A 72089-nucleotide genomic window follows, 5' to 3' on the forward strand; every position below is an offset into this window, starting at 1 on the left:
AGATATTGTTAAAGTAATATCAAAATATTTAACGTTTAAATTAATGAAATTAACTATATATATATATATATATATATATATATATATAATTATTGAACAGAGAAACTTATTTGTCAAGAATTATTTTTGAAGTAATTTAATTTGTTAATCTCTCACTATATATTACATTAACTTGATCTATCCTCATCAACAATTGAAACTATTTGTTTTACTCTCATTCCCTTCAAAAATAGCAAAATCATATATCCCTTCAACTTTGTCAATTTTATTTCTGAAGACAATTTACTATCGACACATACTACTTGTGAGGACTGTCTTTTCATGTGTGCGATTTTTATATTGGCATTTACATTCAAATAACAATGTTATCTTTTGATGTTCTCTATTAATTCTATTATCTTAAAAAAAAAAAACTAGCATGGCTAATATTGTCACCATTATCATCGTTTTATTTTGAAAATGAACTTGCGCTAATTATATTACCAATGATTTACGTATCTACGTAGTTTTAACTTTTAATTACTATTTAAAAAATAGACATTTACCATAAATTTTTTACTTTTAAAAATTGATCATTGCTTTGAGTAAAAATAAACTCAATTTTTTTAAGTGAATTCTCAAATTCAAATTTTGTGAATTAAAATGCGTAATAGAAAGAAAAAATACAACTAAAAGTGATTATGTTTTCCAACAAAATTAATTATCAATAAAACTATATAATGTTGTTAAAAAAAATAAAATCACTTAAATTTACAACGTTTTTAAACGTCACAAACAACTTTTAGTTGTTGAGGGACCTCTCTAATGTTAAGAAAGTGTTCATGAGAAGAAACAACCTTAGTGACCAATAAGAATAATCTCACAATTTTTTAAAAGAAAATATCTTTAAAAATAATAAATGAATATATGCTAGTTAACTTCTTAAATCTGATTTCTGTGGCATGAGATATTTAGCTTGATGGAGTCACTGACTTAATAACATAGTAGTAGATTTGTTTAATAAAACTTTCTCATAAGAACTAATTTCAAACCATATAAAAAAATTATTTTTAATAATACCAAATAATACGTATTAGTATTAATGAAGTCCTCATATGCATATGGCCTAATTTTTATCTACCTTTATCCTTTACCTTTTACATTCTATAAATAACAGCAATTGGTACCTCTCCCTTCACAATCTCTCGTTCCCTCTTCATATAATATTGCTTCTTGGTTCATTCTAGCTAATTTTGATGGCTCTTCCAATTTGTCTCACCGTTATTGCAATTTTCACCCTTTGTTGTGTCATTAATTGTAACAATGGCGTTGAAGCGTTTCATGACATATACCCGGATCTTCAATCCATTTCAGCACGTTCGGTGAGCAAACTTCAGAGAACTGGATACCATTTTCAACCTCGTAAGAATTGGATCAATGGTAACGTTTTCAGTTTCTTACTAATGCAATTTTTCCACCTCTGTTCCTAATGGTGGATCTAATTTTTTTTCTTAATGGGGTTAATAAATAATTTATAATATTTTCACAAAAATAAAATATCATAAGAAATTATAAAATATATAATATCATAATAAAAGAAACATAAAGTAATTAAACTTTTACAAATTATAATTATCTTTTACTCATTTTCATACTTTAAAATGTTTTATGATTTTTTCATTATATTGCTATAAGTAATTCAATTTCTTTCTTGTTTTTATCTCAATAAAATTTTCATGTTTTCTTTCTTTAGAGCAACTCACTGTCAAGAAAAATTGTTTATTTGTGTGATTCTAGAAAAATGAATAGTGTATTTTTATAGAAATATTTTACGTAATTTGAAATTATATCTTTTGAAATTTGTTTAATCAATATTTTGTTATCTCTTATTTTTATTATCTTTATCCAATCTAATATATTATTATACTAATATTTTTTTTAAAAAAAAATATAACAATCTAATATATTAAAATAATTTAATCTATTTTTTTTATTTACTAAAAAATATATTTAAATAATCTTTATTTAAATAATTATTAAATTATTTTTTGGATATTACATGAAACTATATGCTCTATGTAATATGGTGTATATTTTTTTTGTTATTATCATAATAGTAAGAATTGGACTAAATAATTTGAGTTTGAGTATATAATTTTTGTGTTGAATGTCTTATATTTGGTTGAGCTTTAGGTTAAAAAAATTCAATAGAAATAATATAATTTTTTTATAGGGACAAAAAAAAATTATATACATTAACGATAAAAAAAAAACCTGGTGTGGGAATTTACACCACAACACCTAAGGTGCATCCGCCAATGTTCATTCCAAACCCTAATAATAGTGCAATTAATTTTTCTCACTGTGATTCTTGTTCTCTATATATAGTTTGTTAATTATCGCTATTATACAACTATGCCTACAATATAACAGTATAATACACTGCCCAAGCAATATCGTTAGTACCTAATTAGTACTTTTTCATAGTATAATTAGGCTTATTAAGATCATTTTGCTTAGTGTTATGGGGATTACCCAGACAATAAGCACAATACGTACGATAAGAAGCCGACGTATGTATAACTAAAGGTGTAGGCTATATAACGCGAATAATAAGTGGCACGTGGCATAACAATTTATCTCACGGCTTTATAAGTACTGTAACAATATTCAAATAGGGACAACTTTGATTCATTATGAAAAAATCCACACTGTCTAAATTATTTCTGATCTCTCGCTCGATCATTAACACCATATATAACACTTAGTAATGAAGAAACACATAGTAGTATTGGATTAAAAATATGAGCCTAATCAGCTCTCGATATATAACTTTTGCATGAACTTCTAGTTGATTCCACAATCATGAAACGGAACTCTTATATATACATCAAGCTAACTTGTGTAGTTGTGTTTTAGTGCGGTGTGGATAAGTATCAGGGGACAATCTGTGTTTTTCATGAAATAGATTGTAGTGGCATCTCAGACTTTGTTGGAAAAACCATAGTGACACTGATATAGTAATTGAACTTTTTTGCACCTAGCTAATCAAGTGCTTGAAAAAAAATGAAAAAGTAAGGGTTATTGGGGCTACCTTTTTAATTGATGAATCATATATGGTTAGTCAGAAATTATTATGTAATCTTAAATTATCACATATTTATGATCTCAACTAATTTTTATAATATATGTAATTAATTTTTAAAGAAAAATTAATTAAATTCGATTATGTATCACATAAAAATTATTTAAGGACATAGTCATTAATTTAATACTATATAATAATTTCTCTTCTTTGGCCTTTGTTATGTTTTCATATTGCATGCACTTGGTGCACGTAACACCTTTTCCTATCTTGTACATTTTTGTGCTAAAATAGAAACCAACTTCTCAGTAATTATGAACCCCATAACACTAGGATGGAAGTGACCAAAATTCCAAAATGCAATATTTAATTAGAAATTAGAGTGACCTATTCCACCCTATTCCTCTCAAGTGGTTGTAACCTTCTTGTCTTTAGTTCCATAGCCTCCATGTTCCCAATTTTTTTTTGGAGTCATATTGGACCACTCACACATGGAGATGAAGGACTAACTTGCATTAATATGGAAAAATAACACCATGTGCTTTGTCATAACTTGCTTCACAAACAAATATTGGTCATTTGAAATGTTACCTCAGTCTTACCATTTGCGTTTGCGAACTTATCATTTTGTTCGAAACAACAAATGGAAGTGCATAAAACGTGTTGATTTTGGACGGTTCAGAGTACCCGCAGTGCCTTTTCTCAGTTAGAAACGCAAATAGTCCTGGTTCACAATTTATTCTCCTTTGACATAAACAAAATTCTTATTCAAATAACTTTAATTTGTTATTCTTATCATATTCTAAAAGATAACATCGTTGTCCACATAAATTAATTAAACTAAATCAATTAACAGATATGTGATCACTACTTAAACTGTAAAGTAATTATATGACCTAATTAAGGATGCGTGTAATTATTTATATAATACTAAGATTATTTTTTTTTTGCTGAATTATATATTTAATACTAAGATAATGGTATGAATTGTCAATTAGTTTTGTCTACTAATAATCTTTTTGGGTCTAGGTAACAAAGAATTTGCTTCCTTTAAATAATTAATGTCGGATATAAGTATTGTGAAAATGAAAAGAAAAGAGTCCGATCAGAAGAAGAAGAAAAACAATGAAGAGATATTAACAAATCTTTATTTCTTAAACGAGTTCGTTAATTTTATTTCATCTTAAATTAATTATTACGAAAGTAATTTTTAAATAGTTAAGAGCCTCAACTGAGGTATAAAAAAAAAGTCCACATAACGTGTAAACAAGTTCATACAGTAACTGACAAAATATTGAGATAAGTAATCGATAAGATATATTAAGCACCACCAATTAATCATCTCATAAGTGACAGGTTAGTTTCTTAAATTTTAAACAATTAAAAGTCACACAAATTGATAGCTGAACTTTGTGATAAAACGTACATATATATGATAAATAATTAAATTGTTCTCTATCCGACAATTTTCTAATTAACATAATAATAACTCAGTTTAATTTCTTATGTCAAATCCTCGTCTTAGGATTGAGTCTTTATTTCTGTTAAAATTCATATAACAAACCTTTTTCCTTCATGGTGGAGTTCTGATATTCTTTTCTTTATGATTCCTTCATGGTACTGTCCAATGGATCGGGTATCAATCATCGCCACATGCAGATCCAAATGGTGAGTGAGTTCTCCCTTGACTTTGATTTGTCTTTACTTTTGTATTTTATTTGAATCTTTAAATGATCAATATTCATTGAGTTTATTATTTATATATACAACAATTTTTCACATTAATTTTTTAATATTTCTTCTGGTTAATTGCACCTACCATTCTATTGATATTTTCCTCTCTTCTCTTTTTATCTCATATTTACTATATACAAATGTTTACATCAATCGAAATTGCATGTACAAATTTAATTTCTAATATTCTTCATGTCTTACTCTTGTACCATGCATGCATGCAATAACCCCTATCAATGCCAATACCACAGGGCCCATGTACTACAATGGAATCTACCATCTATTTTACCAATACAACCCAAAAGGAGCAGTTTGGGGCAACATAGTGTGGGGACACGCAGTATCAAAGGACCTCATCAATTGGAAAGAACTTGAACCTGCCCTATACCCATCAAAACCCTTTGACAAATACGGGGTTTGGTCCGGGTCAGCCACTGTACTCCCGGGTAAAGGACCCGTAATCCTTTATACTGGAGTCATTGACAAGCAAAGCAATGAGGTCCAATTGTATGCCATACCTGAAAACAAATCCGACCCATTTTTAAGAAAATGGGTCAAGCCTAAGGCCTTTAACCCGATTGTGGTCGCGGATCACAGCATGAATGCTAGTGTTTTCCGCGACCCAACCACCGCATGGTGGAGCAAAGATGGACATTGGAGGATGTTGATTGGTGGTAGAAGAAAAGATAGAGGAATGGCCTATTTATATAGAAGTAAGGATTTTGTGAAGTGGATCCAAGCCAAGCACCCGATCCATTCGGCTGCATCCACGGGCATGTGGGAGTGCCCGGATTTTTATCCCGTTTCTTTGAAAGGGAAAAACGGGTTAGACATATCCGTAGTTGGGAGTAGTAGTATTAAGCATGTTCTCAAGAATAGCCTTGACCTTACTAGGTATGAGTACTACACAATTGGAACATACTTCAAAAATAAGGATAAGTATATTCCGGATAACACTTCGGAAGATGGTTGGGGTGGACTTAGATATGATTATGGCAACTTTTATGCTTCCAAGTCATTCTTTGACCCAAGCAAGAATCGAAGGATCTTGTGGGCTTGGGCAAACGAATCAGATTCCAAAGAAGACGATGTTAAGAAAGGATGGGCAGGGATTCAGGTATTTTATGTACATGGAATTCAATTTATATGTTTCTGTTTTATATATTTTGATTTGATCTTTATCCTAGTAATTAATTACTTGTTACTTCACATTAACATCATAACTTGCATGCATGTGTACACAACACATTCTTTTTTAGGTATACTTATTTTTGTTATATATATATTAAAATTTCAGTCAATTCCTAGAACCGTGTGGCTTGATTATGGTGGGAAACAGTTGGTGCAATGGCCAGTTGAAGAATTAAATAGTCTTAGAAAGAAAGAAGTTAAAATAAGTCACCAAAAGCTTAAGAAGGGACAGCATGTTGAAGTTAAAGGGATTACTGCAGCTCAGGTCAGTTTCCTAATTAATTGATTATATTGAGTTTAATTTTTATGCACGGTTCTAATAAGAAAAAATAGACTTAACTAACCAGAAATTTTGATAAATATAACATTTAAGATAATCATAGTAAAAATATATTATATATGATAAATTATGATCAAATAACTATATATAATACAGATTATTTTTTCTTCATTATAAGTTATGATATGATAACATGCACATAATATATATTGCAGGCTGACGTGGAAGTTACCTTCTCATTCTCAAGCTTGGACAGGGCAGAGCCATTTGATTCTAGGTGGGTGAACGCACAGGATCTATGTTCACAAAAGGGTTCAAAGGTTCAAGGTGGGGTTGGGCCATTTGGGCTTTTGACTTTGGCTTCAGAAAAATTGGAGGAGTTTACTCCAGTGTTCTTCAGAATTTTTAAAGCTCCAAACAAGCACGTGATTCTCATGTGCTCCGATGCAAGAAGGTAATTTGTGGAGTAACTAAAATGGGGGTGAGGACTTCCATATTATTCCAATTGCTTTCTCAAAATTATGTGGCATGTTTTCTAATTAACTTTAATTTAATTTTGCACTTCTCGACAGTTCCTCTTTGAAGAGAGAATTGTACAAGCCATCATTTGCAGGCTTTGTGAATGTGGATTTAGCCAAAAATAAAAAGCTCTCTCTCAAGAGTTTGGTATGTGCAACCTCATTCTCCCATTTGCTGTTATATAATATAACTAGTATTTTTTTTAGTTTTATATTTTTCCCAACTTATTTTATCATTTTATACTTTTTATTTCACTAAATGGATCGTTAGTTAAAGTGAAAAATATTATCACTACAATTAAAATTGCAATAAATAGGTCTAAGTGCATGCCTGTTTGGTTACCATCTAAATTTAATTTCATATAGTGAAGCACATGTTCTAATATAAAATATGTGACCGAGATTAATTTAGTTATATATCCTAATTAATCACATTTAACAATTCAAAGTCAATTCTTTTGAAATTAATTCCTCTAAACTTTAAACTAGGTACAAACTAAAACCATATTGAAATTTAGAAAAGATAAAGAATTTTAGATTTTTCACTTGAACTCAAATTTCAAGAGGGTTTAGCTAGTGCTAAAACATTAGAAGGAAATAAGTTGAGAAAGTGTGAAATTATAAGGAAATATAGTGTAATATACCTTATAACTAATACATATTCATGAACTCCAAGAGCAACCATACAATATCTATATGATTAATTTCTTGATGTTTGATTTTAATGGCAGATTGATCACTCAGTAGTGGAGAGTTTTGGAGCCGGAGGAAGAACAAACATCTTGTCTAGGGTTTATCCTACCCTAGCAATAAAGAAAAAAGCTCATTTGTTTGTGTTCAATAACGGTACTGAGCATATCACCGTGGAATACCTAAAAGCATGGAGCATGAAATCTGCACGTCGAAACTAAAAAATAGTCAGCTAGAAATTAGTACAAATAAATGAATCAAGTAGAAACAATAATACCTCTTATTCTCTTGTTTTCTACAAAAAGAGGTCTAACTTTTAGCCTTCTGTCCATGGTGTTGTACTCACCTAGCACGATAAGCTACTACATTGACATATACTGGTTTTAATTTTACGTAAACGAAATTTAAATGTATGAGCTAGAAATTTTAATATTATATATATATATATATATATATATATATATATATATATATATATATATGCGCGCGCATTGCATTCACATCAAATTAATTTTGGTTGTTATATTAGTTCTAAGAAATAATTTGAACTCATACTGTTGTAATATAGTCGGAATACGTAAAACTGGTCTCGCATTTCAAGTAAGTTCTTTTATTAAAAAAAATGTAATATAAAAAAAAAAAAGAACAATGAGTTAACCGATCCAATCAGATTAACGGGCTTAAAATAATCTTGATCTAAAACCTTAAAATAACTAGTATACGCTTCTAATTGTCAGCTATATATTTTACATACATTAACCAATGTGCATGACACCATTCACTTAATACCAACCACAATTTACTTAATCTTCTACTTTGGCCTCAGCTTAAAAACGTATAAAATTTTCTGCGCTGTGTAGCTTTTAATCAATTCAAGTAAAAGTTCTTATAAAATAGATTAAATTTACAAAATTTTATAAATAAAAAAACTAATTAATACTTCACTGCATTATTTTATTTTAATAGAAAATATACTACTTAAAATATAAATAAATTTCCGTTACTAAATAATTCAATAGCATGAATTGATTAGTTTTATATTTTACAAAACATTATTAAGTAGTGTAAGTACAATTTGACAAAAATTGAAGTTTCAGCGTATACAGCACAAGTTGAATCACTGGATAATTTTTGCACGAAATTTTACTAAAATACACTTTATATCATGTACTACACATTTTGAGGATTAGTCCCTTATACTCCATGGACTCAGAATTAAAGTTTATCAAAATATCTTGAAATTTCATTAAGAAATCAAAAATCCTAATTATAATAATTAAAAAAATAGAAATGAGAAAACATGTATTATTGGTCCTTTTTTCCTTTTGTGCTATGAGCACATTTTTGGGTTGGACTTAATTTCTCGTAACAAAATGAGAAATGGGTCAACTGGGCTCACTGAATTTCAATAGAAATGGCATGGGATGGACTGTTGCTTCCTGCACTTCTAAGTTGCTTCTTTCACCCTTTCCGAAATGTTGTTGTTTTTTTGGATTGATCGTTTCAAAAGTCAAAAAAGAGGTGCAGGAAATACCCTAAAGGTGCAGAAAACAACAGCCCGATGGCATGGCACCTTTCTTCGTTTTGAATCTTGGGCTTCACATTTACGTCACTGCGTGTTGGGCTGGTTTCCCCTGGGTTGGGCCTATTCCTGCTTAGTCCAACAGTCTATCCGAATTTCTTTTTTGACAAAAAAAAAACTGATTAAAAACTGAGAAAACTTTGACAGCTGTGGGATTTGAACCCACGCCCTTTCGGACCAGAGCCTAAATCTGGCGCCTTAGACCACTCGGCCAAACTGTCATATGTTCATAGCACTCACAAAATATACTATATACAATAATTTATTTTTGCAGTTAGATGTAATGATGTGTATTTACGTGCACCAATGTAAAAGTCAAATGAAGTGGTAAAGAACTTTAGGAAGTGTGTTTCACTTTCATATATTCCAGTGGAATTTTATGAATGTTAGAGGAGTCCATGATCCTCACTTCCATTAGAATTGTCTGGTTAAGTGAAGTGATTGCACTGGCTTGTGAATCCCATCAAGAAGGCAATTAACAAGGAAAAACATTGCTTTTTACCAAGGTTTTAAAAAATTATTTGCGGTTGTAATTTTGACCTTAATATCAAAATTTATGGAGTAAGTACAATCGCATTCCAACATTAATCTACAATTTTTGCAACATCAGCGATCGTGATGAAACAAACTGCAATCTCAGCAATATTAAAACCTTGTTTGTTACCTAATAATGGTTTTCTTCATTTTCATTTGAATGGTAATTTCTATCAAATTACATTTTGTATTTTTTAATTAATATTTATTTTTTAAAAATTGACTTTTCATGTTAGTTTTTATCTTAATTCGTGTGGAGTCTATTTGTGCAAAGCAATAATGTTGGTTAACAAGATAGAAATTGAATGAGCTGTGTTTTGGTACTACATGGAACCACACTTTGTAAGATATTCAGAAATGTGCATTTAATTCAGACTACTTTGAAGAAATAATAAGTTCGTTTAACCAAATTTTGTAGAGTTTTTTTTAAAAAAAAATTATACCGGATAGATATTTGGCTAAGATAGCCAAATACCTATCCAACCCATTATTACGATCATAATCAAAGCAATCAAAGGTTTAGCCCCTTAATCACACTTAGAAACAGATTACCTAAATGGTAATCTACTCATGAGGGTCCAAGTCCAAAAATATTTGTATAAATAGATTTCAAACCCTCGAGGTACTCCCTGTCGAACAAACATCCTACTCAGCATTAGAGTAAGACAAATAGGAGCATGACTAAAGGAGTAGAATGTACGATCACTATTTGACAAGAATATTTTTGTCTTATAAAGGATTGGATAGGTATTCAGCTATCCGGTATACAAATGATTATTTCCTAAAATTTAAGTTATCCCAAACAAACATTAAATTACATTTCTATCAAGCATGATCAGTTGCAATACTATAAGATTGAAGTATAAACTTCGCCGTGGCACTGGCAATTTTGCATTTAAAAATTATATATAAATACTGAATGGGTGCTTTTTATTGTTAGATGAACCAAGGACTACTAATGACAAGAAGCAGTATTGATCTTATACAATATTTGCCGATCAATTTCACCTGGAGAAGACTAAAATGTTTATATAGCTTAATTGTTTATTTAACTTTTTTTTAATAATAATGCTAAAATTCATTAGAAAAGGGGAGTTTGTAGATGATGTTCATATTTTTTAAATACATTAGAGAAGCAAAAATCACAAGTCCTCAAATCATGTAAAGTATTAGTCAAATGGATCAATACGCAGGTCATGTTCACTTGCCATCATCATCCCAGTGCAAAGGCAGGTTGGACACATAACCTACAATACAGGTAAGATGATTAGTTAAAAGACTACTAATTATCATTAAAACTAATTGGTTGCAAAATTACATTTTCACATGCAGCAATATTTAGTATGTATCCAAATGAATACTACTTTTCTTTACCTAAAAGGGGGGGGGGGGAGGTAGAAGGAGAGATGAGTATTAGCCATTAGGTCAATGTTTAATGTTAGTATGTTACACCTACAATTGGTGAATAAATTGGCAACCTAATATATTGCACAACCACATAGTTGTGTTAAAATAAAAAGTTGCACGTATTTATAAGGCTGAAATGAGTAAATCATGAATTAGAAGTGTCAACAGATTGTGTACCTTTCCTGCACCAGAGCAATTTGGACACCTTGTGGTTGTAGGAGCATGCAGAGGTCTGGCAGAAGCAGTAGATACTGAAATAGGATCAATGTTCAAGCATACACCACTTGCAGAACACCGAGCACAGGCCAAGTATCCTATGCATAGAATTTGGAACAAATTGTAAAGGACACAACTTTGACATAAGAATCAGACATAACAAAAAACTGAATATAATTCTTCTATTTGATGAAACATTGAAAAATATTTGAACAAATAATACACGTGTAAGTGTCTTTTACACTCATCCAATCACAAACCACCATGTATGTTAAGTTTGTTGATCTTTATAGTTTATAATAACTACCTTAAATCATAACAATGATGTTTTATGATTGATTGACAGTGTAAACAATGTGTGCCAGTTAAACTCAAAAATATTTCTGAATGCTTTCCGGTCATGTACAAGGTGCATTTATCCAAACTGAACAGCAAGCTTACTGCATATAAATCCTAATGATTAAAATTTAAGTGCAACCAAAATAATTTCTCACTATATCATAAAAGTGAAGAGTGCAATTAAACCTTCATTACAGCCACCAAAACTTTCACTCTATTTGAACAGTATAATTCTCAGAAACTATTGAAAGACATAATGTGTCTATAATGTGCATGACTGAGATATATTAAGAGAATGAAGATCTTCAAAGAGTAAGAACATACCAGTTCCATGGCAATACTTGCACCTTTTTTTCTCTTGTTGCTCAACATTATTAGCCTCAATCAACATCAGTACTGAAATCACACCAACAGCCCCACCAGAGAAGGACGCCACAATTGGGTCCACCTGACTGGATTCATGAAACAAACAAATTGTAATCAGGTATTGATCAAGCAAGTCTGCTACTCATCAAGAACAGTTTCTTTCCAATGGAAATTGATAATTAATAAAGCACACAATTCAAACACCAGCATACCTTAGCTGCAAAGGCAAATGCAAGCTTCTTATGAAATCTTCATATGAGGTGCCACCCAGACCTAATTTTAGCTCCAGCTGCCATAAACATAAGGGTTCAATATTTGAGATGAATATAGATTATTATCTTGATCTACCAATATACAGTTTTTTCACCCGTATCCACAATGCTAGAAAGCTAAAGGCAATATAAATACTACCAAAGTGACTAAAACTCTAAAAGCACTTTTATCATACCACTAAATAGTAAATGTGTGAATCAGGTGGTTAGATGTTTCTTATGCCTCCACCCTTAAGAGTGCTCCTTTCATGGATTATTTAATGAAAAGTTACAATTTCAAAAATCTAAGTCTTATGCTACATGAATAGATTCACCTTCCCATCTAATGAAGATCCTATACTTTATATACAAACTATAGCATAATGGGAAGCTGAGAGTCATTTATCTTTAATCATTTGCTCTTAGACAGCAAGTATCTTAAATTCAAGTTATCAGCATATTAAAACTTAACTTGCCCACAAAAATTCAAATTATCACAACAAAAGACTGTTTCAAAAGGTTTGATGATATTATTTATTGAATAGGAAACTTCCCCCCAAGCATTGACATAATTTTTATCCATTCCCAGAACTTCCTTGCCAATTAAGGTGAAAAGATAGAAGTATTTTTAGTTTAATTTTTAATACAATGCAAAGGTAGAAGTCATCACTTTCAAATTAAATTCAACATAGAAATGTAGTATTACAGTAGTATTATTTAAAACATGTACCAAACTATAATAGGGCAAACAATCCATAGAAGTATGTGTGGACATGGTAAAGGAAGAACAGAACTAAAAGATCAATTGTGCAGCCACAAGCAGAGCTAGTTTAAATTGAACATAGTGATCCCTTAAGGATAGGTAATAAAGGATGTAACTTGGCAGATCCCTATGACAGAGAATAAAAAGATCCACCAATAAACATTCAAGCAATTTAACAGGAAAATTTGATTATCTGCTATAGATTAAAAAAGAATCAAAACACATAATGTAATAAAATTACCGTCGGTGCAATAAGCCCACCAAATACAATTATTGCAGATATGAATGATATGCTAGTCAGATAGAGCTTCTTCAAAGTCTTGGGCGTCTACTTCAATAGGAAAAGCACACAGTTACTTGAAGATTAAAAAAAATGGCAAATGCACACCAGCTTTATTTCAATTGCTTCAAGCATTTGATAGAGAAACAAAAGCAATTTAATAAGGAAACTCAAACCACGATGTTTCACACAAGTGATTTTACAACAATTGTAAAAAACCTTGGTGTACAATCCTTTGCCAGGGGGAGTATTAAAATGTTCAATTATAAAATCAATAAGTTTCTTCAGTACTTCCAAACATTGGTATAATTTGTCACTTAACAGAATTACTTTGCTATATGATTAGTTTCTCTCCAAAGTCCACCTATCCATAAGGGATGATTCAGTCAATACCAACAGGCTACAGCCAAATCAAAGCAATGTGTTCTGAGACTCACCACATGAGGAAGAAAAGGAATTGACGAAGGAATATCCGGCATCTCATTTGGTTCCTCCTCTCCCTCTTCATTGACAACTTTTTTACCCCTTCTTGTGCGCTGCTGCACACGTAATCTCCTTACCTGCCATACTCAACACAATAACAATTCACAACAACAACGAAAGTCTTATCCCACTAGGTGAAGTCGGTTACATGAATCTCACGACACCATTCAGATCAGTTAAAGACATAAGCAAATTGGCACAATTCCAAAAGCTATAGTCACTAAAGAGTAATGGGGTGCCATTATTATTATAATTAGCTAACCTCTTCCATGAGAAGAAAGATCTTATTGCGCCTGCTCTTTATGTTGTCTTGAATTTCCTGCAGCTGCATCTGCATAAAATCCTCAACCGTCTCTGGCCCCTCAATAATGCAAAAGTTGCTGCCACATCAAAAATAATAATAATAATAATAATAAAGTGCTTTTTGCTCAAACCAATATCAAAATTCCACGAAAATATAAGGTTAGTCTAAGGGAGAAGGAAAAGGGAGAAAAATCGTAGGTTTGAATCTCCCGCTAATCAAACTAACAATACTAACAACTATTAACATTTGCCGATCAAAAAAATATCAAAAATCCACATTTCAAACAACCCATTTGCCAAAAAACAATACGTAAACAAAAAAAACCAATGAAAAATGCAAAGTCTTATGAGGTTGCAACAACCTCGGTGTGTTGTCACTGGAGCCTGCATCCTTTGAAGAAGAAAAGCAGACATTTAACCGTGGCTGCAACGGCAAGAGATTTGCGGCTTTGGAAAAAGTGAATTGCTTGGTGTTGTTGTTTCCTTTGAAGGGGGCATGGAAAATAGAGTTCTTGGAGGAAAGGAAATGAGAGTAGAGAGAAAAAGTGGTCATTGTTTTGAGTTTGAGTTCATAGAATAATGGAAAGTGTTTATGAATGAAGGGTGGCAAAGTGATAGAGAGTTCTTGCGGTTTTTACAGTGTTTGTTTGGATGAGTCTACACGGAGAGAAAAGCTATTGTGATTCTGTGATATTGGATGAAAAACTTACTAGCGTCGACGTGGGAGTGGGATAGTAGCTTCCTATTATAGAAGATATTGTAAAAAAAAAAAAAAAACAATATTCGATGAGAAATAGGAAGCAGATAAATATTTAATTGAATTTTTAATGATAAAATATATATTTTTTCCTTTATAAGTACTATTTTTAATGATAAAATGTTTCTTTCTTTTATAATTACTACTAAATTAAATTTTTAATTAAAAGTTATTGTTTACCTAACATTTTTTCCTATTTAGCCCATGGCTCAATATTTTATATACAAAATATAACATTGGTTTTTATGAGAAATGATAGAAATATCAAATATGAGATTATTGATGATAAATCATTATTGATGACTTTTGAATTTGTTACCATAAAATTAATAAATTTATTATATATTGTAAGTTATGATCAGATAATAATAAAAAATATTTTATAATATTAATGTATAACCTATTTTCTCTAAAATATATATTGTTTTATGCATATTCTTTTTCTTTTGTGTTATTTGAAAATTTTATTAAGAAATACCATGGCTGACTTTATCTCATTTATTTGCTACCAGTCTCAAAGCATGTTTTCTTAATCTTTTATGACAAAATACAAAGACTAAGGACATTTGATCTACACTTTCTTCAACATCCACCCATCGTAACTTTCACTTTTACATGTGTACCGGTGATCTTTCCAATTTGTAGGAAGAAGGTGAGGTAACACTCTTCGATATTTTTTTTATTAGGTTAAATTTTAATTTGATCACTCTTTAATTTCTGAAATTTATGATTTTGATGTATCTGATTTTTAATTGTAACATTTAGTCTTTCTAGTTTTATAATTTAATCATCTTGGTCCCTTAGTAGATTATTAACTAATAATTATAATTAATGAAGTTATAAAATTGATAATATATAAAAAAATTCACTAGATTTATTACATATTAATTAAAAACTATCAATTTTTAAAAACTTTAATAAAAGATCATTAATTATTAAAATTTTTATTGAAAGACTATTAATTATTAAAAACTTTAATAAAAAAACTATAAACTAAAAGCTTTAACAATTGTGATTAAAGATTATTAATTTTTATTAAAGTTTTTCTACTAATTAATTTAATATTTCTATTAATCACAAATATTAGTTAATAATTTATCATGAGGACCAAAATCAATCATTTGTAAAATTAAGGAGATCAAATATTATAATTAAAAATCTGAGAAACCAAAGTTGTGAATTTAAAAAATTATGGGAACCAAAATTAAAATTTAGCCTTTTATTAATACTACTTTTATCCTTAAATACAAAATTCTTTTGACTAATTCATATCTTTTAAGAAAGTGGATTAATATAGTTAGTAATATTAGATTTGTTGACAATTTTTTTTATTTTGCCAAAAATTATCCTTAACATTATTGGGACTCAATCTTTCTATTTCCTATTAATTACTTTCTCACCTAATTAATTAATGTGTGCTAGTTTTTTTATTGTATCATTATAAATTTATAATAGAGATAATGTATTTATCTTTTTAATATGTAACATTTATTATAAAGTAATTAAAGATATTTGGGTTTAAAATAATTAATGCAAAAGACAACTTAAAAAAAAGTTTTGTAAATAATATTTTCGTTCTTATTTATAAAATTCAAATTTTTAAATTTTTCTTTCATATAAGACTAATTCATATTATTTAATGCATTAATTAACTTTAGATTAAAAATACTCCTAATTAAATAAGAGACAAAAGAAAAAAAATCATTAATCACAATGGCATTTTTGGAAAAGTATATCAATTTAAGAAAAATTTATTATTATCAACTAAATTAACTATTTTTCTTAATTTTAATAAATTAAGTATTTGGCCTTATAAATAGGAAGGAAGTTAATAATAAAGTATTTAAAAAAGACAAATGTTAGTGGGTGTTTTAAAGATATTGATTAAGAAATTTAAAGTAAAAATATTTTTATTGAAAGACAAAAAATTATATTATCCAAATATTTTTTTTACGTTCTTCTATGATTTATATAATAAATATTTTTTCTTTTAATTCCTTAATCAATATTATAAGAGCACTAGTAAACAGAATCTTAAAAAAATGTATTTCATATATGTAATGTAAAAAAATAAATGTTATCGAGATTCTATAAAAAAAAAAAAACTCTCTATAATATATTAAAATTTATTAGAAATTACCAATTTTGATGCTTATTTATATGAATGATTTCTAACAAATTTGAAATTTCAACCTACCACGGAAAAAATTTTAAATTAAAAGTGTCGCCATCATTTAAAGATAGTTCTATCATTTATCATGAACAAAACACCCAAAGTGAAAACAAAACTCCAATTTGAAATTCCAAACATCTCTTGAAAAGGGGCGGAGGGAGGAGGAACCTAAAGGGCCACCCCAAAAAAAAATACTATGAATATGATAGTTAACATGATCTAATGTTTCTAAGAGAGATAAAAAGAACTATGAAAAAAGAGATAAAAAGAAATTATAAGTATTAATGAAATGTTGTAATGTTAAGGTACCTACCTATAATTATCTAAAATTAATTATTTTATCTATTTAATTTAATTCCTATAGTATCATCTATGCACTCAATGTAGTTATATATATTTTTTATTTATAAAATTATATTCGATATATAACAATAAATTAATTTTAATATTTTTTGGATGCAAAAATTAATATTTTTTTATAGAATTATATAATTTTTTTTCTTGACCCCCACAGAAATTTCTGGCTCCGCCCCTGCTCTTGACAGTTTAAAGTTTAAACGAACGTTGGTCTCTTCAGTGAGTAGACATAATATGGGATAAATAAATAGGAATAAATATATATACACCAAATTCAAACTTCAAGTTAAATTTTTTGGTTCAAAAGTCAAAACCTTACAAGAGTAAGTTAGAGACAAACAAAATATTCACAATCTGGCGATTTCAACGGACTTCTGAAGAGCTTGAAGAAGGCTTCTCATGATTCTGGGCTCACCTGGTGGTGCCTTATCCTTCAAGGGACCATTTCTAATGGCACGAAAAATTGGAGCAGAATTCTCAGTAGGTGGAAAAACCAAGCAATCAATATGCACAAGAACTTCAGTTTTCCCATCTCCAATGGTGATAAAACCCAGTCTAGCTCCACCAGGTATTTTGTCCACCTGTTTATTCAAAATCAGGATCATTACACACATTAAGAACAACTGAACCAACATCATCTTATCATAGTGGTTACTATCTGAGTCATAAATAACTTACAAGCAACTATAATTTAAAATCACTATGTTCTGATTCTGGGAGTTATAAGGTTGGCTTGATGGTTAAAGGAAGAAAGAGAAGGGAGAAATCGTGGGTTCGAATCTCTCACACTAACAAATTAATATCTAAAATTTTGTGATAAAAAAAAAAAAAAAAAAACTAGATTAGATCACTTTTTGTTGCTCAAAAAGTCATCAGCCATGAACAAGAGGGAATTCAAGCACAATTTATCAGAGTTGTGTTATACAAGTTGAGACTACCAAATCAAAAGCCAGAGCAACAGCTAGGACTAACAGTGAGAATGAACTACACATCTTTAGTTTATATACATTATCTGTGTAAAACATCTTTATACAAAACATACCTCATTGACCCATCATAATGAATAGAATGACGTGATAAAGTGATAAAAATCTAATTGGATGATTGTGTAAAGATGTTTTACAGTGGCAATATATATAAAATTAATCTCTTATCATTATTTTCCCAAGAGATTTCTAGCAAGAATGATGCAAAATTACATGACTGAGCATGTCCAACGGTGAATAATGAGACCAAAACACATAAATATGTAGATAGAAAGCAAGATTAGCTCCATAAATTGCACATCATCATAGAGCAACTTAGAGAAGAAGCAAATGATCAAATTGATTGTGCCGTGTCACCTTTTACTAGGCACGTACACCCCATTTACATAAAGTGATAAAACTGAGGCAGCAATTAAATGACACAATGCACCATAGGAACTAGGCAAATTTTACAGATTGAGAAGTGTATGCATATTCTAGGCCTCTCCTTGTGATAAGGGACATACACACCTAGTCATACTACACAGTAACACATGACAAAATAAATATTTATGGGATTATAGACAGCTCAGAAACATGATAGAAACATACGACATAGTTTATTGTAGAAGAATGCTTGTTGTACTGCTTAAGTTTAGCACATGACCACATAAGATGTGAGGGAAATGATTTAAAACATGAATTATGTTTCAAAAAAAATTTCCCCGAAAATATTAAAAAATTATCATTTTAAAATAGACCAATAATGAAATGCATTAAGAGCATAATACCTTGAGAGGCACGGGAAGGGGCAGATTGGCTCCCTGGCAAAGGCTGTTTGCCCACTGTCATAACATATCCAGTCAACCACGAGCCAAGGGAAGGAAATAAAACATGTAAACCAAACAATGATTACAACAAATTAAATACCAAAAAAAAAATCAATCATGATTCGTCCAACAATGCTACATTAAGTTAAGAGATCAGAATTTTGCACACAAAAAAATCAAATACAATTCTTCCCTTAAATAAAGTATTTTCCACATGTTAACATATCAGGTTTTAGACAACTGTGTCAACCATATGCTTTACATTAATATTCTTTTGAATTAATTGAAGGTTTAATATCTTTATTAATCCTTGTTACCAATTTTCATTTTAATTTTGAAAAAAAAATATTAGTCTCCCCTCTTAAAAATTTTTAAATTGAAAATAGTCTACAATATTATTTACTATATTTAATGATGTGATAAATATTTATTTTAGAATAAGCATATTTAGATAAAGGAACCGTTTTAAAAAAATAAATTCCTCAAAACTAAAACCAACAAAGAAAAATTGAAGGATTAAGTGCATGTTTAGATTAAAATTAGAAATTTTGTGGAAAAGTTCTAATGCAAATTTAATGGATAAAAATAAAATAAAAGCAAAAAATAAGATCCTGATGCTTTTGACAAAATTAGTTTTGTCTCAAAAATATTTTTTTCAGTGAAAACCAAACATTAAAACAAACATTGATCATATTTTTATTTTCTTTTTGTTGAAAAACATTGATCATATTTGCCTGTACTAAAAACGTATTTAAACCTACGTAAAATAAATACGTATTTAAACCTTATTAGAACAATGCTTGTGCCGAAAAAGATAACAAAGAAATGAAATTAATATAAAACACTGCTTCATTACGTTAATATTCAATTTTATTTTACATTATTGAACAAAAGAATGGAATCACGTGTGTTTTTTGTTTGATTAATTACCTGAAAGAGCAAGGAATCGAATCTCTGGAGGTCAGTGTCCAAAGGAAGCTTCATCGTCCCTAAAGACACTCCCTCGTCGGTGGGGCCGCCGTTCCCCGCAGAGGCTTTGGTTAACGGCGGCAATGGCACCGCCGCGAGATGAATTGAATTGCGTAGCTTTGAAAAGGAGAGGTTGTTGTTGTAAATAGGAACGAGAGAAGGGGAAGATAGCGGAACGTGGAAATTCGCTCCACTCACCCTCGGGTACACACTCTGCATTGTGCTACTACTGCATGCCATCATCGCTATGCTTCTTCCTCAAAACTCTCGGAAAGGTGAAATGAAATGAGTAGCTACTGCTAGCTAGTTTAGTAAGAGTACTATATTAATTATTATTATTATTATTATTATTTTTTATCCAGTGGTGGTGGTGGTGGATAATGCTTCGTTTCATTCATATTGTCCTCAGGTTTCAGCCACGAGATTTTTTTTTATTTTTAAGAAAAAATAAATTCGCCTAAGAATATTTTAGTTTTTAAAAATTATAGATAAATACTAGTTATACATTAATTTTGTATAGAAAATATTAGTTATACACTACTTCCAGAATGGTTAGCACTTAGCAATATATAATTAAAAAATCAGAAATTAATTTTCTAAACGGTGATTTTTTATTCCGAAAATCAATTTTCGGAATGTGTTTTGTAACAGTTGGTTGATGATATAGCTTAATAAAAGATAATGATGCCAAACAAAAATAAGGTAAAATTAAGAGCCAATGTCAAAGCTGAATGACAAATTAAGAATCTATAAAATAACTATGCGAGTGGACGAAATTGGTTACATCACTAACATGAAACGATTTTCTATTACAATTAAGAAAAAGTTTTGAAACTAAATAGATACAATTTGTAAATTTTTTACCTTGCTCACATAGGACAAGATTAAAACACTTACAAGATCACACATAAAAAGGAGTAAAAACGACATGACCATCTTTACTATAAAAAAATGTTAATAACACTCTAACACTACTATTATTAACTAAATTTAACGAAAGTTAATAGATTTTATAAATGATGCTTCATATTTAACAAGTCTCTCAGTTTTGTAGTAATTTTTTAGTAATCTTTAATAAATGTTAATTATTAATAAATGTGACCAAGTTTATCTGATAATTAATCTCATATCTAATCTTTTACTAAAACTTGTGAAGATCCCTTGAGGTATTACTAAAAAATCTAAGATCTAAATTATGATAACTAGAGAGTCGTCTGTGTCGATGCACGGGCTCATACTAATATTTGAGATTTCATAAATATAAATTATTATTACATATACACACTTATGTAATTTTGTTTATTTGGATAATAATAATATTTAAGTATTGGCAGAAAAAAATACATTAAATAAAATATGAATTTGAAATTAACCTCATCCAATTGTAGATCGTTTTGGATAGTATTGTTGGGATTATAGTTAGTAACTTGTTGTAGTGAATGAGAGGTTGCACGATGAACAAAAATGAATGAATTGATTGCATATATAGATAAGAGTAGTGAACATTTAAAAATCTCAAGCGGGACGTTGTTACTTTATACAACAATACTAACCTAAAAAGTGGTAAATTTATATAAATATGCTTTAGTGGGAGTAATGTAATACAATCGTACATGTGCCAAGGTCTGTCCCGTAGACTTGTTAATGGTCATTGCAAATGAAGTTGTGAATGAAAACTGTCTTCTAATTAGTTTGAATGACCATGGAGAATCAGAAGGAGACATATTCATTCTTGGTATAAACATTCACTTTTTTTTTATCAATAGTGTTAAAATTCATTATGAAATGGATGAAAATTTAGTTTATTTGGATGATAATAATGTTGTATTGGTAGAAAAAAAATACATTAAATAAAATATGAATTTGAAACTAACCTCATCCAATTGTAGATCATTTTGGATGGTATTGTTGTGATTATCATTAGTAACTTGTTGTTGTAGTGAATGAGAGGTTGCACGATGAACAAAAATGAATGAATTGATTGCATATATAGATAAGAGTAGTGAACATTTAAAAATCTCAAGCGGGACGTTGCTACTATATACAACAATACTAACCTAAAAAGTGGTAAATTTATATGAATATGCTTTAGTGGGAGTGATGTAATACAATCGTACATGTGCCAAGGTCTGTCCCGTAGACTTGTTAATGGTCATTGCAAATGAAGTCGTGAATGAAAACTGTCTTCCAATTAATTTGAATGGTCATGGAGAATCAGAAGGAGACATATTCATTCTTGGTATAAACATTCACTTTTTTTTATCAATAGTGTTAAAATTCATTATGAAATGGATGAAAATTTAGTTTATTTGGATGATAATAATGTTTAAGTATTGGCAGAAAAAAATACATTAAACAAAATATGAATTTGAAACTAACCTCATCCAATTGTAGATCATTTTAGATGGTATCGTTGTCATTATCGTTAGTAACTTGTTGTTGTAGTGAATGAAAGGTTGCACAATGAACAAAAATGAATGAATTGATTGCATATATAGATAAGAGTAGTGAACATTTAAAAATCTCAAGCGAGACATTGCAACTGTATACAACAATACTAACATAAAAAGTGGTAAATTTATATGAATATGTTTTAGTGGGAATGATGTAATATAATCCTACATGCGTCTGTCCCCGTAGACTTGTTCATGGTCACTGCAAATGAAGTCGTGAATGAAAATTGTCTTCTAATTAGTTTGAATGGTCATGGAGAATCAAAAGGAGACATATTCATTCTTGGTATAAACATTCACTTTTTTTTATCAATAGTGTTAAAATTCACTATGAAATGGATGTAAATTATAGGAATTTTATCAGTAGCAGTGTAACTTGCTTGTTTATACCATTTTTGTATGGCATTTTCTACTTTCCATGGGTTTTGTGTGATTTGTAATCATAACCCTTCACGTACAAAATATAGAAGTAGTTAATAATAAAAAGCATGTCATATCACATACAACTTGTCTTGGTCCATATGGAGTAACACGTTTATTGGCATATCCTTGATATCCTAAGTAGTCATTTGGGATCATGTTTAGTAGATTGAGATAAGGAAGGCTAAAAAAATGTCATGCAGAGGCATTATCACTCTTTGCTATTGGGTATGAATCATTATCACTCAATAATAAGTTGTCTAATAATATTTTATGTAGCATCACATGGAAATAAAATCATCATTTCTATACAATGGAAATAATAATATAATAATTAATAATTTTATCCCATATGAGCTTTTGAATTAATAATTTGTTTTACCATCAAATCAACAGAAGAAACTCATCAATGTGGATGCAGCTGTCTCAACATCGTTTCTATACAATGGAAATTATTAATAATTATTATTATTAATATATAATAAAATATATAAATAAGTAAAAGTTGATGGCATCATTCACTTCAATCTCATCGGAGCTGCATTTGCGTTTCTTGGAAAGGTACATTCATGGCAAAACGAAGCGCATTAAACACAAAGATAGATAAAGGTTTAGTGTAATTTTTTATTAATTTAATTATTGGTTTTATTTGAATAAATTAAATTTTAAAAGTTTAATTTTAATCTTTTATATATTTAAATTATATATATTTTTTATTTTTCGTTTGAAATATTAATCTTATGTTAACATTTAAATTTTAAAATAATTAATTTATTATAATGACGACTAAAACACCATGACAGAAAAGCGCATTGGAAAGGTAAATATCTTGGGAACAGAATACAAATAATTAATTATTACATATTTACATTTACAATGGAAATAAATTAATAAATGCATCGTAACCGGAGCAAAAGCAACGCAAAAGACAAAAAGTATTAAATGCACAATAAAATTAATAAAATTCACTAATATTAATTAATAAAAATAATAAATGCAGGTTGACAGTGACATTTTTGGGCGGGAATGAGAGCCCTTGACATTGCGACACGTAAGCCCTAACACGTCCACGTCAGCATCGTCAGGGCAAAGAAAACGAAGCTTTCTCCTGCAAAGAACGAAGCTAGTCATTGTTGTATTGAACAAATTTATGATACAAATTTGAATGTACTCAAACAATTTTAAAACATGGTGAAGAATGTTGAGGAACACCAAAGAGGTCAACATGGTTCAAGAACACCAAAAAATTAAATCTTTTTCACTGCGAAAACTAACAAAACAAAACAAAGGCAACACAAAAGAAACACAAAATGCAAAAGAAGAACAATACTCAACCACAGTCAAATAAGACTGAGGAAAAAAAAATTAAATATTTTGTACCGACAGAACCCAAAAATCAAAACAAAGTTCCTTTTTTTTTATTCATGCAACATTACAAATTTATAAAAAAATATATATATGCAAGAATCGAAGCCTCTTCAGTCTTGCCTAACACAATAATAAACCCAGATCAAACACCATTGTCACTAATGACTATCGCAACATTACAGATGGTAACTGAGAAAAGGCCACAAAAAAGTAAGTGGAAAGAATGAGGACGTCGGAGAAGACTGAGGAACACAAAAAAATTAAGCTTTTGTATTGTGAGAAACAAAGAAACAAAGAAAACGAACTTGTAGATAGAGAAACAAAGAAGACAAACTTGTTTGAGATAAAAATCGAAGCTTTTTCGAAATAAAAATCACAGCTTTAGTGTCTTCTTCCACCTTCTTTGCATACAATAGCGATTGTATTGTGAGAAGCCAGAAAACAAAATAAAAAAAATTAAGCTTTTGTATTGTGAGAAGTCAAAAAACAAAATAAAGACTTAAAAATGTGGGTATAGGAAAGAATGAGGGCGTCGGAGAAGACTGAGGAACACAAAAAAATTTAAGTTTTTGTATTGTGAAAAACAAAGAAACAAAGAAAACGAATCTGTAGACAGAGAAACAAAGAAAACAAACCTGTTTGAGATAAAAAAAAATCGAAGCTTTTTGGAGATAAAAATCGCAGCTTTAGTGTCTTCTTCCACCTTCTTTACATACAATAGCGATTGTATTGTGAGAAGTCAGAAAATAAAATAAAAAAATTTAAGCTTTTGTATTGTGAGAAGTCACAAAGAAAACGAACTTGGACTCATAGAGTTTTGAGATAAAAATCGCAGCTTTAGTGTCTTCTTCCACCTTCTTTACATACAATAGCGATTGTATTGTGAGAAGTCAGAAAATAAAATAAAAAAATTTAAGCTTTTGTATTGTGAGAAGTCACAAAGAAAACGAACTTGGACTCATAGAGTTTTGAGATAAAAATCGCAGCTTTAGTGTATTCTTCTACCAAGAACACGATATAGAAATGCAAACCTGGAGAGGAACGCAAATACGATATCGTTGTCATGGAATTTGAGATAAAAATCACAGTTTTTGTGTTAAAAATCGCAGCTTTAATGTGTTTTTCCACCAAGAACACGGTATAAAAATGCAAACCTGGAGAGGAACGCAAATACGATATCATTGGTGTTCCGGCCAACAAAAATGGAACCAAAACGAAAATAGAACTAAAACAGAATATGGAGAGGAACGAAAATAGAAGATGGAGAGGATGCAAATGTGAGTATATCACGAAAACCCTTCGAGTTCACTCAGTTCAGAAGCAAATTAAAAATACAAACGTATTTGAAAAATGCAAACGTCTTGGGAACAAAATTGGTGCATCGATAATGTTGTCACATTTAATTACAAAATGACAAACAATAAATGGAAATGAAAAAAAAATGAAAATGCGCAAAACAATTAATGCACATTGATAGCAATGTTTTTGGACGGGAATTTGGGGGCTGGAATGGACGACACGTGCGCACTGCGATGGATGTCAGGGCCTTGTTTGTATATTATAGATGATGATACCAAATAAATAAAAAATGTATTAAGAGAAGACGGTATTGCTGACTCATCTAAAAGACTAAAGAAAAGCCTTCCATATTGTCATGTAATTCCGTTGTGACTATATACAACAGAGGAAGACAAGAGATATCGCAACAACAGCAGCAAAATAAAAAATAAAAGTGCGGATAGGTAACCTTTTACTTTGTTTAAAATTTGTACAAAATCGGCCAGACAGAAAAAAACACATCTTTTACAACATAATCCGAAAGCTCTTTTACAAAACACGAGCTGCGATCTGCGTTTGCCATACCCTAGTAGCCCCTGTAATCAGCCATGAAAGAGTAATTTATCTATGCTCTGCAGAACTCATTGATTAATTCTTTCTCTACGAGGAGGAACATGCTTCCAGTTTGGGAAGCAAACTTCTCCACGCATCTGCAATACCATTTGCTAGACGTGCCTGCCCTTTGGCAAATTCATGGAAAGCAATCCCCATATCTAATGTTTTCTGTTCCTGAAAACGCCCCATCTCTTCATTCATTAGTTTCACAATCGTCTCAAATGTCTTCGTCGCCTGTTCACTCTCTGCCTTCAACTGCATGGCAAAATCATGTCAGTCAGTCCAGCCAAATAAATTGCAAATCTATAATTCTCATGAGGGAAGGTTAATATTTAGGCAAACTTGCCTCTTTATATTCATGTTCAGCTTCTGCAACTTTATCAGATCGAATCAGCATGAGCTTGTCACTGCATTGCAAACAAATTGCAAATAATAAAGAACATATATATCAGAATATATGACACCAAGAAGTCTTCTAGAAAGGCTTATTTGCATTTCACATATACAGACAAGAGTTTTTGTTCATGAAAGGGACCTTACACAACAGATCATGAATGTTAATTCAGCCAAGGAATGATATTATGTAAAAAGGAATTATTCTTCCATAAAAATTAAATTAGGCAAATGATAAAAACAGAGAACAGGAGTATACAGATTAATCTCCTTTAGCTTCATTGTTTCAGCCAGTTCACATTGTCTTCTGAAGGCATTGGCCCTCTCTGCTATTGTTGCCTGTTTCAGAATGTGAAACAAGAGCATTAAATTGAAAGGGGAAAAAAGAAAAAGTATAACGATCCATTTTAGCAGAAATGGTAGGGTTCCCATATCTGAACATTTATTTACAAAGGCAACTGGGATATATATTTCAAGTAAAAAACACATAATATTTTAATTAAGTTAGACAAATTAGATATTAAATAATGAGAAACAAGACCAGGACTACCTTAATAGATTGTACAGCATGGACATAATCTTTCAAAGGTTCTTCAAAATTCATCAAGAGCTGATGAGCCTGCTCGACATAGCCATAGTAGGATAGTTTGTTTTCAGCTTTCATCCCTCAATAAAATGTATATACCATCATGCAAGCACACATGAATAACCAGTGAAATAATGTGCAACAGCAAACACGTCAGAATTACCTCCTTTTGCAACTTGGCTGATAAAATCTCTGACTTCATCCCAAGTTCAGAGAACGCTTTCCCAAGAGCATTTCCTTCAGAAGCACCTAGAAGTTTTACTGCTTTTCCAAAATCAGACAGTGATTGCCCCAACTCTGCATGAACATTTTGAATTATGAATCGATCTTGCCAGAAGAGTGGACAAATAAAAAGAGCACATAACTGTAAAACAGAAAGGACAATAGATACAGAAGACAAAAATAAGAACTAAACAAAAATCTTAAATTCAATCATACCTCTGTGCCTCTTCACAAGACGGTATGCATGCTTTTGAGCTTCAGCCAAGTGGTTTTCAAGCTCAAAGATGTAATGTTTCATCTTTTCATACTCAGGATCTGATTCTTCTACTGGCTTCTCTTTCCCAAGGACAACATCGCTGACTTTAGATTGCACATCCTGTCAAAATTCACATAAACAACGAATAAGAAACCTGGATGGACAGCACACTCAACCAGATAGGTTAGCAAAAGCAAATGTCTACAATAGAGGAAAATTGCAATCTGAGAGATTGTTTACATTGAATGTATTCACATCCAAGGAAATGATCTGAGAGTGAAATACTGAAGTGGCAGAATTTCACAATGTAGCAAAATGGATCTATCAAGTACAGACAACAGAGTATATTTCAGAGGTGTTTCCAGGACAAAGCTAAAAAAAGGTAATCTCCAAGTTCATTGCTCTATTGTATGGGTCTACATATCATCCATGACAAGCTGATTTGTTAGAGAGCATATCAGCAACAGTTTCAAGTCAGCTAGCTATCTTTGTCTGAATTTATACTAAAAGAAGAAACTCAGTAGTGACTAGTAACATTCATTTATCCTTTTTGTGTACTTCATTCCAATAGCTTCCTCTTTTGATTCTAAAACAAAGATAGTTTTCTTAATGATTTTAAATTTGCAAAGTCTAATTCCACACTACTATTATCACACTTTCACAATCTTGTTTTCTTGAACTCGATAAAACAAATACTTTGAGCTTATTAATTAATGTGCAGGAATTTAAATTACATTATTTATTTTAATTATTTCCAATAAATTTTATGCGGGCCAATGTGTTTGTAGCTTCTAACAGGACAAAAAAACAAGGCCTGATTGCTAGGTTATTCAAGACAGGAAATTAATGCAATTCAAATTTTAAATTACTCATTTGACAGATTTCAACCAAGCAAATAAACCATCCACATTCCAAAACACCATTAGAACATGTCTTACCTTAAAAATCTGCATTAGATCGGCTGGTTTCTTCTTGAATATGCCAGTCTCGTGTGACCTTAATCGTTCCATTGTCTGCATAGTATATTTAATGAAATCAAGAATAATCCAAGTTTTTTTCCTTCTTAAAAGTCAAGTGTGAGAAAAAGAGCAGAAATTGAGCACTTACAAATACAATAGATACACCTACATTGTACATACAAGAGAAAGGGGGGGAAAACTAAAAGAAAAGAAACAATATTAATAACTCTTGCACATTCAATATCCCACACTCTCCAGCATGATCGGGGATTGTAAGGTACTTATGGAATCAGTGACCATAATGCCTTATTCGATTTTCTATATGTCAATCATTCAATCACTAATATAAGCTACAGAATATGATATCAAGCATTCAACAGTCAATTAAGGAGACTCCCCACCAAACTGAATAATTAACTTAGCCACAATGGTTAGTTTGAATAGAAGATTTGGACTTAAAAATAATGCAGTAACACAGCACAATGATAGAAATGGGAAAAAAAAAGTAGAAAGAGCAAAAACGTGAATCATATCTAGAATAGACACAGCTTCACAGAGGAATAAAGTCTACTGAGAATGAGGCATCACCTCTTCCTCTGCCTGCAAAAACAACCTCAGGTCCTCACTTTGTTTTAGTTCATGATGTGATGCTATCCTATTTACAAATACATCCAATGCTTGCCGCCTCATTTCAATAAATTCAGCACTGAAACGAAATTTCTCTGCAATGACAAACCAAAAGTGAAGCCCAAATAGAATTTTGGATGGCACAATGTTTCAAGTTTCCATTCAATAAATTAAAATATGCAACAGTTTATGACAGGAATTTTGGATGACTATCAACATGTCTACAATGAATATTTTATAAGCATAATGGATGGCTTCTCTAGGACCTCAATCAACTTAGACTGGCCATATCAGTGATGAAAGTCTCATTGTTAATTGAACCAACAACTAAGTGCACTGTTAATCGTGCCAAAGACATTCCAGATCACAACATATACAAATAAATTCAGAAAAAAAAGATTTTATTATAACATAGATCAAATAGGAGAATTAAGATACTCATTCAGGCTACTAAGCTCCACCAGAAACCTGAATGACCATGGAAAATAGACAAGAAATAAAGCAGATGACAAGATACCCCCAAAGTTAAAATTCTTAATGAAAAGCAAACTATGTTAATCTTTTATTGTTTGACAGTGTGAAAAGCAGTATGAAAAAATACAGCAGTTTTCCCCAGTCAAGATGTTTTTGTTTCAATAAATGAAAAGGCAACAAAACTTATGAAAATTAGCATAAGCAGGAAGATAGAGCATTGAACAAGTATCAAGGTAGCATCAGCATAAGAATTCCAATGACAGTAGCTACCTTCAAACTATTATTAAACATGCAAGAAAGGGTCCTGCTAGATGTTACCTACAGCACTTTTCTCTGGAAGAGGGGGAATGAAAATGCCTTTGTACTTCTCAAAAAGGCGATCACGTAACCAGACAAAGTCACTGTAACGTCGGATGACAATCTTCTCAGGTCCTTGGTATTCAGGAAAATTTGTCTGCCAAATTGTTTCAGGTGGTTAGATGAACATGGCAGATGTAAAGTGACACATTTCTCCCATGCATTATAGTGGTGGTAGAAAAAAACTAAAACTAATGAAAGAAAATATCTTTGCATTGAAAATAAGGGAGTAAATAAGAAAACACCTAGCTAACGAGTGCCCTTGGACACCAGTTTAGAAGTATACATCTCATTAAATGCTTTCAATTACTTAAAAGAGCAAGTATTCGTGTGCAAGGTTATCAAACTCAAGAGTTTACGTAAACTTCTGGAGATGCTGTAAACTCAAGTTGTTAACTCGTAAGAGTTTACTTAATATAAAAATAATATTAAAATACCTAAAATAAACTCCTAAATCCCAAAATTATACTGTAAACTTTGCAAGAATACTCTGAAATATACTACCAATTCCCAAAATTTTGCAAGATAACTCTGAAATATATTGAAACTTACTTCCAATTCCCAAAACTTACACGAAATATACAGCCAATTCCCAAAATTTTAAGTGCTGAAATTAATGCTCCCAATATTTCAGCATTTCTCAGACATGAAAATATACTTCAAGTCAACACAAATAACACCTTATAAAGTAAAGAGAGATGAAACAGACAAAAATCAGACTTGTGGTTTGCAGCTCCTAGTTGCTGCTCTGCTTGAACAGAGAGAAATCAGGAAACCATGAGAACAGAAGAGAGACAGCGAGAATAGAGACGAGAGATACAGAGAATAGACCTTCAATGGATGATGATCGGAAGACATGGAGGATGAATCAAAGGAGCCTTCACTGATACAGAGATGGAATCGCAAGAAATATTGAAGGCTGAAGCAATGCTTGGGTGTCGTGAACCAGATGGAAATTTCTAGAGAAAAGAACTAAGGTGCCCTAATATTTTCTGTCTAAACACGCCTCCGAATGGCCCCAAACGCATGTCGCTTTGGGTGAGTTTTTTTTTCTAAAAAAAGCACTTGACAACTTGCCCCTAAAATCGCGAGTTAGAGTGATTTCGCACGAGCTCACTAGAGTTTACCCAAGCCCGCCAGAAAAAAGTTTGTTTGAGAGTTGAACAGATTAATGGCTTCAAACTCATAAACTCGTCCAATTTTACATGTTCACTCGCAAATTTGACAACCTTGTTTGTGCGTGTTTCCCATGTAATAAATGCTTTATTTATAAAAGAAAAAACTTTATTCTTTTGTTTCCTTAATTACTATAGCATTGAAAGTTTATAAATACCTGCCTAATGAATTTCATACAGATCATTTAAAGTGATAGATAACATTTACAAAAGAGTAGACTCAAGCAAAATAAGAATCAAAGTGACATGGCATTTAGAATAATCAGATTTTGAGACATGGTTTCAACTAATTGAAAATTGTTCATCATCCTAAAGAATTAAACCTTCTCTACTTCCGGGTTGGGAATCGACTAAAGATAAGGTCAAGATAAAGTATATAAGTAAGGAGAAACCCTCACCCTATGAGTTAGTTTTTGGAGTTGAGTAAGACCCAAACTCACATTCTAAGATGATATCAAAGTCTATCCTAGATTCATTAAATGAGTCACACACCATATTATCCACGCACTTGGAAAAACCCAAGTGCCACATCGACTTAAAGATAAAGTCAAGATAGAATATATAAGTAAGGGATAACTCTCACCCTATGAACTAGCTTTTGGGATTGGATTAGGCTTAAACCCACATTCTAAGAAAATCCAAAAGCAATCTTTTTTTACCTAAAGGACTTTGTTCCATTCAGTTGGTAGAACAAGCAGTAACCAAACTCAAGCTCGCATCATCAACCAACAAACACATTCCATCTTAACTCATAATCCCAACTGATCTGTCCCTTTTCCTCAGGACCATGCATTTAGGAGCCATAACCAAGCCTTTGGAATGTTCTACCACACTCGTGATTTGGAATCTCAAATCACCGGCCGTTATTCACATTCCATGGATGGCCACGGCCGGTATTCGCACTTTATGGAAGGACACTTGCCAACACAGGTAATACGGGAGATGCTGATTAAAAAAAAAAAAAAAGGTAATACAGGAGAGCGAGAGAAGGATCCCTAATAAAGGTGGTATAGCACTATTAGCACATACCCCAGGCACGCAATTCTTTCATTCTCTCCTCCTATGGAAACTTACTATTAACTTGAACATCGAAATATCTTTTCCTAATTTCCACCCTACAACAACAACAACAACAACAACGCCTTATCCCACTAGGTGAGGTCGGCTACATGGATCAACTTCCGCCATAATGTTCTATCAAGTACCATACTTCTATCCAAATCATTAAGTTCGAGATCCTTCTTGATAACCTCTCTTATAGTCTTTTTGGGTCTTCCTCTGCCTCGAATTGTTTGCCTTCTCTCCATCTGGTCTACTCTCCTCACTACAGAGTCTACCGGTCTTCTCTCTACATGCCCAAACCACCTAAGTCTATTTTCCACCATCTTCTCTACAATAGGCGCTACTCCAACCCTCTCTCTAATAGCTCCGTTACTAATTTCCACCCTAATGCTAAAAAAAAGTCCAACACTCTCGGGAACTGCAATCAGTTATAGGGAGCAAAGGAGAAGCTTTACGAACTACCCTCAACAACAACAACAACAACCAATGCATAGAGGCACATCACTATTCACTAAACCCATCCAACAAATTTCAGCTCTGTAACTAATTTCTTTAAAATCACAATGCTCCAATTCCAATAATCACAATCCTTCCAAACCGGATCGCAACTTAACTACATTCACTGAAAACAAATCGATTACTCCCGAAAATCTAATCACAGCACGAATATCGATGCATTGATCATCGAAAAATCCCCCAAACTAAACCTCACTCATTCCTCAGCAAAAATCAATCACACAAAACCACGATCTCGTCTTCCACACTCTTCGAAATTAACAGCCGCGGTCGAAGTTGAGTTGAACCGAAACTCCAACGACCTCCGTCAACACGCAAAATCAAAACTCGACTTAGATTCAACGAGAAATTTCCAATCCAAAACTAAATAATAATGAATAAATAGAAAAGAAGTGTAAGGAGGTGAGTGATTGAAGTACTTTGGTGATGACGCGGTAGGAGATATAGGCTTGGACGCCATTGCCGAGCTTAACGGGATCGGTGACGGAGACGGAGAGAAAAGGTTGCGACGACGAAGACGGAGATCTAGGGCTCTGTGACGAACCGGAGAGAGTTCTCTGCTGTTGTTGTTGTTCCATAATACCGCAAAGTAACCGTCAACATGCAAACACAGAAAAAGAAAAAGGTTCGGAAGAAGGAAAAAAAAAAGGAGTGAGGGTGGTGCTAGGTATTTGTGAATTAGAGTGAGGGCAGAATTGTAATTACCGGGGGGTTCATGTTAATGATGGTCATTTTGGGGCCAGCGAGTGTCGCAGTGGCACCGCAGAGAAGAACGTGGTTTGTTTGTTTCAGAGAAGAGAAGAGAAGAGAGTGAAACTGGTTGCCGTTTGGGGGAGTTTGGCTTGGCCGGCTACACTATTCGATCGGGCCCATGGTGGGTGGCGGGGCGGGTCGACTTTTTGTCCTATTTTTACGCATACTCTTTCTATCTCCAAATAAAAATACTATTGGTGTTTTTATAAAAAAAATATTTAATTATCCATTTAATTCTTATCCTTTTTTATGTTTATTTTTCTTAGTTTACGTCGTTAATTAATAAGTAAATTTTTTTAATTTCTAAAGTTTATATTTTAAAAAATTTAATGATAATATTTTTTAAAAATTAAAATATAAGTTTTAAAAATTAAAAAATTCACTTATAAGAAATAAATTAAAAATTATAGAGACTAAATCTTATAAAAAAAAAATTGTAGGACCGGAAGTAATACTTGAATTAAAAATTAAAGATACTGCCATTTAATTTTAAGTGTTTCGAGTTATTTATTCAATAATAAAATATGTTTGCAAAAAAATATGTATAACATTATGGTTTATTTTTTATTTGTGTTCACTTGAAAATTCGAGTATTCTGGAATGGAATCACGTCCGAACTACTTCGTTTAAAGACTAGCATCCTGATCAGATCATTTATTGTTACACGATCAATTCATTCCTTCAAAGCATGGCTTCTCTATTTAGCATTACTTGATGTGAACGTCACTCTCATTGGCATGCATGTTGGATAGAAGGATTTCTTATCGTGATTTACAATTGATCTTCGGAATAGACATGATAAAGTGACGACGTTAAACTACAAAACACATTGTTCATTTCCCTTATAAAATCTTTTATAGTCACTCCTTAGCAGGGAAGGAAGCAAGAGCCTTGGCTCCCCCTCTCTTAGGACCCTTTTTATATAAATGAGAGAAAAAATTAAAATTTAAAAATATTAATAAATAAAAATATATTTTTAAGTTAATATTTTCTTAATTTTTTTCTACTAATAGATCATATCTAACTTTACCCATAAAATTAATAACATGTTTAAAAAAAACTTATTTTTTATTAAATAATTATTTATTAGAACTTTAAAATTTAAATAATTATATAAAACATTTCGGCCCCTTTGATACACTTATCGATCTGCCCCTACTCCTTAGGCAATATACATTATCTAGATTTGCATCTAGATTAATTTCTGAACCATAAGAAATAATGGAGTTTGATAATAATTAAGTTTTTGTGGAATCCAGGCATGTTGAAGTCAATTTGAGTACTGCTCAACTCTCATGATATGTCTGGTTTAGGAAGAAAATAAAAAAAGAAAAAAGAATGGAAGAAAAGTAGTAAAAATTAAAGTGAGATAAATTTTTAAGTTATTTAGTAAAAGAGAAAGTAAAAGAAAATAAATATGTTTTTTCCATTATTTAGTTGTGTAAAAAGTAAGAGAGATAAAATATAACATAAATTTTTTCAATAAAAAAATAAAACGTAATATAAAAACGGATATATAATCTCATTTCTGTACAAAAATTTACATATATTCATTTGATTGTTTTGCATTACTTTTTTTTTTCATCGTTGTTGACTGCAACCAAACAAAAGAACAATCAAATATTCTTTTACTTTTTCTTCCCTCGTAAATCAGTCCATCCAAAATCATATGAAACGAAAATCACCAAGCTCTAAATTATGAAAAGTGATACAGTTTGAAGGTAATGAAGAATTTGTTAAGCTCAAGTGTAATCGAAGTCAATCTAAGTATAATTTATTTTAGTTATTTGTGAACTAGTGTGTGTGTGTGTATATATATATATATATATATAATAAAAAAATATTTATTTTTAATGAAAAATTATAATAAATATTTTTGTAATATAGAAATTAATTATTAATTAAAATGCATAATGAATTAATATGTTTTAATGTATAAACTATATTCTGGAATTTTAATGAATAACTTGTGATATTAATAATTTCTTTTAAAAACTATTGAAACTTAATTTAAAAATAATCTATAAAAGAGAGTATATTGAAAAGGATTAAAAAAAGTAAGAACATCAAGTATATATATTAAGACAAGATAAAAGTAATTTGATATTATTAAGAAATATTTTTTATAAAAAAAATAGAAAGAAATAACTCTTTTACTAACTGTGAGAATAGTTTTTTAAAACGTATATTTAAAGGAGTGATAAAAAAAACATTAAAAAGGTTTAGAACAAAAAAAGAAGTAAGACTTCCATTCTCTAAATTATTCTTATTTATAATGCTATAGTTACTTAATTATAACACTAAATAATTCTTTTACTTTTATCTAATACTGTTTTGAAGGGATAAATAATCATTTTTTCGTTTCAGATGACAATATTAAAAAAAATAGAAACAAATGAGATGAAATAAACCAGATAAGAACGAAAACTAATGGTAGTTTTTGTTTGTTGAATAAAACGGGTCGAAAAAACCCGCCCCATAGCGAACTGGGCAATACTCCGATCCGATAGCACTACGTGGGACTTTTCGACCAATAAGCTTTTATCTTTGACGTATTTGATGATCAGGTGTCACGGGCTCACACTTAGCATGCTGCATTCAATCTCTAATTATATAATTCTAAGTTTTTCAACAATATTTTTCTATTAATTCTCTTATTTTATATGGGAAATATTAAACATATTTTTTATGTTAAGATATTAAGTATATTTATTTTTTATTAACATTTTTATAAATAATAGAAATATGAATAAAAGAATTCAGATTAAATTATAATTTTAATTTCATATAATTTTTAAGTGATTTTGATTCTTCTAATAGACATTGAACTCATAACTCTTTATTCAAAGAAAATATAAAAAATGATTAATACACTTGTTTTATTTAATTAATTACATTAATATTATTTTCTATACATCATTAATCTAGAGTTATTAATTTATTTTAAAATTATCAAAATTTATAAATTAAAAATATTTAATATAAAAATATTTTTAATTTTACTTTATATCATTTTTTTATGTTTTTATTTTGAATAGTTTACATATTTTTATTTTTATTTTACTAATTTTTAATTAAATTTCATAAATTAATATCCAAATTATTTAAATGAATTTTTTTAAATTGATGTTAATATATAAATTATTTTTACTCTAATTATTTACATAAAATTATTCATAGAAAAACAATAAATAATTTTTTTAATTATACTTATTTTTTATGTATCATTAGTTAAGAATTATTTTTTTTTTAAATTATCAAAATTTATAAATTAAAAATATTTAATACAAATATTTTTAATTTTAAGTAAATAATTAGATTTAAAAAATCTGTATATTAAAATTAATTTATAAAAAAATTATATAAATAATTTAAATATTAATTTATGAATTTTAATTAAAAATTGATAAATAAATAAAAACATGTAAACTATTCAAAATAAAAACATATGGAATGATATAAAATAAAATTAAAAAGATTCATATACTAAATATTTATAAATTTTGATAATTTAAAAAAAATTCTTCACTAATGATACATAGAAAATAATGTTAATTTAGTTAATTAAACAAATAAAATGTGTTATTGACTTATTACCTTGTTTATGAATAAAATGATCATGAGTTCAATTTCTATTAAAATACTTTTTATTTTTCATTTTATTTAATATTTTTTCACATAAGCATCTTGTCAATAGGCTACATAAGCTCTATGTGACCATTAAAACAAATCAAAAATTATTTATTTTGAAAAATTGAAAGACTAAATGCCTTGATTTAAAAATATGGAACCAAAATCATGATTTTAAAATTAAAGGAAGATCAAAATTATAATTTAGCCCAAAATTTATTTAAAAAAAAAAACTTCTAACTATACAACAAGAGAATCAACTTAGTGGCAACTACCTCTTTCTAACTTGCTGCATTCTTCACGTGTTAGAAAGAGAGGGGGAAATATAAATAATGATATACTTTTTTATTAAAAGAAAAGAAAATAAATGAAATTAAATTTTAAGATTTTCTCCTTTTTACTTTTTTTTTTCTTCTAAAGCAAACAAAGAATGTACACTAGATTCAATAAATGTTTAATTTTCTACTTTTCAATGATAATTGCTATGATTATCTTATAAAACGAAATTAAAAAAGATTTTCAATACCAAAATTAAACTCAAACCCTAGGTTAGTTAAAGCATATAGGATATAAACAAAGATCAGACACAAGAAATCATATTAGTTCATCTTTGTTACTGAGACTACGTTTAGTTATCAGCAAACCACCAAATTCCACTAACTTATCACAAGTTATAAGTATTCTATCACAACCACTCAGGGTATTTACAAATCAAGTTTTACCCCAAGCTTGAATTAACTCAGTATTCTTTGTACCAAGTCACTACTAACTCTATACAAATAAAAAAGATTTGTTGTTTGTGTTTGCACAAAGACTAATTCTTTGAGTGTCTTACAAACGAATATACAATATCGACACTTAGTCCATTCTCTCAAGATAATCAAAGTGTTTTTGAGAATTTTTCTAAACTTTACAAGAATTTACAGATAACTTTTTACAGAAAGAGTTTGAATGAATGTGTGTAATGTTCATCACTTATTTCTTCAAAGCTTTTGGTATTTATAGACCTTCATCTCCAAGTGTTTGTTGTCTCATAGCGGATGAATTTCTTCACTTAAGCTTTGTCTGATGATTTTGGTCTTTGGAACATTTAATGTTTGCATTAAATGCATGTCCTTTCTCATGTAAGAAAAAACACTCTGATTGGTTTTCTTGTAAAACACTTCAATGAAAAACACTTCCCTTTGGTCACGACATGTCTGCATAATAAAGCTCGTCTTTTGATAGAGTTTGATAACTTTCAGATCTTGAGCTTCATTTATTCTTCACAAGATTCAAATCTCGAACACAAAGTATTAAATGAAGTCTTAAATGTCAATTCTTAAATGTTGTATCAAATCATGCCTTTAGCTTGCTATTGTCTGATGCTTCAGATGCATACTCGCGAATCATGTTATGATATCACATAAGATGTAACTTTTAACATTTGTATATATTTGCATTTAATCAAAATAATTAGGAGTCCTAATTTGTCTTAAGACACAACTGTCTTTTGACTTAACACCCTTCTTGTGCAATTAGGAATTTAGTTTAGGTTTAAATATCTTTTTAGTCTTTGTAATTTAGTATTTTTTTTTTGTTTTTCATCCTTGCAAAATATTGTTTTGTGTTTAGTCCTTACAAATTATGTTTGTTTTTCGTCCTTTTAGCACTTTATATAGTGTTTTGAACAGTGAAAAAAAGTGATATTTAAAGCACTAAAAGGAAGAAAAATAAAACAAACACAATATGCAATTACTGAAACAAAAACAAAAAAAATACTAAATTACAAGGACTAAAAAGGTATTTAAGCCTTTAGTTTAATTATTTTGTTAAGTTCATATGCGTAATGTTTTCTTTCTTTTAAAATTTCGATGCCAGCGTTGTACATATCTATATGTTTTGAATATTATTCTTGTGTTTGGATTTAAGAATATTATGGTTAGATTTGATATACATGTGTATGTTGTAGCTTGTGAACATTTCTATGAATGTTAAGATAATGTATATATGTATATGAAGTGGATCAAGTAATATCATGGTAATGTGTTATGATGACAACTATGTGGCTCAAGTCTATGTGGGACAGGGACCACCATGTTATGATGAATGTGAAAATGTCATGAATGTCTTGTATGTCTCATGCATCATATTATGTTATGTTTTTTGAGGGATGTTGTTGAGCTAACCAAGGAAGGCATGAATGAGTTGAAGAATAACTTTGTCCTTAGGGTTGTTATCTGGTTTGGAATCTCTATGTGGCTCATGTCGATCACATGCGTTGGAGTATCCTTGCGACATTAGATAACCTTGGCGTGCCACCGGTAGTCTCATCTTAGTGTAAGTGTGTTGTCAGGTTTCCCATGCTGTGAAAATTTGGCAATTGCATGCCCTTTTTTGGGATTTTTTCAAAATGTTTTTAATTGGTACAATATGCATATATAGTCATAAGTTAAAGTCACATCACAATGCATGCATGTCTATGGTTATGTGAAGATGGTACAAATGTTTGCCATGTGTCATGATACATAGTTTTTATTAAGTTTTTTAATCCTTACATTGTTATATGTGGTGAGATGTATCTTACCCTCTTATTTGTTTGTTTTGTTTGTGTTTGGACTGATTGTCATTTCTAGGTGAAACTCATTACTATCTTGAGGATGATTCTCGAGGAGAGGTTTAAACCTCAATTAGTAGCTTTTATTTTATGTTTTCTTTATAGATTGTAAGATTCTGATAGGTTGTGACATCGGGGCTAGACTTAGGTTTATAATTGTAAATGGCCTTTGGAGACTCAACACATTTTAAACTATTATTATTTGTCTATGCGATGACTTTGAAAATATTTAATTTATGTGATACTTTTTATCTTATAAGAAATTAAGAAAAATAAAAATCCATTAGTGTCATATTTCACTTGCACTGTTTTTATAAAATAAATCTAAGTGGGGGTAAAGGGTGTCATAGTCACGCACCAACAAAGGAGTGAAAAATATAGGAGATAAAGAGACTCACAAACTTAGAAGAATCTTCTAGAGACTAAGACAAAGTTGATCAACAAGGAAGATTGGAGGATGAATGTGGTTGCCCTTTGCTGATTTGGAATTTGCACTATGGAGAAGCACCAAAGTTTGGTCACAGCCTCATTGGGTCATTTGAGAACAAATTTAGAGAGACAATGTGAGTAAATCTATGTTTATGACTCTTAGGAATGTCTTTGTGGTAAAAAAAATAGTACATGATTCAAGTCTACAATTGAGTTTGAACTTTGGAGAATTTTTGTTGTAGAAGAAAATAACACAAGAAGGGGAGTTGAATTGTGTTTTTAGAAACTTAAAATTTTTTCTAAGACTAAAAACACGTTTATTGTCTAATACAGATAAACATATAACAAATAAAGAAGGTTTTGATACAGACTTTATCAGACGATGAGAAAAACAATTTTCTTGGTAGATCAAAACAAAATATAAGATCTAAAAACAAATTCAAATCCTTTGTCAGCTAAAGAAATAAAAATAAACACACAAAAAATTATATTGGTTCATGTCTAACTCAAGACTACGTTTAGTTCTTGACAACCCATCAAATTTCCACTAACTTATCAAAGTTATCAGTATTTTTCACTGTCACTTCTGCCTTTTACACATGCAAGTTCTACTTCAAGCTTGACTTTAACCCATTATTGTTTGTCCTATCAAGTCACCACTAGCTCTAAACAAATCAACAAGATTTGTTGCAAGTTTGTACAATAACTAATACGTGATCGTCTTATGGATGAATATATTACTTAGCACTTTAGTCTTTTCTCTCAAGGTTTACAAGGTGTTTTGAAAGTTTAGTATCTATACAAAGATTTACAAAAAGCTTTATAAGAAAGAATGAAAGAATATGTTCACGCAAGATAATTCGTATCTTGTTTCTTTAAAACTTCTTCTATTTATAGCTTCCATCTTCAAATATTTGTTGTCTCACAACGGTTGGATTCTTCACTATGTTCTTTGTCTGAAGTCTTGAGCTCGTTGGAGAATTTAACACGTCCATTCTTCATGAAGGTTCATGCTGGTAGGCAAGCGTGCCTTATACTTCAACAGAAAAAGTCAGGCAAATTTCCCCATTTGGGGCAGTTTTAAAAACTTTTTCCCCAAATGGGGTGGTTTTAAAAGTATTTACCCAAGGGGGCACTTTTGGACGTGATTGCATGCATGGTGCAAGCAAACCGCCAGTGGGACTGGCGGGTTTGCTGCTGCTGACTGGACTCGCCACTGGCAGCAGCGATATGCCCAAGTTTGACTGGAAATCGCCATTTCCAATGGCGACATGCGACAGCAACGGGAATCGCCAGTTTGACTGGCGAGTTCCTTGCACGTAGGCCTCAGGGCTAGGCTCGTCAGTGCACAGGCCATGCAGAGGCCATGCAAAGGGTGCAGCTGCAGCAGTGGACTCGCCAATCTGGATTGCGGGATCAGCTTCACCGGAATCGCCAAGCTGGCTGGCGATTTCCTTTGTTTCATTTGACCATTATATAAGGACTTGCTTCTTAATTTTAGTTAATATGTCAATATTATTTAAGTTAGATTTTTTAAATTATATATTATTAGTTGTGTTATATATATATAGTGTTAGGTTAGTTTTAGTTAATTTGATAATATAATTTTTTTAAAATTTTGTAAATTAATTATAGATATGCTAAGTTAGGTTAGGTTAGTTTTATTAATTGTTAGGTTAGGTTAGTTTTATTAATTGTTTTATATATAGATATGCTAAGTTTGTTGATGTTAGGTGAAACTTTTAAATTTTAAGTAGTATGTTTAAATATGATTTAGTTGGTATATTATTATTTGTACGTTAGTTATAGTTGATTTATTAATATAATTTTGTTAAGATTTTTAAAATTTGTATGTTATTATTTGTGATAAAATTAATTGTACGTTAATTTTAGTTGTTATGTTATTATTATTTGGTTTAGATTTATTAGGTTTGTATAATATTATTTGTATTATATATAGGGTATTTTAGGTTTAGTTAGAATGTGAATATTATTTAGTTTATTGAATTATAGTTTTTATTGAAATATATGATACTTTATTAATTTTATATATACGTTTTTTAAATTTTTTATTCCATGAATTTTTTTTGATTTAATACCATTTTTTATGTATAATATTTGTTATTTAATTTAAATTTTAATAATTGGAAAAAAAATATGGTCATTTAATTAAATTTATGTACGTATTTTAATATTTAATTTTGTTATGTATAGAGTATTTTAGTTAGTAAATAAAGTTTTTTTTGTGTAAATTTTATGTACGAGTAACAATTTTTAATTTTATTATGTATTTTAATTTGGTAATTTATTTAAATTTTTGTAGCTATTTAATTTTTAATTTTGTTATTTGTAGACTATTTTAGGTAGTATTTTAAGTTTATTTGTGTACAATTTATGTACGTGTTTAAATTTTTAATTTTGTTATGTATTTTAATTTGGTCATTTATTTAAATTTTTGTAGCTATTTAATTTTTAATTTTGTTATTTGTAGACTATTTTAGATAGTATTTTAAGTTTATTTGTGTACAATTTATGTACGTGTTTAAATTTTTAATTTTGTTATGTATTTTAATTTGGTCATTTATTTAAATTTTTGTAGTTATTTAATTTGTAATTTTGTTATTTGTAGACTATTTTAGGTAGTATTTTAAGTTTATTTGTGTAAAATTTATGTACGTGTTTAAATTTTTAATTTTGTTATGTATTTGAATTTGGTAATTTATTTAAATTTGTGTAGGTATGTAATTTTTAATTTTTTTATTTGTAGACTATTTTAGGTAGTATTTTATGTTTTTTTGTGTTAAATTTTTGTACGTGTAACAAATCTATGTATTTTAATTTGTTCATTTATTTTAATTTGTGTAGCTATTAAATTTGTAATTTTGTTTTTTGTAGAGTATTTTAGAACATTTATTTGAATTTGTGTAGCTATTAAATTTGATAATTTTTTTAATGTAAAATTTTTGTTGTCAATTTTTTGTATTATATTTAACTTTACAGCATCAATGGCATCTTCGTCATCATCTTCATCTAGTATACACATTAAGTCTGGTCCAATAGAAGGAGACGTCTTATGTCTGCAACCTAAACATGTTTCCGAACATGTTTGGAATGAGGAAGCAGACAAAAAACTACATATCAGACGAGTTGTACCCATCTATCAAGGACAAGAAGAAATACCAGAGGAAATTATTCCTCTGCTTCGCCAATCAGGATTCTATTGGATAATGAAAATGGGGTACCTGAAAATTAATTCTTCATTAATTACAGCCTTGATTGAAAGATGGAGGCCCGAGACACACACATTTCACTTGAGATGTGGAGAGGCTACGATTACTCTTCAAGATGTGTCAGTCTTGTTAGGTCTTCATACTGAGGGGGCACCATTAATTGGTCAGACTAATCTTGATTGGGCTGAATTGTGTGAAAAATTATTGGGAGTCAGACCACACGAAGGTGAACTTCAAGGCAGTGTGGTCAAATTAAGTTGGCTGGCTCACCATTTTTCAGAAATAAATATCCATAACGGTAACGTAGAACAATTACAAAGGTTTGCCCGTGCATGGATCCTCAGATTCACAGGAGGAGTTCTATTTGTTGACAAAAGCAGCAGTAAAGTTTCCCTAAGGTACCTCCAATTTTTACGGGACTTTGAACAGTGCAGCACGTATGCATGGGGACCTGCCGTGCTTGCTTATTTATACAGAGAGATGTGCAGCGCCACCGATTACAAAATAAAATCAATCGGAAGTATGTGCATCTTAATCCAAATGTGGGCATGGGAACACTGCACGACTTTGGCTCCAAAGAGAACTCCTCCTATAATAGAAAACAAACCACTGGGACACATGTTAGTTATTTTGAAAAAAAAATTCATTTGAAAATAATCAATAATGTAACGCGTCGGCACTAATTATTTCATATTTTTTTTGTAGGTGGCTGCGACGTGGAAACCAACATATTGGCAATGATGATCTAATAGTTTTCCGTTGCAAATTGGATATCATGAAACGACATGAGGTAACAAGATCATCATGTATTCGTTAAATAATAAATAAAATGTCATGGTTTAAGATAAATTAATAATTGTGTTATTGTATGCAGTTTTTGTGGGAGCCTTACACAGCAACTGTTATGTCGATGTTGCCTCCCATTTATTTGGTTGGCAGTATGGCATGGTGTGCAGTGGTGCCACTCATTTGTTTCCATGTTGTAGAGTGACACCAACCGGATAGAGTGTTGCGACAATTTGGAATGCAACAACCTATTCCGGAGTCTCCTTCGCAACCATGGAATGTCCACGGGCTAACACTGAAAGGCAAATAAGATGAAAATTGGTTCCAGCTGTTGGCCCCATTTATCAGTCAGTGGAATAATCGAGCTGAGTTTAGGGTCGACGTTTATGCTCGACAAGAGGGTCTATTGAGTTTTAACTCGGATTACATGGTGTGGTATAGGCGCAAAACAAAAATGTTTGTCGACCCAAACAATGCAAGCACGACTACATTGGTATTTATTTCTTTTTAATTATTTAACTTCAATTTATTTTTTAAAGCATCGACTTTAATTTCCTTACCCTAATAATTGCAAGGTGAAGTTACCGAGACATTGCAGTATATGGTGTCACCACAAGGGCGAAACACATGGACAATTGATGATCTCGTGCCATATGTGGAAAAGTTAGCGATTTTATCCCAAGAGCAAGAGAGGATCACTGAGCCTGTGGCACATAGTCCAGCATCAGAGCGTCAATTTCCCCCACAACAGTTTCACATGCTTTAGTCAAGTGTTGAAACTCGAGGTTTTGACAGACGAAGGGAGATTGTTCAAGCGGAAGATTTTTCCCAACATATGGAGCAGCGTGGCCATGGAATGTATTACACACCACCAACATTTTCTCAGTATCCTTCGCAGATGTATCAGTATCCTTTCGAAGGGCATGACACTGATATGTCTGCAAGCGAACATTCGTTTGGTGGTGTTGCGGAAACACAGCCTAATTTTTCATGGCCGACCATGACCCCTTCGTAGCAACATGATGCCCCAATGGCAACACCTAATGCCCCATTAGGTCAGCAATGGGATGTACCCGGAGCAATACCTGATATGGGTGACTTATTAGGTATCGATTTGCATCACGAGTTTTCTGCAGAGGCTGAGGAACAAGGGCGGAGACAACACGCAAGAAGAAATCCGGATCGTCAAGCCCGAAGGTGGGATCGACCATGTGGCACATCCTCGCGCCATCACGGACACCATAATGACTGATTTTGATGTCTCTATTTGAAATTTGTTTTGTATCTTTGTAATTTGAATTTCAGACTTAATTTATGGTATCTCATTGTACTTGTTATGGAATTGCGTTTTCAATCACCATTTGTTATTCAATCACCATCGCAGACACCATAATGACTATTTTTATGTCGCGCATTAAACTAGAATAATAAATAAAGTCATACAGCAAAATTAAAGTTGACAAATACAGAGTTAGGGTTAGGGATTATGAGTTAGTTTTAGGACTTAGGGTTTATGAGTTAGTGTTAGGGTTAGGGGTATGAGTTGGTGTTTAGGGTTTAGGGTTTAGGCGAAGGGTTAGGTTTAAGGTTTTGAGTTAGGGTTAGGGTTATGAGTTTGGGTTAGGGTTTATGAGTTAGTTGTAGGATGAGTTAGGTTTATGACTTAGGGTTTATGAGTTACGTTTAGGGGTTATGGGGTAGGGTTATGAGTTAGGGTTAGGTTTATGGGTTAGGGTTAGGTTTATGAGTTAAGTTTAGGGTTTATGAGTTAAGTTTAGGGTTTATTACTTAGGGTTATGAGTTACGGTTAGGTTTATGAGTTAATTTTAGGGTTTATTAGTTAGGGTTAGAGTTTATGAGTTAGTTTTAGGACGTAGGGGTTATGAGTTAGGTTTAGGGGTTATGGTTTAGGGTTATGAGTTAGGGTTAGGTTTATTCCATAGGGTTAGGGTTAGGGATATGGGTTAGTAATCATAATGACTATTTTTATGTCGCGCATCAAACTATAATAATAAATAAAGTCATAAAGAAAAAGTAAAGTACACAAATCAAATAAGTAACGGTAGTAATCATAATGACTATTTTTATGTCGCGCATCAAACTAAGTATATGGTTTAGGTTTAGGGTTAGTGGATAGGGTTTAAGGTTTGTGGTTAGGGGTTAGGGTTAATGGTTTATTTGTAGGATTAGTGGTTAGTGTTTAGGGTTAGTTGTTTAGGGTTAGGGTTAGTGGTTAATGTTTAGGGTTAGTTGTTAGTGTTTAGTGTTAGTGGTTAGGGTTTAGGGTTAGTTGTTGATGTTTAGGGTTAGTGGTTTATTTTTTGGGTTAGTAGTTTATTTTTAGGGTTAGTGGTTAGGGTTTAGGGTTAGTGGTTTATTTTTAGTGTTAGTGGTTAGGGTTTAGGGTTAGTTGTTGATGGTTAGGGTTAGTGGTGAGGGTTTAGGGTTAGTGGTTTATTTGTAGGGTTAGTGGTTAGTGTTTAGGGTTAGGGTTTATGGTTAGTTGTTAGTGGTTAGGGTTTAGGGTTAGTTGTTGATGTTTAGGGTTAGTGGTTAGGGTTTAGGGTTAGTGGTTTATTTTTAGGGTTAGTGGTTAGGGTTTAGGGTTAGTTGTTGATGTTTAGGGTTAGTGGTGAGGGTTTAGGGTTAGTGTTTAGGGTTAGTGGTTAGTGGTTAGGGTTTAGGGTTAGTGGTTTATTTTTGGGGTTAGTGGTTAGGGTTTAGGGTTTAGGTTTAGTGGTTTCTGTTTAGGGTTGGTGGTTATGGTTCAACGAATTCATTGAAGCCCACAAATAAGTAATGTACAAAAGGCAAAATGTGTTGAACAGAACGTAAACAAATACTAGTCACTCGACTAACATACATAAGTCAACGAGTTGAACCACTTCCACGCTCAGATTGCATTGGACAGCGACGCCTGTTATGCCCTTCGGCTCCACATCTACTACATTTAGATCGGTGTTCAGATGGTTCGACCCAATCCATCTCATTTCTTATCCTTGTTGATTTTGGCCGACCTTTCGCACGAATTGTAGTTGGGTCAGGGATAAGTGTTCATGCATCATCAGAAGGAGGAATAGCCGCTTCATTCCCAAGAGGCCACCATTGTGCGGAGTAAGCTTTTAAGATGTGCTCGTTTGTATAAACAACATCTATATATTGATAGTAGTTCATGCTCACATAACCACAAGCTGCAATTATGTGTGAACATGGATAGTGAAGCGCAGAATACCTTCCGCATTGACAATGATGACCATTCAAGTTAACTGCCCATTTTTGTCCGCCACGTTGCGTTATAGGGTTGAAGCTCTCCTTTACTTCAAACCTTGTGGAGTGGATATCATACACGCGAACGATGTGCGTACAAGCTTGTTCTTGATTTTTCCTCAGTTCTTTAACAAGCTTAGAACAGTATACTTGGCCTTCATTTAACTGTCTTTGGGCTTGGCGGCCACGCTCAACAAAGTACTTTCGACACCTACTGTACATTGATTTCACCAATGCTGTTATGGGAATGTTGCGACAATCCTTTAAAACCTTATTGATACATTCTGAGAGGTTCGTTGTCATGTGACCATATCGACGTCCTTCTCTATCGTAAGCCATCGTCCATTTTTCCTTTGAGATGCGATCAATCCATGTTGCTATGGCTGGACTCAGTTCACGAAATTTTTCTAAATTTTGATAAAAAATGTGCTTGCAAGGAGTGTAGGCTGCATAAAATTAGTTATGAATAACAATTTTAAGTATAAATGAAAGTAAAATAAACGTGACCATCAAATATGAAATCGTACCCAATTTCTTCAACATTTCTTTTTGTTTGGCATTATTGAATTTTTGATTGAAGTTGCTTGCTATGTGTCGCACGCAGTAGACATGATAATCGTGGGGAGGTTGCCAGCCAAGTGCTTCGTTAGCGACAGCGGACTTTATACTCGCGTGTCGATCAGATATCAGACAAATACCATTTTTATCTGTGACATGTTCACGCAAGTGTGCCAAAAACCATGACCACGCTGTCAACGTCTCACCTTTGACCACCGCGAATGCTAGTGGAAGGACACCACCATTTCCATCTTGTGATGTGGCCATTAAGAGGGTCCCTCGGTATTTGCCGTACAAATGTGTGCCGTCAACTTGTATGATTGGCTTACAGTACTTGAAAGCCTCTTTACATTGGCCAAAAGTCCAAAAAGCTCTATGAAATTGGCGGTGTTCGCGACTGACCATATTTCCAACAATAAAATCGTCATGTAGTATTTGAAAATACGATCTAGGAGAATGATTTTGCATGTGGGTTAGTCACGACGAAAGTTTCGAATATGACTCATCCCAATCGCCATATTCAATAGCAATGACTTTCTGTTTCGCCAACCAAGCTTTTTTGTACGACACCTTGTACGCAAATTGACTGTTAATCCTCTCTTGAATCAATGAAATTTTTATCGATGGATCTTCTCTGATCATGCCTGTCAATAGAATAACAAAATATAAATGACAATTAAGGCTAAACAATAACATAATATGAACATAACATACGTACCTACTACACAAGTCGCAATTAAATCTGAATCAAGTTTCTCGTGATCTTGGGTCATAGTCATATTGAGACATGTATGTGGTCCACCCCATTGAGTGACTTTCCATGAATCAATTTTTTTAGATAGAATTGCCCTCATGTAGAAAAGGCAAGGGCAATCTGCATTTCTATTCAAGCAACAAACCACATACTTGTCCCATTTGCTTTCAACCACTTTGAAACTTTGATGCACCCTCATAACATATTGTTTGACCGCATTCTTGACCGCATCTTTACTATCAAATTCCATGCCAACATATATTCTTGGCCAACAATTAAAAGTGGATGGCATCTCCCAAACGGCAAATGTCCTCCTCATTAGGATGACTCCAGTTGATATTATTATAATGCAAAACATCATTCCAAAATGGATTATGAATTCCTTGTACACCTTATAGTCCAAAAAAAAAATTCAAATCATACTTATTTGGCATTAAATACAATTGTCGTGAACTAATAAATGTATTGACGTATTTTTTAAGAGGAAATTATACCTTCTGCTGGGTGAACAATTCTTACTGGTGGAATCATCTCGGGGACTTCATTGTCTGTATCAGATATATCATCAACACTATCATCTTCGTCTAAAGACTCTTCAACATATGAGTTAGACACAAAATAATAATAATAATAATCATCATCATCATCATCTTCGTGAAGATGTAAATTGCTCATATTTGTTGGCGGTTATGGCTCATCATTAGATAAATAATTTTCACATGATGTAAGCGAATTTACAGAATGAAACATTGAACCACCTGTCACATCCTTTTCTATGTACAATTCTAGAACTGACATTTCTTGTTGTTGTTTAAAACTTTCCAGCATCGTTTCAACGTCTTCATCATCGCAGATTTGCAAGACAATATATTTTCTCGACACTAAAAATCTACAACTGATAGCAGAAATAATTTCATTATTTTGTAACTTTACCTTGTCTCCAATTTTTTTCTTCAAAGCACTGAAACTAATTCCACGTTTAATCTGAATCGCTTTTTTACTGCCTTCAAATATTATACCATCATTATCTTCATATACCCTTCCATTGAAATACAACACTGTTATAACCGAATTCATTGTGTACCTACAAAAAAAATATTTTAATTAATTAATCATAATAAATTCAAAATAGTCAAATATAATCACAAAAAGTCTCTTTAACACAATTTTACATTAAAACATTATTCTATAAAAAAATTATTAACTTTAAATATTTTTCATGGTAAAAACTTAAAAAAATTAACGATTCCTAGGTACTAATTTTAAAGCCCAAATAAACCATAAATAAAGGTATTATTATTTATAAATAATTCATTCTCATAATAATAACTTCAACTTACGAAAAAAATTAATTTTAAATACCGCTCAAGTTAAATGCTCATAAAATAAATTTACTATAACTTTATATTAAAATAAATTTCCACACTAAAAATACTTATTTCGAATAATTATGATGTTACAATTTTTTTTACTTTCAAACACTTTTCACAAGCTCGATCAATTTTTAACACTAACAAAATATTAATACCAACCTAATCTAATTAAAAATATACTAAAATTTTCATATTTACCAATTTTTTTCGGGACTCAAATATTTTCTTTAGATAAATATCATCAAAAAAAATTTCTATTTTACAAACACAAAGAAGCATATCAAATATACGACTAATTTAATTAAAAAATTATTAAAAACAAAACATTCAAAATGCTCTAAAAAATTACTTAACAAATATTTTATAATACAAATTATTTGACTCAAAATTACTAACTTGATTCAGAAATTTATGCCTAAACAAATAAATTTCAAACCTTATAGCACAAATTTAAATTTCAAGAAAAGCTTACAATTTTTGAAAACTGAAATATAACTTTCAAAGCACAGCACCAACACTAACAATTTGCAGTTTTGAATACACAACGAACTTGCTTTGGAAAAAAACACCACCACTGAGTTTTCAACAGCTTACTAAGATGCAATTTTGAACACACAACATGACTGAGGTTTTTTTTTCGAGCTTATAAAGACACTGAATCGCCAAGTGGAATGACAATTTTCTTGGCCCTAAATCGCCAATGGCAGTTGCAACTTGCCATGAAATCGCCAATGGCAGTTGCAACTTGCCTTTTGGCCTGAAAAAGCTTAACATCACCTCTGCCACCTGCAAAAAGCCTATCCCGTAAACAGCCTGGAACTCGCTAGTTTGACTGGCGGTTCCACCTTCCACCTATATCGCCAGCCTCACTGGCGTTTTGCTCCTGTGCATGTGCATATCGCTGCTGCCAGTGGCGAGTCCAGTCAGCAGCAGCAAACCCGCCAATCCCACTGGCGGTTTGCTTGCACCATGCATGCAATCACGTCCAAAAGTGCCCCCTTGGGTAAATACTTTTAAAACCACCCCATTTGGGGAAAAAGTTTTTAAAACTGCCCCAAATGGGGAAATTTGCCAAAAAGTCACTTCTTTCATCATAACAGGTCTATAGTTGTAGAGTACGTCTTTTGATGAGGATCAACACTTCCAGATTGCATACTCCATTTTTTTTTCATAGGACTTTAACAGATCATAGGAGAATGTTTTTTGTATTAAAGAATCTAAGACACAAAATATTAAATGAAGGTCTTAAATGTAATTCATAAATGTTATGTTAGATTATCTTATGAACGTGTCGTTTGAAAATATAGACATAGAGATACAAACCATGATTTGGTAACGCACCAGATATAACTTTTATCATTTGTATTTATTTGCATCTAATCAAAATAATTAGGATTCATGATTCATCTTTAAGACATAAATATGTTTTGACTTAACATTTGTTTTTAACAAAATCGAACAAAATTACAATGCTAAGTGGGTTGAAAACCTCAATCCACCCCTAAAAAAAGGGCCAAAATAGGTTTGCCCGTGTAGATCTAAACCGTTTTGTCATTCCTACTTGCATATATTAATCTCACATTGTCAACTTACAAGGAAAGTTTCAATCTCAGTAGAATTATATACTGAAACTCACAAAATTACCAAATATTCATTTATTTGTATTTTTCACCAAAATATATTTAGTTCCTTCTATAATTATTTTTGAATCACTTAGAATCATAAATTAAGAAAATCTTGGTGTTATAGGTATTAACAAAATTTCAACTTGCAATTAAACTAATCCAATCTAGTCAATGTATTTTGTTAGCTTGTATTTGGCCAACTTGAAAGGGTCATGCAAACTTGAATTGTCACCTTTAATTTTGGAGATGAACACCATTTTTAGTTAAGGTCATTGCTAGGCATGCATTTCCTTTTTTTTTTTTCCTAGTTAGATAACAAAAGTTAATGACTTGGATGCAAAGAAATGAAATAGTATTACAAAATGAGATGATTACTTTGAATAAAAAAAGTGACCATAATTACAAAAAATGAGATGACTATTTTGATATCAATTGCCTTTATGAGTAAATGAATTAACATTTTCTTTTATTACTTTTTGGTAATTGGAATTAAGGTTTTTGTAATGCATACAAAGTCAAGGTTTTTTAAAAAATTAAAAATTCTATAAGAGAATGAATTCCATCAATCACCATATCAAAATTTATTGAAAAATCATAGAAGAGAAGATCCATGATTGATCTTTTCATGCAAATTTTTTGATTGATTAGTTTTCAAGCGTGTTTGCATGGGCGTTTTAAATATGACAACATGAAATTCCATATACTTCCACCACAAAAGTAAGAATGAGTATGTTTTTGGAAATGAAGGTTGGATTAGCTCAACGACAATCCAAACATACACTTCATCTATAAGAAAAAAACATTTAAAAATGAATTAACTCATCAAAACTAAGCATGTGTTTGTTGGAGAAGAAATTGAGGGAGGGAAGTAGATGAAATTATTAAGTTTGTTTGGTGAAGAAGATTTAGGGTGAAAATAATTTTGAAATTGGTGGGAGCAGATGAAAATTATTAAGTCTGTTCACCCATTTCCATCTCACCTCCACCTTATTTTACCAAGGGGTCTAACTCGGTTAGTTGAACAATATGCATAAGTTATTGTAAATTTTTTGATATTTGTTTGATTCGTATGGATAAAAAAATCTTTTCTCTTTTTCTCTCTTTCATTCAAACACTTCTCATTTCCACTTTATTTCATATCTATTTTTATTCCATTCACCCTATTTTCCCCCTCTTGATGAAACATTCAAAAGTTTTGATTTAGGTTATGTTAGGTCAGTCATTTCCATTAGCTTCTAGTTTTTTTTACTAGTTAATAAACTTGTTTGACTTTTTCGTAAACAAACTTTTTTAAGTACCTTCTATTGTTTCTTAAAATGCTATTTCAAGTAACATTTTTTAAAACACTAGCTTATGGTTTTTATATATATTTTTTTATCCTTAAAATATTTATTTAGTTTCCTTAACATCCTTTGTAAATATGTCATTATATTTTTTAACTGCTTTAACAACTAGTTTTACTGAACATTTATGATTTAGTAAACCAGCTTAAAAGCTTCATACTAATTTTTCAGCTAGGTTTATTGAATATAACCTTAATATACACCATAGACAACTTTATCATGGACACTTTTATTAATGAACAAATGTAGTATACTTTATCATTGTAAAATATTTGTATACAATCATTTAATTACAAATAATTATATATGATAAATATTTTAATTTTTATAATAATTATCTTAAAAGTCACATTAACAATGATTTTTGATAAGTTAATAATGTAAAACCTTTTATTTACAACAATACATAAAAAATAAACTATATTATTAGTTAATTTCAAATGCAAAATTAACTGCTTGAAAAATATTGATTTTAACAATAATGTACTAAATTTTACACTGTTATTATAACTTATAAGTATAACTTTACAAAAGTCAACAAATTTTTCATACATGATGATTGTGATGAATCTAGAACATTTTAATTGTGGGGGAAAAATGACATATATAAATGAGAAAAATGATTATACATTGACAATGTCAAATTTTTTACGTCTCGTCTAATAACAAATTGAAATGTATGATAAGATCATTAACTTTTATACTAATTATAAAGTCATATCAATAATAATTTATAATTAAAGAACGATCATACATGACCATTAAATTCTATATAAATTAGTGGAGACAAGATTCATATTATACTTATTTTTTAATTAATTTTAAATTGATCGTCAAAAAATTAAATTTTAAATCAAGAAAAAATATAAATTTAGTGGAGGCAATTGTCTCCTTCCTCCAACAAGTGGATATATTTGTGCATGAAAGTTTGTGATTGGGGTAAGATTTCATTATATTTTCACATGATTTATTTAGTGTTTGATTTCTACCCTTACAAAATTTTCTTAGTGAATAAACTTAATCTTTAATTCAATAAATTATTAAATATCAATGTTAATTATTAATTTTTAATAGTAAAAACGATTCAAATTTCTCTTCTGTATCCAACTATCGAAACTTATAAGTATACTTTACTGTTAATGATAGCACTGGGAGCAATAAAAAGGGTATACTTTACTGTTAATGATAGCACTGGGAGCAATAAAAAGGGTAGTTCCTGGTTGGTTAAGAGAAAAACCTGTCTTGTCACCAAGCGCCCAATGTTGTAATCAACGAAGCAGTGTCAGGGCTCTCTCTCTGGGTTTTGGGAGACATCGAACTACCGTGTCGGAGAGGGAGCTTTTGCGTTGCGTGGCCACCACCACCTCGAACCAACAACAACAACAACTCACTTCCTCTTCGAAACTTCTTCATTCCCCATTATTCCATTCCAAAAATCATGCTCCTCTTCTTCAGGGTTTAGATTTTTAACCCCCCCCCCCCCCTCTCTCTTCCCATGGCCTATCCCTGCCACCCCACCACCACCTGAAAGAATATTCTAGAAGCACCCCGTAAGTTCCTAACCCTTATTCCCCTCGAAAAATCTCATCTTTTTTACTTTGCCTCATTCAATCTTTGTGTTTCCCTTCCCCCTCTTGCCCCTATTGTTGGTTCAACTTAGTTCCTAGTTTTTTTTTGTTTTCTGTCTCATTAATTTGGTTTTGGTGAAGTTAAGTGTGTTACTGGAGTCTTACTGCTTCAATTACATGTACTGTGTGATTGGATTATTTATTTGTTTTTTTTTTTCATCCACACATGTTAGTTTGTTAGTTTTGTTAGAAATGCTAGTTGTGGGATTCGAACCCGCGACCTCTCCCCCTCCCTTCACCCTTCCCCAACTACTGGACCAACCATATATCTCCGTTATTTATTTGTTTGGTTATTAATTGAGATGAAAAGTTCATAGTTTGATCAGAAGTGTGTGTGTGTGTGTGTGTGTGTGTGTGTGTGTGTGTGTGTGTGTGTGTGTGTGTGTGTGTGTGTGATGTGCTTTGTTTTGTTTTTGTGGTTAGGAAAGTGTGGTTCAGATGGCGTGGACGGAAGATAATGATGAGAATAATGGGAGGGAAAAGAAGATGGTTGGGGAAAATGGGTTTTTGATAGTGTCTGAGCCTTCTCCTGCTGGTTCTGGTGGGGATGGGGTTTCGGTGAGTACGAGATATGAAGGGAAGGATGATGTTTTGTTTGCCAACATTCTGCGATCGAGGAACAAATTTGTGGATGCTCTTGCACTATACGAACGCGTGCTGGAGAGTGATGGCGGGAATGTGGAGGCTCTTGTTGGGAAAGGGATATGTTTGCAGATGCAGAATATGGGTAGGCTTGCTTTTGAGAGTTTTGCGGAGGCTATCAGGATGGATCCTCAGAATGCCTGCGCTCTCACACATTGCGGTATTCTTTACAAAGACGAAGGTTGCCTTGTGGAGGCTGCTGAGGTATGTCTGTGGTGCTGAGTTAAGCGGTTTTTATTTTGAAAATGGCACGGCTTATTTGTGTTTCCAATACCTTTTGTTGAAGATGGGAGGTGCTTTAGCTGCTTAAAGAGTTTTTCCTGTTTTCATATGAAGCTTTTGTTTAACTAACCCAATGGTGATTATAGATTTATAGGTTTAACTTTTTTATTGCATTCCATCTGACATTACCTGTCAGGCTACATCTATTATAGTGAGTGAGGCATAATCGCATAAGCATATAATACAACTCTATTAGTTTATCGAACATGTGCTTATTTATTAAGTTTGTAAAGTTCTAGTTTTTTCCAATATGAATACATAAGATAAAACTTATAGAAATTAGACAGTTCAGTGAATTACTTGAGCGAAAGCACTCAGTGTCTTTGGTATTTTATATACATATAAAAGAATGAATACTTTTTACCCTTACAAGGACAATAATGAGTTAATCTATATTTTACAACTGATTATTGCCATTATTTGCATATTTTCCTGTGTAGAGAATCTTCAGTCCCGCTGATTATTGAGCAAACAGTTTTCTTTGTGGCCATTTTAGATGCATATGCAGCATAATTAGCTACTGGCTAATACATCTGCTAACTTGCTTTTCTTTTAGAAATATATGTTTAACCGATGCAATTTTTAATTGGAGAATTCAGATACTAAGATTGCTAGCCTATTTTATTTAAATAATTTTAGAACATAAAGCGGATGTATTTTCTGATAATTATTCATGTTTCTGTTCTGGTTAATGGCTTTGGTATATTGACTTAATAACCTAAACATTTTATTCTAGTTATAGATTAGGCATGAGGCTTTAATTGGTTAATATTTTTGAGGTATGTCTGGGTTAGGGTTGGGTATTATGAGGTATGCATAGCTTAACCCAGATATTCTTAGTGTTACATTTGTCCTTGGCTGTGTCACAAAGTTTTAAGGTTACCTCATTGTTTAATATATTTTCCATGCTAGTGTCTTGAGAAGTTGGTTGAAATTTGCGTTGAAGTTGTTGAGGGAGTGATAAGAGGAGCATATTTTGAAAATTGTTTGTACATTTAACATTAACAACAATATGCTCTTGGGGGGCATTTGGAAGATCTTATTTGAGCTTAAGAAAATGGCTTATGAAATTCCAATAAGTTCTCTATAGCTTATTTTGATTAGCTTTATGAAGAAGCTTGTAAAAAAAAAAGCTCATTCTAACCTATTTCACTAAGCTTTACTGTCAAGCTTATGAATCATTTGATAAGTGCTGAATTGCTGATTGAGTAAGTGCTTAATTAAGCTACTTACCCAAACAAACCTTGATTATTATATAACGAATGTAATAAATAAATACAAATCATATAATTTTCCTGATTACTACCTTTGCATGACATACTGAACTTTGGCACTAAGACTGAACTCAGACATAATGATACACATTTCGAATACAAGTCATAACTGATAATATAATGATTTACTTGGAACAGTCATATCAAAAGGCTTTACAAGTGGATCCTTCATACAAAGCAGCTGCTGAGTGCCTGGCCATTGTTTTAACGGATATTGGTACCAACATAAAGCTTGCAGGAAATACTCAGGAAGGAATTCAAAAATACTTTGAAGCTCTCAAAATAGATCCACACTATGCTGTAATTCTCCCTCATTTCCTTCATTTAACCTTTATTATTAAATTCAATTTAAATTTATTTAGTTTTCTATGTATGATATGATTTTTTTCTTTCTTTTTATCTGTGCTTACAGCCAGCATATTATAATCTTGGTGTGGTCTATTCTGAAATGATGCAATATGACATGGCCCTCACTTTCTATGAAAAGGCTGCATCAGAGAGGCCTATGTATGCTGAAGCATACTGTAACATGGGTGTAATATATAAAAATCGTGGTGATTTGGAAGCAGCTATTACTTGTTATGAGAGGTAATACATATATCTAGAGCTTGTACTTCTTTTTATGGGTCATGTAATTTTAATATTTTTTTAATGTGTTTTGCGATTAGTTTATTTTGTTTAAAATAATTTATAATCAAAATCTTATTGACGGAGCTTTTAGAAAAAGGAAAAAAATGATTTCTTCCTAAACATTAATATAGTCCAAACCTGCACTTAATGACTTGATTTCTGCTGTTGCGTTCTATGATCAGTTGATGCTTTGTGGCAGGTGTTTAGCTGTTTCACCTAACTTTGAGATTGCAAAGAATAATATGGCTATAGCTTTGACAGATTTGGGAACAAAGGTGATGCATATGTCATTCTACATATTTCCAATTGTTTTTGAGCAACTCTATTGATGTTTTCTTTTGGGTTAATTAAGTTTTTAGTGCCTCAGGTTTTTTAGATTCTAATTTTTAGTCCCTCAAAATTTATTTGACAACATTTAGTCCTCCATTAGTTTTCTCAGTATTTTTAGTCCCTACAAAATTTATTGCCTATTTTTAGTCCTTCATTTATTTTTATTAAAGTTAGTTCAAAATATATAATAATGAGGGACTAAAAATGGACAAAGCAAGGACTAATCTTGAGCAATAAAAATGAGGGACTAAAATGGGCAAAAAAAATTTGAGGGACTAAAAATGCTGATGAAAAATTAATGGAGGACTAAAATTTGTTAAAACCCTTTTGAAGGACTAAAAATTGGGATCTGAATAAGTTGAGGGACTAAAAACTTAATTAACCCTTTTGTTTTTATATGATTTCCTGTTTCTTTTTCCATAAAAGGAAAAATACTTTAACTACTAACGTGAATAATAGTGCAATAGTAATAAAATTGAAGTGAGTTGGCGAGCAATCTAACATTATGACACAAAGCTTGTCTTGTTTATGCAAATTTGATGTACTGTAATGCTGTTTGCTTGATAAAGGTGGAATCTTTGGTTTTTGCTCAAGGACTGATGCTTTTAACTTAATTTTGAAGTGGCTTATATAAAATACAAAATACTCTCTTTGTTCCCTGTGGATCAGGAACAAATTTTAGGAAAATTCTTCTGACTGGAGACCTATGGTTATTGCTTGCCAATTAATATTTAATTTGTTCTTGTCAAAAGTGTATTATATTGGTTTATAGGTTAAATTGCGTAAGTTGACAACTTCGAATCAGTGTCTTACTTATGGAGATCATTGTTTTGGTTTGTAGGTTAAATTGGAGGGTGACATCAACCGTGGTGTGGCTTTTTATAAGAAAGCTTTGCATTATAATTGGCATTATGCTGATGCAATGTATAATCTTGGGGTTGCTTATGGTGAGATGCTTAAGTTTGATATGGTATGTCTCTTAGCCCATATTTCTAAATGTGCATCTCCATGTATCATGTATGTTATTAAATATTAGCATGCAACATTCTTGTATTACTAAACTACTTGCCTTATTGGAAAAATTGTTTATACTACTTAGGCTATTGTGTTCTATGAACTTGCCTTCCACTTCAATCCGCATTGTGCGGAAGCTTGTAACAATCTAGGTGTTATATATAAAGATCGTGACAACCTTGACAAAGCAGTGGAATGTTACCAGGTAATGACAATCATGTCAGTTGTTTTCACCCTTGTTGGAGGGATTGCATAGATTTCTTACCACAACTTGTTTTTTTTCTCCTGTAATGCAGCTTGCTTTGGGAATCAAACCTAACTTTTCACAGTCATTAAATAACCTTGGCGTTGTATACACTGTCCAGGTTAAGTATTTGTGCATTCCTTAAATTTGGGAGTTGATCAAAATTGTCAAATGCCTTCAGTTATTGATTTTGTTCTTTTTTTCTCCAGGGTAAAATGGACGCTGCGGCGAGTATGATTGAGAAAGCTATCATTGCAAATCCAACATATGCTGAAGCATACAATAACTTAGGTCTTTTTTTATTTTTTATTTTTAATCTTTTCTGTAATTGATAATTTGTTTAGTCATTATGGTCACTTAATGGGATAAGGCTTTTGTTGTTGTTGTGTTGTTGTTTGATCATTTTGGTTTTGCTACGACTTTAGTTTGCTCGTCTTAGTCAAGGTCGTGCTGCTTATTGACTTCTTGTTTGAATGTTGCCAGAATAGTTTTAGATTTGGTTATATGGTTGATTGATATGTAAAATGGTTTTCTTATGTAAACTTTGGTTGAAAAGAGTCATCTAACCATCATATTTCTCACTATTCTAACTGTGAATGAGTAACATTCTAGGCTTATCTGGATAGTCAGAAAAGGTGACAAATAATGCTCAAATAGGTTCAAGTGAATCATATTTACTTGCTCTTTGGTCAGGCCATTTTCAGTTGAAAGTCTATTGAATAGTTTATAAGTAGATAAGTTCCTCAAGATTGACCAAAAAGCAGGCTGCAAAGCTTATTTTGCAATGATATTACTACTTCTGAAGCAAGGATATCTAAAATTGCTTTGAAACAACATTGAGTTATAAGAATTCCATTCCAAGGGAGTTTCTGAAAGTTGTAATTGATTGTGTTTACATCCTTTACATGGTGGAGACTTCTGTAAGTTGTACTACCCCCTTCTCCAAAAGGTTCCATGATATGGGATTTTCTTTTTCTTAGTATTTTGTTACAAAATATGATTTATTTCAATGTGCACAAGTAAATGAAACTCTTAGCTGTAGCATCTCTTTTATCATACATTCTATATTTTGTATTCTTGTTGTGCAGGAGTTCTTTACAGGGATGCTGGTGATATCTCTCTAGCAATTAATGCTTATGAGCAATGTCTAAAGATTGATCCTGATTCTCGAAATGCTGGCCAGGTCTGGTGCATTATTGATTTTGTAAAATTTTCCATAGCTGAAAGTTGCCATTGCTGGTGCTACATAAAACCATTAAATTGTGGCTTGCTGAGAATGTGTCTTGAAACCAAGTTTGAGCATGTTATTATTCCTTAAAGCTTATGCCAAACACAGTTGGAGCTATTGAGAGAAATTATCTTGGTATTTAAACTCTTTTAGGGCATCATTTCTAATTTAGACTATTTCAATGTTGGGGAAATTATGTGTGTCCTGTGTAATGTGTTTGGGTATACCGGGCTTTAGGTATTGAGGACTGAGTACTTCATGTAATCTTCATCCATCATTGTGTTATGCTCTGTCTGTTTCAACCTGGACGTGGACTTATGGTCCTCCATGGGTTAATCATATTGAATTCTTTGTCTATTTCTCTTCTTATTCTTTGCTTAGCATCTGATTAAAAGAGAGTTTGCCCCTCTATATTTCTAATAACAAATGTTCTGATCAGAATGTGTGTTTTTTTAAAATTTATTTTATCAGTTTCTCTTCCTTTCCCCTCCTGGAAAATTAAAATGTGCCAAATCTCTTTGGGAGATGGCAAATTGAAATTTAATAACAGACATAATTGATTCATCAAGAGGGATTGTAATATGCTATAGTGGTGTCAAAGACTAATTCCTCCAAAAAGGTTTTTAGTTAATGGACATGAATGACTTTATTATAACCTCTAACATGCCAACCTTATGCAAGAGTCTGTTGGGCTTGAATAGATAATGCTCAAACATTTTTTACCAAGTGCTGAACTTTAGTTTTTATTAAGAATGTTGGCAAGGATTGAACTCCTCTTCACATTAAGGTTTGATACTATGTTAAACCAACGAACCCAAAAACTTAAGTTGGAGACTAATCATTGGGATTAGTACATCTCCAGCAAGCTAAGAATTCTTGAAATGAATCTGAATGGTAATCTTTTCCCCAACATGTGATCACCAGCCTTGTGTTGCCAATCAAATGAGATTAAAAGCCTCAACATCTTCAAATCCAATGCCACATCTTTTTATCAACCTTTTCTAACTAATCCAAGGCATTTTTCTTTTATTTTTGGGTTTCTTTTTACTCACTTTCCCCCATCAAAATCTTGTTTCCCATCATTTTAAGTTTTGGTAGAGGCTTTTGAGAGTTTAAATATGACCTTGTTTATATGGTATCTCTGAAGCTGCGAAGTTTTTGCTTCCAACCTAGCTTGCAAGCCCTTTTTTTCCCTCTTATTTCTGCTATTGATACTTTCTTGGATTTGTTATGGGAAGCCTTGATACTTATCTTTGCTTGTACATAAATATTAAGTATCTTGACGATAGAAGATTCTTGCCACCCTGATCCCCCTTTCCTCTCAATGTCTCTGGTTCTTAATTTTCTTTGAATTTCTTAGAAAAATGGAGGGGAGTTCAAGTTGCTATGATGACTAAAAATAGTTCAGTTGGGTGTTAATGGTCTTGAAAGTGGCATTTTAAAAAAAAATTCAAATTCATATAGTTTTCTCATAATTTGGAAATATTTTGGTATATTCTCATTAGTTGTGACTTGATACAGGATTGGGATGATTGGATTTTTTTGTTTGCAAGAATTGCTTCTTCTAATTGTTGGATTTCCCCCAGTTCCTTTTCCTACAGCAATTGATATCTTTTTTTAATACACTAATGTGCAGAACCGTTTACTTGCGATGAATTACATAGATGAAGGAAATGATGACAAACTTTTTGAGGCTCACAGGTACAGCTTTCTCCTGTGATATTTTAAAATTTAAATTTTGATTGTTGGTAGCTTTTGATCATTAATGCCATTATTGAAAACTTTTCATTAAAATTTAAATTCATTAATTGCTTATAAATGTTTCGTTAAAAAAGTATGATTTCACTAGGTGATGAGAGAAATGCTACTTTAATTGATTTCCTGATCAACTTCATTGATTTTTCATAAATGTTTGGTAAAATATATTAATATATGATTTTTTAGGCGATGAATAAAATAATACTTAATTGATTTCCTGAAACTGAAGCAGATATACCATCTGCATTGTGCTGGTGGAAAGAGAGATAGTTTGTGTCATTCTGTTAGTTATTGATAACATTAATGATGGTAGTGAAGAAAAATAAAATAGAAGCCGTTAAAACAAAATAGTTTTCTTGAGTAGCTGTGTACTCACTAAGAAAGAAAAGCACAAAAAGTGTGAGAGCTTGATTGAGTTCTAAAGGCATGAAGAGATTAATTTTCTATGGCATGCATCAGTAAGATGAAATGATTTCTGGTAACCTGGCTGTCAACTTTGAAGCTCAACCATTTTTTCAATAAACATAAATTGAACAAGATACCTTTTAGCTCTTTAACATGAATTCATTGTTTTGGATGGTATGTTGAGATCGCTTGAACTAGCCATTGTTTTTTTTTTTTGGAAGGCAAAATTATATATATATTAATATAATCAGAAAACAGTACAAGGGGTACTGGATAAAGATGATACAAAGCACCTCTGGTGCTGCCCTCCAAAAACCCAAGCTAACCCAACTAAAAAGGCTATCCCACACAGATTAACCAAAGGATTCCGAGATATTGGAAGACCAGTGGTTAAAACTAGTGTTAAAGCCTTTTTCTCTAGCTTTTAACCAAGACCAAGCTAAGAACAAAGCATCTTCCATGACTTTAGAGGAATCGAAAGGTTTGTCCTGGAAAATCAGGAGGTTCCTATGCTGCCATATGGTACTGGTCAGAGCAACCCACCATCCACACCATGAACTATGGTTTATGTCTGCTCCAAATCCATCACAGAATTAAAGAAAATGATCCACTGGAGAGGCTGGGAGAGGTCCCTTAACCTGGATCCATCTCATAGACTCCCACCATAGACCTACTATCCTCTTACAGTTAAAAAATAGATGGCCCACATTGTATTGGAAACTATGTCCTAAAGCTCTTAAATGTTTATTTACATTTACACTATAGGAAGCCATTTATATGATGATCATGAGAGTAGCTGAAAACACTTTTAAATCACAATTGGCATGTATGTTTCTTTATGTGACTAATGATATGCTTGAGTTTTGATCAGTGGTAATTTCAATTGCCAAATTTTGTCAGCCATAATATTTTTATCCATAGCAACTTAACGTAAAAAAAGTAGAATGATATGTATCCTGGAGAATTTATCAAAGAAATGTTTCCTTACAGGGACTGGGGTAGGCGATTTATGAGACTGTATCCACAGTTCACATCATGGGACAACTCAAAAGATCCTGAACGGCCTCTTGTGATAGGATATGTCTCTCCTGATTATTTTACACATTCTGTGTCATATTTCATAGAAGCTCCCCTTGTCTATCATGATTATACCAATTATAAAGTGATTGTTTATTCAGCAGTTGTCAAGGTATCGTTTATGAATGCATGTTTGCAACAATGTCATATGTAATTCTGTTAATGCATTTGGTCAATTTTCAAAGCTCTTGCTGTGCATCTGATTGTTATGCTAGGTAATTGCATAAAATATTTTCCAGTGCCATCTTAAAATTTGTAGTTAAATTTACCTGGTACTCCCTGATAGGAACTGAAAAATTATAGTTGATTGGCTTTAGGGTTTAGGGTAGAAATGTCAATCAAATATTGGAAGAGCTCAAGTTTTCCTCCGCAGGGGTGATGTGAGTGTTTGGAAGACAGTTTCTCAATCTTTGTGGATGATTTTGGATCTTCAAAATTGCTTTAGGAATTATGGTTACTGTTTTGTTTTGGAAGCAAATGGCACTTCTTGGTCAGTTAGCTTCATGCCCATTGTGGGTCTTGTTTTCCAGCAGTTTAAACTGATGGTGCAATAGCTACTCCCTATTCTGGTTCCATGTTCTATTTTCAGTCATAATTGATCTAGATGAGGTTTCAGTGTTAAAATATTCTGGTCTTTACACGAGAAAATATTTATTAAGCAAAATAGAGGCTGGTATTTTGCTAACTAAACAAATTGTGGAAGGGAAGTAAATAGTAATCCTGGATATCACAAAAGAAGTCTAATGAGTGCCATTACTTGTCAGCCTATATTTATCTTACGGATTGATGCTCTAGTGACTTGATGTCTCCCCAAATATCCACAGGTCCATAGCATAACTATAAAAAGGCCACATCTGTCGGGTGGAATTGAGATCACTTATGATGTCCACATCTACATGATGTCCGCATTGTTGTTTCTGGTTCAAGTAAGATGGTTTTGTGTTGGGAGCATAGAAAATATATTGTATACTGCTTGCTGGCTGGAGATGTTGATAGAGTTGGAAGACTACCGTTTAATTGTCATGAGCCATGAATAAAATATTAGTTGCTTGTTTTCCTTTTCATAGTGGCTGTAGTTGCTTTTGTCCTGGGCATCCATTAACTTGGTGTTCATCTGCCGATGTGGATTAAATGCTAAAGAACCTTCTTGCTATCAATTATTGTGGATTATTATTTATCCTCAGGCTTAACAGGCCAAATGTGACTCTGGCCTGCATATTTATTGTTGACATTTGAATTTTGGTTTCATAATTTCTCGTCATTAATATCTCCATTTTTTTTTTCTGTGGAATGAAATTTATTTTCTTTTGATGCTGCAGGCAGATGCAAAAACCATCCGGTTTAGAGAAAAAGTCTTAAAGAAGGGTGGGATCTGGAAAGATATTTATGGAACTGATGAAAAGAAGGTTGCTGACATGGTTAGACAAGATCAAGTTGATATTTTAATAGAACTTACTGGTCACACTGCAAACAATAAGCTGGGAATGCTGGCATGCCGACCTGCTCCAGTTCAGGTGTTTTTAACATCTACATATTTAGATTTTTTTCCCTTTGTATATCAACTAGTAACTTCTCTGATCCTTCTTACCATATTCTCGGTTTTCCCACTATCTCTACTTTGTAGTATGCTGATTTTGTGAATCTGCATTTTGTTATTCTGTTCAGTTGTGAGTGTTGGCACATTCTTAGAGAAAGTTCCATTGTATTATGCTACGAATTAATGTAATGTTCATCTTGTGTAATACAAATTGAAAGTTCCATTGTATTATGATAGAACTGGACCAGAAACAGAGGAAAAAAATGTGTATCATTATTATGGTGCTTCCAACACCCAAGACAGAATACAAATGAGTTTCGAGGTCTCAGCACCCTCCACTTCCAAATTCTCTCTCTCTAACCTTTATTAATTTTCCTCAATTGACTATTTATAGTTTCTTAACTAACTAACAGCTACTAACTAACAGTTAGTTATCCTAGCTGTCCTAACTAACTGACAGCTACTAAGGCTCTTAGCTCTTCCTAGGATATCTCCTAACAAACACCTTTCCCCATCTATCATATTATTAACCAACTCTTTCAATTTCTGTTGTATTATACTACAAATTAATAATGTGGTTTGGGGATAAAGGATCTGTCCAAATTCAATGCAGCATTGAGGGGGAGATGGATTTGGGATCTAGCTGCTAACCACAATCAGTTTTGGGCCAGAGTTCTCATTTCCAAATATGGTGGTTGGGTAGACCTGCAGAGTGGTAGAGATAAAGCTTGGCATTCCCATTGGTGGAAGGACCTTAGAAGACTCTATAATCAGCCTGATTTCCACAGCATCCATCAGAATATGGTTTGGAGGGTTGGTTGTGGGGACAAAATCAAATTTTGGCAAGATTCCTGGCTGAGTGAGGGATGTAACCTTCAGCAAAAATATAATCAACTCTATACCATCAGCAGACAGCAGAATCTCACCATTTCTAAGATGGGAAAGTTCTCTCAGAATACTTGGAGCTGGGAGTTCAAGTGGAGAAGGAGATTATTTGATTATGAGTACGCGATGGCTGTTGACTTCATGGATGATATTTCAGGCATATCTATCCAGAATCAGGCCCTTGATAGCATGTTTTGGAAAGCTGACCCTAGTGGTGTCTACTCCACCAAGTCAGCCTATAGGCTTCTGATGCCATCCATCAGCCCTGCCCCGTCCAGGAGGAATTTTCAGATCCTTTGGCATTTGAAAATCCCCCCACGAGCTGCGGTTTTTTCTTGGAGGTTGTTCTTGGATAGACTCCCCACTAGGGGAAATTTGTCCAGAAGAAGCATTCCTATTCAGGATATTATGTGCCCTCTTTGTGGCTGTCAACATGAGGAGGCTGGGCATCTTTTCTTCCACTGCAATATGACTAAGGGGCTGTGGTGGGAATCCATGAGATGGATCCGGGGTATAGGAGCTCTTCCAACTGATCCGGCTAGCCATTTTATTCAATTCTGTGATGGTTTTGCTGCTTCGAGTAACCACAGTAGGCGGGGCATGTGGTGGATTGCTCTATCTATTACAATATGGCAGCATAGGAACTCTCTCCTGTTTCAAGGCACTCTTTTTGAACCGCAGAAAGTCTTGGAGGATGCATTATTTTTAGTTTGGTCTTGGCTAAAAGTTGGAGACAAAGGTTTCAATACATCTTATAACCACTGGTCTACCAATCTTGTGGAGGCCTTTGGTTAAATGATATCTGTATTGGTGTCCTTTGTGTGGGGTTCTGTTGGGGTTTCGTTATTTCTGTTTTTGGAAGGTGGCACCTAGTGCCTTGTAATTGTTATCTTCAGTACCCCTGGTACTGTTTAGTTTATTAATAATATTCTAATTTTGCCTTCCAAAAAAAAAAAAAATTAATGTGATTTTCATTTTTGTGTAATAGAAATTGAAATAGTTGGTTAATAATGCTTAGTTTAATTGGATTGGGCTTTTAATGCCAAAAGGTAGCTCATAATATTTCAGTCGTATTCCTAGCTGATATGGGGCATCTTAAGTCTTAACACAGCATCCTGACATTTGGAATGCTAAGTTTTGAAGAATGGACATCTGCATGTGGCCCAACATTAAAATTGGATAGATTAGTACCATATTAGAAATGAATTAAGCCTAACTCAACCCAAAGGCTAGCTCAAGGGAGGATTGCCCAAGTCTTATAAGGAGTATTTTGGCTATATTCCTAGCTGATGTAGAACATCATAATGAGTTTAATCTAGCTAATTGCTATTTGCTAGCATTTATTTTTCTTAGATGTGCATATATTTGACTTGTAGATCAGCCTTATTTGTCCTGAATTCATAAATGAGAAATCGTTTATATATAATATTCAAAAGAAATTTACTTGTGACAAGAATCAATTTTGAAGAACTATTAGGTATATATGTCTTTAATCTATGCTTTTGTTTCAATATTACATATATCTTCTCCGCGTATATATCCAGTGCTTAATTTTTTTTTTTTTGGGTGAAATCCAGTGCTTAATTTAGTGATCAAGCGAGTGATATAATAAAAGTCATTCATGGTAACATGTACTATGTGAATATATTCAATTTGATACTTTCTAAATTGTAACATATTGCATGACATGCAGGTGACTTGGATTGGTTATCCCAATACAACAGGATTGCCTACAATTGATTATAGAATAACTGATTCTCGGGCAGACCCTCCCGAAACAAAGCAGAAGTAGTTTTCTTCTTGAATTTCTGTACTTTCTTGTCATTGATCTTTAGTGCTTCCCCTCAACTACTCTCATTGTATTTTATTTTCTAATGGTACCTTTCCCAAATTACAGGCATGTTGAAGAGTTAGTTCGATTACCAGATAGCTTCCTTTGTTACACTCCTTCCCCTGAGGCTGGTCCTGTTTGTCCAACTCCTGCTCTTTCCAATGGCTTTGTTACATTTGGTAGTTTTAACAATCTTGCTAAGGTAGTAATATTGTTAAATATATCATGTAATTATATTTTTGATTATGAATAACATTGTAAAAGGTTAGTCGTGTATCCCCTGACTTATGTTGTTTTATTTCTTCAGATTACACCCAAGGTACTGCAGGTCTGGGCAAAGATACTATGTGCAATTCCAAATTCTCGTCTTGTGGTAAAATGTAAACCGTTTTGCTGTGATAGTGTGAGACAGAGGTTTCTTTCAACACTAGAGAAGTTAGGTCTCGAACCACTACGAGTTGATCTTCTGCCCCTTATTCTTCTTAACCACGATCATATGCAAGCTTATTCTCTAATGGACATCAGGTAATATCTATTTTTGTATTCCTTTTTTTTTTGGTCCTGCATAAGCTCTGGCTTTGTTATTATTTATTCATACATATTGTTGACTATGAATCTTGTATTATGTGTGGCACCACTTTTTGTTTCTCTATTAAGTTTTAACCTTTTCCATATCCTTGGTGATTATTGGATATGGCTGCAATTTAGTATAAAGGCTAAAAGAGTGAGTCAACTAGGCATGTAGCTAGTAGCATCGTTTAAATTAAAAACTTGGTGTGTTTGAATTAGTTTATTTTTGTATCTGGAAATGCTGTCAGTCAAACTGCTTGAGAACTTCTACCGAAAAGCTATTTTATGAAAAAAAAATTAAGCAAAACCAAACAATGTTCTTACTAATTTGTTTGCATCCTAAAATCTAGTAATTAATTAGTTATGCTAAGGATGGTTGTTTCCGATGCTAATCACGTCGTAGTATGAAAACAATAAAATTTACATTAGATTTTGGAATTTACATTTTGTTGTCAAAATCTAACTTCATATGTATTTCATTGTCATAGTCTATGTAGTTATTTAGCTATTTTTTAAACAGCATTATATGAATAGCATCTAGAGAAGCACCAGACCGTTTACAAATATATATTACCAGTTTATTTCTTGGTTGTTTTGGTGAATGTTAAACATGTATTATACATTTATACAACTACTTGCAATGTTATTCAACTTATCCTTATGAAATTTTATTAAATATTGTCTATGTACATTGGTTTTTTTGTCTTGTTTCATGAATCATGGTTGAGGTTTTACCACTTTATTGTTGATTGTTTGTATTTCCTGCACATAATACATGCATCTGAAATATGATAATTATTCTAACTGCTGAATGTTGGACAAGTGCTTGTGATCAACTATTACTTATGATCATAAGAAGAATGCAATACTGTGTGTTTGTTCAATAACTTGTCTTATGCCCATGGTAATCTTTCTTTTCTGTCTTTGTCATTTAGTTTGGACACATTTCCATATGCTGGAACAACGACGACTTGTGAATCTTTATACATGGGAGTTCCATGTGTTACAATGGCTGGTTCAGTGCATGCACACAATGTTGGTGTTAGTCTTCTTAGCAAAGTTGGTAAGAATCTGCAATATTTCTCAATGAATTAGCGTGTTTGTTTTATGCTCATCCCACTTTCCGATGCATGTTCAACGCCAATCCTCCTTTCACAATGGATTGGTGTTCAATGTAACCCAATGGCGTTTCAAACACACTCTTAGTTGTTGTTTCACGTGCTACCTTGTGAATTGTGATTTTGTGGAATGCCTTCAAGTGAGCCAAAGCAGTGCTTGGCTAATTTCATTATATAACATTTCTAAATGCTTGTAACTCTTTCTTGGCTGTTGTTGCTGTTAGTTTGTATCTGACATTCTTTATGATTTCATGTGTTTTTTCTTTTAAATAGAGCTTTTATTTTTTTTAGAAATTGCTTTATAATAATACTGATAATTTGTACAACTAGTCAATTGTTGTATAGTTTGGTAAAAAGTTGTGCAGCTTGTGACTATCAATTTTTTAAATGTATGAACAATAAAAAAATGTAACTGGGCAATTCCATGTACTCTGTCTAGTTGATGCCAATGCTGGATGTTATGAGTTTGATTACAGAATTCAATGATCCTAAACGCAGAGCAGCAGAGGTATTTGATAACTTAGAGAGATTAACATAGCTATAGGGAATTGGGGATGAGTATAAAAGAAAGCTATATGTTGCTAGGTGCATGGTTGCAACTTTCAAGTAAATCATGGATCAGTCAAAAATCTATTTTTCTTGCAATTAGTGTGCTACTGGGCCTCAATTGTCAAATTCCTAGGATGGAAAATGTTTTTTTTTTTTTTTCAGAATAAGACAACCACTGATGCCCGATGGATGGTGTTTTTTGCCTTGATCTAAATAGTTTGCCATGGCATGACTTAACTGTGAGCTATTGAATATATTGAATTTTAAGAATGCTGCATAGTCACTTGCCTTACATCTTATTTGATTATGGATTTATTCCAATTTCTCTCGGTTAAATTGGATTGTGAAGTTGAGCATAACTTTCTATTATTTGAAACAGGCTCTTTCACCTGTTTGTTTTATACGTTTTTTTTTCTTGTGGTAGAAGTTATTGGATATGAAGTCAATACTCCAAATAGTATGTAGAGGCATATTATTCTTTTGCATCTTTTGTTTCGCCAATAAAACTACGAATATCTCACTTCTAAAAATTGAATTCAGGTTTGGGCAATTTGATTGCCAAAAATGAAGATGAATATGTAAAATTGGCCTTGAAGTTGGCTTCTGATATTTCGGCACTACAAAATTTGAGAATGAGTCTTCGAGAGCTCATGTCTAAGTCCCCTCTCTGCGATGGAGCTAAATTTATCCTTGGTCTAGAGTCAACATATAGGCAAATGTGGCGCAGATATTGTAAAGGAGATGTTCCGGCTTTGAAATGCATGGAACTGTTGCAACAACCTGTTTCTTCAAATAACCCATCCAGTAAGAACTCCGAGCCAACAAGGGCCACAAACTCAAGTGAGGGAAGCCCCGAATCTGTCAAGGCCAATGGATTCAGTTCAACTCAGCCACCAAAGCTTAATTTTCTCAATTGCGAAGAAAATGGTGGGTCGTTGAATCACAGTAGTAAGCAAGGGATTGTGGGTTCAAGTTGAATTTCATGTGAGTCCTTGTGATTCAAGGATGCTCAGCTGTATTCCAATAGGTGCAGTATTAGGTTGGCATGATGCATATTGTGATTTTGCTACTGGAAGAGGCTTGCAGCTACCATGGCATCAGAAAAGGTTAAATTTTCATAGAATGACAATTTTTTTCTGGGAAGGAAGTGTAAGCAACGGGTACTGAATCGATTTGTGTCCTCAACTGCTGTTGATACTCCCAGAGGTGATGCTGCTTTGAAATGGCATCCTTCAATATCTGTAACCCATTTTTCCCCCCTTAATTATAATAGCTAGTTGAGAGTGTAAATTGTGTAATATTTATTTAATTTTTTTTGGGGCTATCGACTTCTTTTCTGGCATGGTATTGAAGGATGGAGTGTACCTGTGTGAATGTAATAGGCTTTCATTTGAAAAGAAGGGGTGAACAAATTAAGATTTCTGTGTTGATTAAGATAGGAATATGAAAGTTTAACTCTGAAGTACTAAAAAGTTCAAAACTTGTCTACAGAGGAAACAATATCAGATGCAACTTAATTAGCTCTTAAGCTAGTAGTACTAATTTGATAACTGTTATTATGATATTGGTCAATGCTATTATGTGTCAGAGATGGCATAATTTTACCCTTCCTCAGGATTGATCACTAATTCCTGAGATATGTGAAAATGATTGACTTTAAGTTTTTTTTTTATTCGTGAGAATCAAAGACAGTATAGAAGATTTATTATAACTTGTGTATTCTGATCAATCAATAGACTCCCTTGACCCTTCACCTTATAGTTGGCAACAAGTAACATGTGATTAGGGGTAATGTGTTCTCATTACATAAGTGGAACATAGTTTTTCATAATTTCATGTAATGGACTCAACAAACTCCTCAATAGCCTAGGTTCCTGGTAATAAGGATCTTAAAATACTAGTTAAGTATTAATCTGTATAGAATTTTGAT

At 31.9% G+C, this 72089-nt stretch overlaps 5 protein-coding genes and 1 non-coding gene across 12 annotated transcripts; 2 read left to right on the forward strand and 4 right to left on the reverse strand.

Moving 5' to 3' along the window:
- Positions 1 to 1194: 1194 nt before the first annotated feature.
- On the forward strand, positions 1195 to 7886 carry LOC100790364 (beta-fructofuranosidase, insoluble isoenzyme 1). Its single transcript, XM_003535691.4, has 7 exons — positions 1195 to 1419; positions 4724 to 4732; positions 5050 to 5915; positions 6096 to 6254; positions 6485 to 6723; positions 6842 to 6935; positions 7519 to 7886. Exons 1-7 carry the CDS (start codon positions 1236 to 1238, stop codon positions 7696 to 7698), a joined length of 1731 nt encoding a protein of 576 aa, XP_003535739.1. The 5' UTR covers positions 1195 to 1235; the 3' UTR covers positions 7699 to 7886.
- Positions 7887 to 9200: 1314 nt separating this feature from the next.
- TRNAL-UAG (transfer RNA leucine (anticodon UAG)) lies at positions 9201 to 9280 on the reverse strand. Its single transcript has one exon. It is a non-coding gene; the product is annotated as a tRNA-Leu (tRNA).
- Positions 9281 to 10461: 1181 nt separating this feature from the next.
- On the reverse strand, positions 10462 to 14709 carry LOC100794571 (uncharacterized). The gene is made up of 8 exons (NM_001255773.2): positions 14364 to 14709; positions 13961 to 14078; positions 13653 to 13775; positions 13177 to 13263; positions 12134 to 12210; positions 11880 to 12007; positions 11178 to 11314; positions 10462 to 10840 (listed from the first exon to the last, which is right to left on the reverse strand). The coding sequence occupies exons 1-8, from the start codon at positions 14552 to 14554 to the stop codon at positions 10763 to 10765; spliced, it is 939 nt and encodes a 312-aa protein (NP_001242702.2). The 5' UTR covers positions 14555 to 14709; the 3' UTR covers positions 10462 to 10762.
- A 2814-nt stretch (positions 14710 to 17523) lies between these two features.
- On the reverse strand, positions 17524 to 20454 carry LOC100798808 (uncharacterized). Its single transcript, XM_003535705.5, has 3 exons — positions 20014 to 20454; positions 19045 to 19098; positions 17524 to 17869 (listed from the first exon to the last, which is right to left on the reverse strand). Exons 1-3 carry the CDS (start codon positions 20293 to 20295, stop codon positions 17636 to 17638), a joined length of 570 nt encoding a protein of 189 aa, XP_003535753.1. The 5' UTR covers positions 20296 to 20454; the 3' UTR covers positions 17524 to 17635.
- Positions 20455 to 25914: 5460 nt separating this feature from the next.
- On the reverse strand, positions 25915 to 33684 carry LOC100804649 (sorting nexin-1-like). Of its 5 annotated transcripts, none has more exons than XM_006588408.4 (11): positions 33519 to 33684; positions 33233 to 33373; positions 30022 to 30157; positions 29191 to 29324; positions 28582 to 28656; positions 27604 to 27763; positions 27329 to 27462; positions 27130 to 27198; positions 26839 to 26918; positions 26533 to 26593; positions 25921 to 26441 (listed from the first exon to the last, which is right to left on the reverse strand). In XM_006588408.4, exons 1-11 carry the CDS (start codon positions 33543 to 33545, stop codon positions 26232 to 26234), a joined length of 1227 nt encoding a protein of 408 aa, XP_006588471.1. In that variant the 5' UTR covers positions 33546 to 33684; the 3' UTR covers positions 25921 to 26231. The 5 variants fall into 5 exon arrangements, with proteins under 5 accessions (NP_001239848.1, XP_006588471.1, XP_040861545.1 ...); XM_041005611.1 differs by having other exon boundaries at positions 33233 to 33370; positions 33519 to 33679; NM_001252919.2 differs by having other exon boundaries at positions 25915 to 26441; positions 33233 to 33540.
- A 20674-nt stretch (positions 33685 to 54358) lies between these two features.
- On the forward strand, positions 54359 to 71631 carry LOC100807843 (probable UDP-N-acetylglucosamine--peptide N-acetylglucosaminyltransferase SPINDLY). 3 transcript variants are annotated; one of them, XM_006588786.4, is made up of 19 exons: positions 54359 to 54707; positions 55209 to 55631; positions 57122 to 57283; positions 57396 to 57571; positions 57813 to 57888; positions 58785 to 58913; positions 59043 to 59162; positions 59254 to 59322; positions 59411 to 59492; positions 60290 to 60384; positions 62066 to 62130; positions 63583 to 63781; positions 64494 to 64595; positions 64989 to 65183; positions 67785 to 67879; positions 67989 to 68124; positions 68230 to 68447; positions 69428 to 69555; positions 70700 to 71631. In XM_006588786.4, the coding sequence occupies exons 2-19, from the start codon at positions 55224 to 55226 to the stop codon at positions 71134 to 71136; spliced, it is 2892 nt and encodes a 963-aa protein (XP_006588849.1). In that variant the 5' UTR covers positions 54359 to 54707; positions 55209 to 55223; the 3' UTR covers positions 71137 to 71631. The 3 variants fall into 3 exon arrangements, with proteins under 3 accessions (XP_006588849.1, XP_006588850.1, XP_040861619.1); XM_006588787.4 differs by having other exon boundaries at positions 55214 to 55631; XM_041005685.1 differs by lacking the exon at positions 64494 to 64595 and having other exon boundaries at positions 54361 to 54707.
- The last annotated feature ends 458 nt before the right edge of the window (positions 71632 to 72089 follow it).

Source organism: Glycine max, chromosome 10 (genome assembly GCF_000004515.6).
Source record: "Glycine max cultivar Williams 82 chromosome 10, Glycine_max_v4.0, whole genome shotgun sequence".
Taxonomy (NCBI): Eukaryota; Viridiplantae; Streptophyta; class Magnoliopsida; order Fabales; family Fabaceae; genus Glycine; species Glycine max.

Excerpts from the sequence above, each read along its gene's own strand:
- LOC100790364 (XM_003535691.4), top strand. The coding sequence starts at position 1,236 with ATGGCTCTTCCAATTTGTCTCACCGTTATTGCAATTTTCACCCTTTGT. Across the intron at positions 6,255-6,484 it reads AAGGGATTACTGCAGCTCAG|GCTGACGTGGAAGTTACCTT; the intron begins GTCAGTTTCCTA and ends TATATATTGCAG. Across the intron at positions 6,936-7,518 it reads AGCTCTCTCTCAAGAGTTTG|ATTGATCACTCAGTAGTGGA; the intron begins GTATGTGCAACC and ends TTTTAATGGCAG.
- LOC100794571 (NM_001255773.2), bottom strand. The coding sequence starts at position 14,554 with ATGACCACTTTTTCTCTCTACTCTCATTTCCTTTCCTCCAAGAACTCT. Across the intron at positions 14,079-14,363 it reads TCCAGTGACAACACACCGAG|CAACTTTTGCATTATTGAGG; the intron begins GTTGTTGCAACC and ends TTGATGTGGCAG. Across the intron at positions 12,211-13,176 it reads GTGGGCTTATTGCACCGACG|CTGGAGCTAAAATTAGGTCT; the intron begins GTAATTTTATTA and ends TGTTTATGGCAG.
- LOC100798808 (XM_003535705.5), bottom strand. The coding sequence starts at position 20,295 with ATGATGGCATGCAGTAGTAGCACAATGCAGAGTGTGTACCCGAGGGTG. Across the intron at positions 19,099-20,013 it reads TCGATTCCTTGCTCTTTCAG|TGGGCAAACAGCCTTTGCCA; the intron begins GTAATTAATCAA and ends ATGTTATGACAG. Across the intron at positions 17,870-19,044 it reads CCCTTCCCGTGCCTCTCAAG|GTGGACAAAATACCTGGTGG; the intron begins GTATTATGCTCT and ends TTGAATAAACAG.
- LOC100804649 (XM_006588408.4), bottom strand. The coding sequence starts at position 33,545 with ATGACCATCATTAACATGAACCCCCCG. Across the intron at positions 27,764-28,581 it reads ATCTAATGCAGATTTTTAAG|GATGTGCAATCTAAAGTCAG; the intron begins GTAAGACATGTT and ends GAATTTTGACAG. Across the intron at positions 26,594-26,838 it reads AAGCTAAAGGAGATTAATCT|TGACAAGCTCATGCTGATTC; the intron begins GTATACTCCTGT and ends TTTGCAATGCAG.
- LOC100807843 (XM_006588786.4), top strand. The coding sequence starts at position 55,224 with ATGGCGTGGACGGAAGATAATGATGAGAATAATGGGAGGGAAAAGAAG. Across the intron at positions 59,163-59,253 it reads AAGCAGTGGAATGTTACCAG|CTTGCTTTGGGAATCAAACC; the intron begins GTAATGACAATC and ends CCTGTAATGCAG. Across the intron at positions 64,596-64,988 it reads CATTGTTGTTTCTGGTTCAA|GCAGATGCAAAAACCATCCG; the intron begins GTAAGATGGTTT and ends TTGATGCTGCAG.